This window comes from Triticum aestivum, chromosome 5A, assembly GCF_018294505.1.
Source record: "Triticum aestivum cultivar Chinese Spring chromosome 5A, IWGSC CS RefSeq v2.1, whole genome shotgun sequence".
Lineage (NCBI taxonomy): Eukaryota > Viridiplantae > Streptophyta > Magnoliopsida > Poales > Poaceae > Triticum > Triticum aestivum.
The window spans coordinates 332,321,579-332,391,184 of record NC_057806.1 but is presented as its reverse complement, the minus strand read 5'-3'; the positions used below and the strand labels follow the sequence as shown (position 1 = coordinate 332,391,184).

The following is a 69,606-nucleotide window of genomic DNA, read 5'->3' as shown; positions in this document are numbered from 1 at the left end:
GGCATGATATAGCAAGTAGTAGGTATCGCGACATAGCAATAGAGCGAGCAACTAGCAAGCAAAGATAGAAGTGATTTCGAGGGTATGGTCATCTTGCCTGATATCCCGCAAGGAAGAAGAACGAGTCCATGAAGAAGACAAACGGACGTAGTCGAACGGATCCTCACAAACGCGACATTATTGGAACTAACCCGAAGAAGCAACACCGGAAAGAAGCAAACAACATAGTAAACAACCATCACATAATCAAGGCATGATGCACAACCAAGTATGATGCATGTCCGGTTTAATGATGCATGGCATGGCATGGCAAAGTGCACAAGCAAACCTACCAATTAAGTGGAGCTCCATATGCAACGAGTTGCATATTGATGAAACACCACATGACTTATTTAGTTCTCTCCCGTTTATGTACTCAACAATATTAAATGCTGATTATCATGGCAAGAGGTGGAGCAAATGAAAACTACCTATCTAGGCATGTTTAAATGAGGCTGGAACAACAAACCACAAGTCCGGAAAATCCTCATGTGCAATTTATGGATTTGGTACTGTTCTACCCTAAACCATATTTTAGAGTTGTTAAACATGCAAAGTAAGGTCACCATGTTAAACTAGGCATTTTTCTACCCCATTTACATACAAAGTTTGTTAAATTCGGAGCTACGGTTATTTAGTTATGGATTAAGGCATTTTAACATGGCATAGGAGCAAATTTAAACAAACAACATTTTAAACATTTCAAACATGGATGAAAGTTAGATATTATTAAACTAGACAAAATTCTAGACATTTTACATATAAAGTTTGTTTTAAACCGATGCACGGTTGTGAAGTTATTAAATGCATGAAGTTTAGGGGCTGATCTACAAAATTGCAATTCCCTGGAAATTGATAAAATCGCAGCTAAGGAAAAAAACATATGCAGGCTGAAAACGCTGGGCGCTGGGCTTTGGGTGGCTCACCATGGGCTTTAGCCCAACTGGAGAGGTGGGAGGCCAGGCAGGCCAGATCTGGCGCGACTGGGCCTTGCGCAGCACTGGCCCACGTGCGTGCGAGCAGAGGAGGTATGTGAGTAACGCGCTCGTCCTCCTCTCGCGCAGAAAGAAGCGGCAGCGGTCTCAGGGAGCAGAAGCAGGGAGGCCGGTGGGTGCAAGGACGGCGATGCAGGGACTTGGCGTGGCTAGCTGCGGGATGCAGGGCACGGCGACGCGGGAACGGAGGTTCTCGCGGGATCTGGCGAATGCGGTCAACGGGCACGGCTCGATGCGGCAGGATGATGCAAGGGAGCGACTTCCTGGAAGACGAGTGGTGGCGGCGTTGGTGCTTCCGGCGACGGCAGACGGCGGGACGACCACCGGAGGCGGCGCGAGGGCGAGGGGAACCGATTCCCGGCGGTGGGAGGTGGATCCGGTCCCCGGAGATGGGTCTAGATGGTGTCGAACGAGCTCGAGCTCCGGGCGCCTTGGCGTCGTTGTTCCTGTCGACAAGAGGGGAAAAGCAGGGGGTCAGATAGGGGAATGTAGAGCAGAGGGAAGGGGAAGCAGAGGGAAGAGGGAGAGGCCTGGTTGCGGTCTGGTTGCCTACTCCGGCGAGGAGCTGCAGGCGCGAAGAGGAGTTCGGGCAGGGGAATCGGGCGCTGGTGATTGGATGGGGAAAAACGAGGGAGGCAGGCACTGGTTGGTGGATTGGCTGCGGGATCGGGAGGGGATCCCGAGGTGGGAGACGACAAGGTGGAGTGTGGCGGTGGCGAGGAGGATCCCTAGAAGTTAGGGATTTGGTCTGATTTATAACAAGTGGTTTTTGGATAGGGGCGTTTGGTCCCTCCGATCTTAATCGGACGACACCAGACAAATAGGCTAGGGAGACCAAAAGCAAAATGGAGATATTTTGTAGATGTTAGGGGATGATCTGAACGCAACGGTGATGACTATCCGGGTCGGGTTCGGGACAGTTTTCGGACGCGCGCGCAAGGAGGGCCTCGGGCTGACGAGAAAGGTTAGGTTGGACCTGGCGGTAGGTAGTGGGTTGTGCAGAAAGCCTTGGGCTGAGAGAAGAGAAGAGAGAGACCCGGCGACTGTTTCCGGAGACCGAAAACGTCCGATGTTTGACCGGCTATATTGCCGCTATAGTTATCCGTTGGGGCATCAAACGGACTCCGAATGCGATGAAACTTGGCAGGCGGCCTACCGGCAACAAAACAACACCGCGCGCCAACTTTCAACCCATCCCGAGAACATATCCGGCCACTTATAAAATAATATTTCGGAGGTGCCGCGGGCGCGTGCAAGTGTGTCTGGGCTCAGAACGGACAACATACGGAACTGGGGGAACCCGGACGAATGCAAGTTTTGAAAACATGATGATGCAATGCACATAGTGACACGACAAGATGCAACACGCAAGCGAAAGACATGGCAATGGCGGCGAATAACTGGGATACACCTGGCGCATCGGTCTCGGGGCGTCACAAAGCCTCTGGGTCGAGTTGGACTCTGTTCTAGGGCTCCAGGAATGACGCCTGAAGTGGGTAGCCAGCCTAAAGGGTGTGACAATCCTAGTCTGGCTACGGTTATCAAGCTCTACATCTGAGATGTAGAACCATTCTTGTTGCCACTTATTGTTTTTCTCCACGAAGTCCTAGGGTAGATACTCGTAGCCGGCCTGCTTGCTGATGTCGGATCTGCCACACTCGCAGGTTCGTGGACATTGGTCTGCAACTTGACGCAGAAATACTTCCTCCACAAGCTGAGTGCGTCTCAACGCAAAGGAAGGCCTCATACAAGGTGATGAAGCACGTGATGTGCAGAATGTAGTTGGAGGAAGGTGGTGGAGTTGCAAGCAATAAAAGTGTATAGGACTGCAGAATACAAGGATATGGAAGGGGATGAAGTTGACCCTTTCACGTGGCTCTGGCTGTGGTAGCACCTCCACTCGAACATCGTCGTTGTCGGCCACGATGACCGGAGAGTGCGCGATGGCGATGGTGGGAGTCGGCAAGGCAATATAGCTATTTGCATCTGGCCATGTAGGACATCTATTTTCCCTTGGTCTTGGAGGTGACCTTCTCCTTGACGGGGGCGGCGGTGCCGCCTTTGCCGGTGTTGACGGCATGGCCATCCTTCATCAGGCAGCTAGAACAGCCATGGTGGTGCTATGGTGCGGTGTCGTGGTGGAGCACCCAACGAGCAGCGAGTGCGACGATAGTGGAGCAGTGGTGTGATGAAGAAGAAGGGAGCTAAGAGGCGAGAGCGTAAAGCCTTCTCCTGCTCTGTCCATCCCCTTATATATGGGGGGGGGGGAATGTGAAACCCCGACAGGCAATCGCTGCCACATGGCAGCATATCCCTTCATACCCCCACGACGGTGTTAATTGGGCGCAGGGATTGAGGTCCCCTTTATTAATCCCGTGCGGGGATCAAGGTGTACGTCCTTTGTTGGTGGGATGTGGCATAGGTGGACCCCATGCCCACTTCCACACATCATGTTGACCGTCCGGCCACGTCAGGCACGTGGTCCAATGGGATCTATTGATTAGACCAATATGGTTTGAGAGGACGAACAAGTTGGACTTTCAAGACATAGCGCGGGAATTCGGCCACGAGGAAGCTAATTGTGCACGAAGCTTTGTGGTGTAGGTCGACTATCTTCATCGACAACTGAAGATTAAGGTTGCTCACACCACTTCGGATGCAGTCTAGGCAGAGGCCAGGGAAGTGAAATTTTCCCAATTTTTAAGGGTTGGCGGTTATGGAGACGGTCGGCTTGTAGAGGATGGGCGACGGGGTGGGGGATTGGGGTGCCCCCGTGCCAGCCACCGGTGCTTCCCCTCAACAGCTAGGAAGTCGGTTCTGGGCCCTTGCCGGCTTGGAGTCTGACGACTCCGACGAGGAAGATGGCCTGGACGTCACCGGATCTGGTAAGGTCGCGGCATCCCCGACACCGTCTGATTTTGTTTGTAAATCTTTGAAGGTAGGGTATTCGGAGGAGGAGCTAGCGGCATGCATCGACGGGATCGTGCCGGCGTCGGGTGCTGGCTGGACCGGTCTAGGTGCGGCTGACAAGGTGGAGGTCTTCCGGCGAGTAGTCCATCGGCGAACTGCTCCGACGGCCATGAAACCTTGGAAGGGGCCGCTACCTAAGGTAAGGTTGCCCTCTCTTATGCTTGGTGATTTCTTCGGTGTGTGGAAATTGTTGATCGTCGCAAGAAGAAGGGCCGGGCGGCGGTGAGGCAGTCGCCGGCGGCGGCGGCAGCCGATCCTCCGATCTCGATCCGAGCAGAACGGGAGAGACGTTTGAATTCTATTCTGGGCCTTCCTGGGCCTGTGGCTGGGCAGGCCGGCTCTGTCATGTCTGGGTATGTGGCCCAACATGAGAGCAGCGAGGCACGGCGACTTGGACCTGACGTTCCTAGGTATGAGGCCCAGGAAACGCCGATCGCATCTGCGGGTGACGTAGCCGCATGCACAACTCCAGATCGTCGTTCTCGTCCTTGTTCTTCTCTATTGTCGCCGTCTAGGGTTTGTAAACACCGTGCCGTTCCTGGGTTTCCAAGTTGTGGGACTGGACGCGCTGCGCGGGTTCCTCCTCTAGCGGCTATGGCGGGGCGTGGAGGGGGTCCACCTGGACCGAAACCCCCAGCCGAGACTGCGCCGGTCGGCCGTGGTGGTGGCGCGACGACTGGACAGAAGAGTCCGGTAGCCGCTGGGACTGTGCCGGCCGGGGCGGGACGCGGTGGCGGCGCGCCGGGTCTGAGGCCTCCGGCGGCTGGAGTAGGCCGTGGTGCCGTGGCACTGTCTCCTAGACCTCTGGTGGTGGCCAGTGCTGCACTCGTCGCCGCGGGATGAGGTGGGGGCCAGCTTGGGCAGAGGCCGCCGGTGCAGGTACCGGCAGCGGTGACCACCGCAGGTCGGGGTGGGACCGGTCTGGGGCCTCGGCCACCACTACAGGGACCGGGTGCGGCTGCGGGACGGGGCGGCACTGCGCAAGGGCCACGGCCGCCGCAGCCTAGGCCTGCCATCGTGCCTGTACCGGTGCCTGACAATCAGCCTCGGGCTGCGCCGCCACCGCAGTACGTCGCGAGGCCGACGCAGAAGCGGCCTGGTCTGGCACAGACACATGCACCGCCGCCTCTGCATGCTAATGGAGGGCCAGGTGTGCTTCGTGACACAACAAATGGTGGCGCTAATGGACCGTCCCGGGGACAATGGGGTGATGATGGCTACAATGTGTATGGGGAAGGCCAGCACCGAGGCTCGTCGTCGACGGGTGGCGGCTGTGGTCATACTTGGCAGAGCGATGGTATAGCTGAGAGACCTTTTTACGGCCCTCCGGGAGGCTTTGTTGAGGGGGCATCGGGCCCTGACTACCGGCAGCGAAGTGGTTACCGTGGTCGTGGTGGCCGAGGTGGCCGCTGCCGACAACGGCAACCTCCTCCGTCAGTCGTCGTTGAGCAGACGGATTCTGCGGAGGCGGCCGATCCCGGCCAACATCGGACTTGTCCGGTCAGGCTATGGAGATAGTCACCGCACTGGCTACGGCTGAGATCCCAGCGACGGGGTCGGTTGAGGTTACAGACATGGCAGATACTGATAAGGCGTCCAAGTGGGCACGCAAGAAGGAGAAGATGATGTGCTATCGTTGCGGTGAGAAGGGCCACTTTATAGTGGAATGCGTGTCTGAGCTTTGTGATACATGCCTCAAGGCAGCACATGATACGGGGAGTGCCCACTTTTGCGTGATCAGATGCCGACTCTCACTATTTATGGTGTGTATTATGCTGAGTTGATGTTCTTCGAGTCCCCTAGTGTGCGAGAGATCCCAGAGGAGACCCAGAGCATGACCACTGGGATTGTGAAAGTTACCAAATATGATGTCTCTGAGGCTCAGATTGTGCAGAGGCTTATGGAGTTAGTTCCAGGTGACTACCAGTGGGAGCTTGTCAGTCTTAAGGGCAACATGTATAAGGTTGACTTCCATTCGATTGAGGATTTGCAGAGTTTTGGGCTGTGCCGAGTGCCTGGCACATATTGTATACTGGAGTTCCATGAGTGGAAGAAGGTTGAGCCACAGGGCAAGCCTCTTACTCAGGTTTGGTTATGTTTTCAGGGGCTCCCTCGAAGCCGATGCAGGATGCTCGGGTTGTTGCTAGCCTGGGTATTTTAGTTGGGAAAACTGAGAAAGTTGATATGCCTTTTACCCGAGCTCACGGGGTGGCTCGATTGTTGGTGAGTGTTCGGGATATTGAGTTTGTGCCTGATGTGTTCAACAGGACATATAGGGGCAAAATTTTCACCCTTGATATTGAGTTTGAGGATACCGAGTTGTTCGCTGAGGCCATCAATGTGACTGATGTAGACATGCATGAGGGTGATGATAGTTCTGCTGCCAAGGAGGCGCCAGTGGATGATACTGGATGAGAAGTGTCCAATGGTTCGGGGGCCGTCTCTCAGATGCCCGGGAACGGGACAACACCATCCCCTTCAGTGCCGATGAATGCGCTGAGATTTGGGTCGTTTGAGCCGGTTTCTGCTCCTCCCAGACTATGAAGTGACTGGGTGGAGTCCGATGACGTGCTGGAGCGTACGCTCCCTCTGCTGGATTTTGTTGCTGCTGAGGGTCCGGTGCTCGGGGGCTCGGTCGATGGAGGGGGGAGGAGACTAGGCAGGAGGCCCCTCTTTCTCCCGCTCCGGCCATGGCCTCGCCGACGACGATGCTTGAGCCTAGGGGAGGGGGTCCTAGGCAGGTGGCCTCGGCTCCTTTCTCTCCTCCAGCGGCCTTGGTGGTCGTGCCGCTTGTGGCGCCCGCGATGCCTTCCAGCTAGAGGGCCGGGGCGGGCGGGGAGTACGGGCAGGCGGCCCACGTACTTCCCTCCCCTTGCGCGTCTGTGCCCCAGGGCCTCGATTCGAGGCCGACGTCGACGAGGCCTCCGAGCTCACCTCCGACGGGTGCATCCCCGTACGGTGTTCAAGGTGAGGTTGGAGGCTTTACGTCGTGCGAGGCCACTCGGGAGGAGGTCATCGCGTTTGGTGGGATTTCGGATACGGTATCCGAGGGGCGGCGGATGAGTTGCAGGCTCCAGGATATTCCGGAGGTTGATGACATGCAGCAGAGGTGCGCTATGAGGGCGGCCAAGCTTCGTTACATTGAGGTCACTACTGGTATGTCGGTCAACACCGCTAATTCGATCTTGCATTTTACTAATAATGAGATTATTAATAATGCAAAACAATTAGGAGTTTCACTAGGTAGTAATGATAGTGAAATCTCTAATTCTATTTATGATATCCTAGATTTGGAAGCTGAACGAGTGTTAGAGATGATTCGAAACTTAGCAGCGGTCAAACCCATGAATGACTCCGATATAGATGCGTTGGGAGTTAGGGTACTGGATAATTTTTGTGCGGACCTTGCACCATCCTTTCCTAAGTCCGAGGAAGAGGATGATGCTCTCGAGGGTGAAGTAGTTAGATCCACGGAGCCCGGTTGTGAGGACTAGGTGGAGGATCAAAACAAACCTAAACGCAAGTGCAAGCAGAAGATTTACCCGGCTTCGACGGTGTGCAGGAGTGCTAGGATCCGTACTTCTAAAAAAATTTCATTATGAAATATGAAAGGAATCTTTTGGAATAGCAGAGGTCTGAAAGACTCGGCTAAAAGAAGGTTTCTTGCATATGCTTCCATTGACTATAAGTTGGATTTTATTGCACTCTTGGAAACTGGTCGAGATAATTTTTCACCCCAGTTTCTCAATACCTTATCAGGAGGTGTTGATTTTGATTGGCACTGCCTTCCTCCGAGAGGAAGATCGGGAGGGATCATACTTGGAATTAGATGCGAATCGCTGGAAGTGCGAAGTGTTGTGATGGGAGATTTCACAGTTAAGTTTCGGGTTAGATCGGAGGCCGATGGGTTCAATTGGGCACTGGTGGCGGTATATGGTGCCGCACAGCCCGAACTCAAACCCGAGTTTCTAGCTGATCTAGTTCGATTTTGCGGTTCTGAGCAGCTTCCAATCTTGGTTGGGGGTGATTTCAACATTATTAGGAGAGAGGAAAAGAACAATGATAACTTCGACGGTAGGTGATCGTTTATGTTTAATACCATTATTGAAAGCTTGGAGAGAGATTGAGCTTTCGGCTAGAAAATTCACCTGGGCTAATACCTTGCCAAACCCGATGTTTGAGAAGTTGGATCGAGTCTTTGCCAGCGTTGAATGGGAACAGAAATTCCCCTTGGTAACGGTCGAGGCGCTTTCACGCGGAATTTCGGACCACACACCATTACTGGTGGACTCCGGTGAGGCAACCCACGTGGGGAACAAAAACTCTTTTTCCTTTGAACTGGCGTGGTTTGAAAGAGAAGGTTTCTTGGATCTGGTAGCCAGGGAATGGGCTAAGGATGCAGGAGGTAGAACTTCGGTTGAGCGCTGGCAGAATAAGATACGACACTTGAGGAGTTTTTTTTGCATGGGTGGGCTAAGCATCTTAGCAAGATTTATAAGGTTGAAAAGGAAAGGCTCCTTACTCTTATTCAGTCCCTAGATTTAAAAGCCGAGTCCACAATTCTTCTCACTTCAGAGCTTAATGCTAAATTGAAGCGAAGATGAGATTAAAAGAGCTTCTTCGTGAAGAGGAATTGAAGTGGGCGCTGCGGGCTAAGGTTCGCAAAGTCGTCCAGGGGGGTGCGAACACACAATTCTTTCACATGATCGCTAATGGCAAGCACAGAAAGAAAATGATCTTTCAGCATGAACAAGATGAAGGAACGATTTTAGGGCAGGAAAACCTAAAACTATACATAACCGAATACTACCCGCAGTTGTTTGGGCCTCCGGAGGATAATTGCGTATCCCTGGATGAGTCTAGAATTGAGGATGTTCCTCAATTGGCTGCAGATGAGAATGGTATTTTGACTGCGCCATTTTCAGAGAAAGAGGTGTTTGAAGCCATTTTGCAGATGAAAATAATAAGGCTCCAGGCCGGATGGATTTCTGGCGGAGTTCTATAAAAAATGCTGGCATATTATTAAGGGGTATTTGTTACAGATGTTCCATGATTTATTCTCTCGACAGCTTCACTTATTTCACTTGAGTTTTGGAACAATAACATTGCTTCCTAAGAAAACATAGGCTGCGAGAATTGAGCAGTTCAGGCCAATCTGTCTTCTTAACGTTAGTTTCAAAATTTTCACCAAGGTCGGGACTAATAGGCTGCTACTTCTTGAGCATGCGTTGGTTTTCCCATGAAGAGGAAAGGCTGATGCAGCAAAGCAACGTAAATATGTTCCTTAGTTTTTGAGAACCAAGGTATCAATCCAGTAGGAGACCATGCGTGAGTCACCTCGTACCTACACAAACAAATAAGAACCTCGCAACCAACGCGATAAAGGGGTTGTCAATCCCTTCACGGCCACTTGCAAGAGTGAGATCTGATAGAGATAATAATAATAAGATAAATATTTTTGGTATTTTTATGATATAAATTGAAAGTAAAGATTGTAAAATAAAATAGATTGGAAACTTGTATGATGGAAAATAGACCAGGGGCCATAGGTTTCACTAGTAGCTTCTCTCAAGATAGCATAAGTATTACGGTGGGTGAACAAATTACTGTCAAGCAATTGATAGAATTGAGTATAGTTATGAGAATATTTAGGTATGATCATGTATATAGGCATCACGTCCGTGACAAGTAGACCGACTCCTGCCTGCATCTACTACTATTACTCCACACATCGACCGCTATCTAGCATGCATCTAGAGTATTAAGTTCAAGAGAACAGAGTAACGCTTTAAGCAAGATGACATGATGTAGAGGGATAAACTCATGCAATATGATATAAACCCCATCTTTTTATCCTCGATGTCAACAATACAATACGTGTCGTTTCCCCTACTGTCATTGGGATCGAGCACCGCAAGATTGAACCCAAAGCTAAGCACTTCTCCCATTGCAAGAAAGATCAATCTAGTAGGCCAAACCAAACTGATAATTCGAAGAGACTTGCAAAGATAACCAATCATACATAAAAGAATTCAGAGAAGATTCAAATATTGTTCATAGATAATCTTGATCATAAACCCACAATTCATCGGATCTCGACAAACACACCGCAAAAAGAGTTACATCGAATAGATCTCCAAGAAGATCAAGGAGAACTTTGTATTGAGATCCAAAGAGAGAGAAGAAGCTATCTAGCTAATAAGTATGGACCCGAAGGTCTGAGATAAACTACTCACACATCATCGGAGAAGCTATGGTGTTGATGTAGAAGTCCTCCGTGATCAATGCCCCCTCTGGTGGAGCGCCAGAAAAGGCCCCAAGATGGGATCTCACGAGTACAGAAGGTTGTGGCGGTGGAATTAGGTTTTCGTGGTGCCCTCTGATGTTTTTAGGGTACGCGGGTATATATAGGAGGAAGAAGTAGGTCGGTGGAGCCACGAGGGGCCCACGAGGGTGGAGGGCGCGCCCAGGAGGGTAAGCGCGCCCCCTGCCTCATGGCTTCCTTGTTGGTTGCTTGACATCCACTCCAAGTCCTCTGGATCACGTTTGTTCCAAAAATCACGCTCCCAAAGGTTTCATTTCATTTGGACTCCGTTTGATATTCTTTCTCTGCAAAACACTGAAATAGGCAAAAAACAACAATTTGGGCTGGGCTTCCGGTTAATAGGTTAGTCCCAAAAATAATATAAAAGTGTATAAATAAGCCCATTAAACATCCAAAACAGAATATATAATAGCATGGAACAATCAAAAATTATAGATACGTTGGAGACGTATCAAGCATCCCCAAGCTTAATTCCTGCTCGTCCTCAAGTAGGTAAATGATAAAAACAAAATTTTTGATGTGGAATGCTTCCTAACATATTTGTCAATGTAATTTTCTTTATTGTGGAATGAATGTTCAGATCCGAAAGATTCAAGATAAAAGTTTAATATTGGCATAAGAATAATAATACTTCAAGCATACTAACTAAGCAATCATGTCTTCTCAAAATAACATGGCCAAAGAAAGTTATCCCTACAAAATCATATAGTCTGGCTATGCTCTATCTTCATCACACAAAATATTAAATCATGCACAACCCCGATGACAAGCCAAGCAATTGTTTCATACTTTTGATGTTCTCAAACTTTTTCAACTTTCACGCAATACATGAGCGTGAGCCATGGACATAGCACTATAGGTGGAATAGAATGGTGGTTGTGGAGAAGACAAAGGAGAAGATAGTCTCACATCAACTAGGCATATCAACGGGCTATGGAGATGCCCATCAATAGATATCAATGTGAGTGAGTAGGGATTGCCATGCAACGGATGCACTAGAGCTATAAGTGTATGAAAGCTCAATAAAAGAAACTAAGTGGGTGTGCATCGAACTTGCTTGCTCACGAAGACTTAGGGCAATTTGAGGAAGCCCATCATTGGAATATACAAGCCATGTTCTATAATGTAAAATTCCCACTAGTTTATGAAAGTGACAACATAAGAGACTCTCTATCATGAAGATCATGGTGCTACTTTGAAGCACAAGTGTGGAAAAAGGATAGTAACATTGTCCCTTCTCTCTTTTTCTCTCATTTTTTATTTGGGTCTTATTTCTTTTTTTTTCTTTTGGCCTCTTTTCTTTCTCTTCGTCCGGAGTCTCATCCCGACTTGTGGGGGAATCATAGTCTCCATCATCCTTTCCTCACTGGGACAATGCTCTAATAATGATGATCATCACACTTCTTTTTTACTTATAACTCAAGAATTAAAACTCAATACTTAGAACAAAATATGACTCTATGTGAATGCCTCCGGCGGTGTACCGGGATATGCAATGAGTCAAGAGTGACATGTATGAAAAAATATGAACGGTGGCTTTGCCACAAATAAGATGTCAACTACATGATCATGCATGGCAATATGACAATGATGAAGCGTGTCATAACAAACGGAACGGTGGAAAGTTGCATGGCAATATATCTCGGAATGGCTATGGAAATGTCATAATAGGTAGGTATGGTGGCTGTTTTGAGGAAGGTATATGGTGGGTGTATGATACCGGCGAAAAGTGAGCGGTAATAGAGAGGCTAGCAAATGTGAAAGGGTGAGAGTGCGTAGAATCCATGGACTCAACATTAATCATAAAGAACTCACATACTTATTGCAAAAATCTATTAGTTATCGAAACAAAGTACTACGTGCATGCTCCTAGGGGGATAGATTGGTAGGAAAAGACCATCGCTCGTCCTCGACCGCCACTCATAAGGAAGACAATCAATAAATAAATCATGCTCCTACTTCATCACATAACGGTTCACCATACGTGCATGCTACGGGAATCACAAACTTCAACACAAGTATTTCTCAAATTCACAACTACTCAACTAGCATGACTCTAATATCACCATCTCCATATCTCAAAATGATTATCAAGTATCAAACTTCTCATAGTATTCAATGCACTTATATGAAAGTTTTTATTATGCCTAAAAGCAAATTACCATGCTATTCTAAAGGACTCTCAAAATAATATAAGTGTAGCATGAGGGATCAATTATTTCTATAAAATAAAACCACCACCGTGCTCTAAAAGATATAAGTGAAGCACTAGAGCAAAACCTATATAGCTCAAAAGATATAAGTGAAGCACATAGAGTATTCTAATAAATTACGATTCATGTGTGTCTCTCTCAAAAGGTGTGTACAGCAAGGATGATTGTGGTAAACTAAAAAGCAAAAACTCAAATCATACAAGACGCTCCAAGCAAAACACATATCATGTGGTGAATAAAAATATAGCTCCAAGTAAAGTTACCGATGAACGAAGACAAAAGAGGGGATGCCTTCCGGGGCATCCCCAAGCTTAGGCTTTTTGGTGTCCTTGGATTTTACCTTGGGGTGCCTTGGGCATCCCCAAGCTTACGCTCTTGCCACTCATTGTTCCATAACCCATCAAATCTTTACCCAAAACTTGAAAACTTCACAACACAAAACTTAACAGAAAATCTCGTGAGCTCCGTTAGTGGAAGAAAACAAAACACCACTTTAAGGTACTGTAATGAACTCATTCTTTATTTTTATTGGTGTTAAGGGAGTGTTCGGTGATCCACTAGCTCCACCAAATCTGAGAATCTGCAGAGCATCTACTCCCCCGCTCCTGGACTTTTAACTAGCGCTCCACCAACTCCCGGAGCGCGGGTGTGGACCGGAGGAGAGACGAACAGGCCCTAAACCTACTGTATTCCAACTTTTCTATGGTTTATAAACTCCATTACTATCCATAGATTCATCAAAATAAGCAAACAACACACGAAAAACAGAATATGTCAAAAACAGAACAATCTGTAGTAATATGTATCAAACGCATACTTCTGGAACCCCAAAAATTCTAAAATAAATTTATGGACATGAGTAATTTATCTATTAATCATCTGCAAAAATAATTAACTAAATAGCACTCTCCAGTAAAAAGTTGTAGCTAATCTTGTGAGCGCTAAAGTTTCTGTTTTTTACAGCAAGATCAAAAAGACTTTCCCTAAGTCTTCCCAATGGTCCTACTTGGCACAAACACTAACTAAACACAAAAAACACAACCTAAACAGAGGCTAGATAAATTATTTATTAAATAACAACAAGGAAAAATATTGGGTTGTCTCCCAACAAGCGCTTTTCTTTAAAGCCTTATAGCTAGGCATAAGATTTCAACGATGCTTACATGACAGACAAGAATTGAAGCACAAAGAGAGCATCATAAAACACGTGACAGACACATATAAGTCTAACATACTTCCTATGTATAGGCATCTTACAGGCAAACAAATTATCAAGGCAAGCAAAAACTAGCATATGCAAGGAAGCGGAAAGAAACAATAGCAATCTCAACATAACGAGAGGTAATTTAGTAACATGAAAATTTCTACCACCATATTTTCCTTTCTCATAATAATTGCATGTGGGATCATAAGCAAATTCAACAAAATAGGTATCACATAAAATATTTTCGACACGATCCACATGCATGCAAAGTTGACACTCTTCCAAAATAGTGGGATTAACATTAACTAAAGTCATGACCTCTCCAAACCCACCTTTATCAAAAATTTCATACGATTGAGCATTCTCGAAATATGTGGGATCTAAAGTTGACACTCTTCCAAACCCACTTTCAATAATATTGCAAACACTATTATCAATCTCATATTCATCATGGGGCTTAAAATAAATTTTCAAGATCAAAAGAAGAATCACCTCAATCATGATCATTGCAACAAGTAGTAGACATAGCAAAACTAGCATCTCCAAGCTTAGGGTTTTGCATGTTGACATTAATAGAATTTATACTATCATTATTGCAATCATGCTTTTTATTCAAAGATTCATCGTGAATCACTCCATAAAGTACTTTATCACAATTTTCAGATTCACGAATTTCAAGCAAAACTTCATAAAAATAATCTAGTGCACAAAACTCACTGGCAATTAGTTCATCATAATTGGATCTCTTAAAAAGATTAGCAAGCGGATGAGGATCCATAGATCTTAGATTCTCTATTTAGCAATAAATAAACAACTATTCCAACCAAACGAGCAAACGAGCCAAGTAAGACGTCAAAGCAAATGGAAAGACAAACAGAAGAAGGGCGAATAAAATGGCAAGGGTGAAGTGGGGGAGAGGAAAATGAGAGGACAATGGCAAATAATGTAATGTGAGGGATAAGAGTTTGTGACTTGGTATGTCTTGACTTGTGCGTAGACTCCCCGGCAACGGCGTCAGAAATCCTTCTTGCTACCTCTGGAGCATGCGTTGGTTTTCTCTTGAAGAGGAAAGGGTGATGCAGCAAAGCAGCATAAATATTTCCCTCAGTTTTTGAGAACCAATGTATCAATCCAGTAGGAGACCACGCGCGAGTCACCTCGTACCTATACAAACAAATAAGAACCTCGCAACCAATGCGATAAAGGGGTTGTCAATCCCTGCACGGCCACTTGCAAGAGTGAGATCTGGTAGAGATAATAATAATAAGATAAATATTTTTGGTATTTTTATGATATAAATTGAAAGTAAAGATTGCAAAATAAAATAGATTGGAAACTTGTATGATGGAAAATAGACCAGGGGCCATAGGTTTCACTAGTGGCTTCTCTCAAGATAGCATAAGTATTATGGTGGGTGAACAAATTACTGTCAAGCAATTGATAGAATTGAGCATAGTTATGAGAATATCTAGGTATGATCATGTATATACGCATCACGTCCATGACAAGTAGATCGACTCCTGCCTGCATCTACTACTATTACTCCACTCATCGACCGCTATCCAGCATGCATCTAGAGTATTAAGTTCAAGAGAATAGAGTAATGCTTTAAGCAAGATGACATGATGTAGAGGGATAAACTCATGCAATATGATATAAACCCCATCTTTTTATCCTCGATGGCAACAATACAATACGTGTCGTTTCCTCTACTGTCACTGGGATCGAGCACCGCAAGATTGAACCCAAAGCTAAGCACTTCTCCCATTGCAAGAAAGATCAATCTAGTAGGCCAAACCAAACTGATAATTCGAAGAGACTTGTAAAGATAACCAATCATACATAAAAGAATTCAGGGAAGATCCAAATATTGTGCATAGATAATCTTGATCATAAACCCACAATTTATCGGATCTCGACAAACACACCGCAAAAAGATTTACATCGAATAGATCTCCAAGAAGATCGAGGAGAACTTTGTATTGAGATCCAAATAGAGAGAAGAAGCCATCTAGCTAATAACTATGGACCCGAAGGTCTGAGGTAAACTACTCACACATCATTGGAGAGGCTATGGTGTTGATGTAGAAGCCCCCTGTGATCAATGCTCCCTCCGGCGGAGCGCCGGAAAAGGCCCCAAGATGGGATCTCACGGGTACAGAAGGTTGCGGTGGTGGGATTAGGTTTTCGTGGTGCCCTCTGATGTTTTCAGGGTACGTAGGTATATATAGGAGGAAGAAGTAGGTCGGTGGAGCCACGATGGGCCCACGAGGGTGGAGGATGCGCCCAGGGGGGTAGGCGCGCCCCCCTGCCTCGTGGCTTCCTCGTTGGTTGCTTGACGTCCACTCCAAGTCCTCTGGATCACGTTTGTTTCAAAAATCACGCTCCCGAAGGTTTCATTCCGTTTGGACTCCGTTTGATATTCTTTTTCTGCGAAACGCTGAAATAGGCAAAAAAAACAGCAATTTGGGCCGGGCCTCCGGTTAATAGGTTAGTCCAAAAAATAATATAAAAGTGTATAAATAAGCCCTTTAAACATCCAAATCAGAATATATAATAACATGGAACAATCAAAAATTATAGATACGTTGGAGACGTATCATAGGCTCACACAGATTGCGCATTCTGTGGTGCAGCACTCCCAAACTGCTTTCATGCCGGACAGAAATATCCTAGAAGGGGTGGTGGTCCTTCATGAAACGCTCCACGAAATTCACACGAAAAAACTAGATGGAGTTATTTTCAAGGTGGATTTTGAGAAAGCGTACGACAAAGTCAAATGACCTTTCCTTCAACAGGCCTTGCGTATGAAAGGTTTTTATGAAGCCTGGAGATGACAAGTAGAATCTTTCACGCAAAAAGGTAGTGTTGGAATTAAGGTGAATGATGATATTGGTCATTATTTCCAGACACATAAGGGCCTTAGACAAGGTGATTCGATGTCGCCTATTTTGTTCAACATTGTAGTTGATATGTTGGCAATTCTAATGGAAGGGCTAAGGAAGCTGGACAGGTGGGTGGCTTGGTGCCTCATCTGGTGGATGAAGGTGTATCTATTTTACAGTACGCTGATGATACTATCATATTTATGGAGCATGACTTGGCAAAAGCAAGAAATATGAAACTGATGTTATGCTTATTTGAACAATTGACCGGGTTAAAGATTAACTTTCATAAAAGCGAATTGTTCTGTTTTGGAAGGGCCAATGAGGAACCAGAGGCTTATAGGCAATTGTTTGGGTGCGAATTGGGGACTCTACCTTTTACGTATCTAGGTATACCAATTCACCATCGTAAGCTAACAAACAGAGAATGGAAGTGCATTGAGGATCGCTTTGAGAAGAAATTGAGTTGCTGGAAGGGCAAGCTCATGTCATACGGAGGCCGATTAATTCTCATTAACTCGGTTCTCACGAGTATGCATATGTTTCTCTTATCATTTTTTGAGGTCCCAGTTGAAGTTAGGAAAAGACTGGACTTCTATCGATCCCGTTTTTTCTGGCCAAGCGATGAACTAAAACAAAAATACAGACTAGCCAAGTGAGATATTATTTGTAGACCCGAAGACCAAGGGGGTCTTGGCATTGAAAATCTTAAGGTCAAAAATAGATGTCTTCTTAGCAAGTGGATGTGTAAGTTATCTATAGAGACTGAGGCCACATGGGCACAGATTCTCCGTAATAAGTATCTTCACTCCAAAACGTTGTCCCAAGTGACAGCAAGGCCGACGGATTCGCCTTTCTGGAAAGTGTTGATGCGAGTCAAATCAGCCTTTTTCAATAGGACCAAGTTTATTATCGGAAATGGTACCAACACGCGTTTCTGGGAAGATACTTGGCTAGGAGAGACACCCCTCGCGCTTCAATACCCAACTTTGTATAATATTGTTCAATGACGCGGAGCGTCTGTTGCAACAGTATTTCAGTCCATCCCCCTTAATATTCAATTCAGGAGAACGCTAGCCCGTAATCGTTGGGAAGTTTGGCTGCATTTGGTGCGTAGACTGGTGGAGGTCCAGCTATCTCAACAACCCGATCAGTTGCGCTGGAAGCTTACTAGGACTGGGGAATTTACAGTTAAATCGATGTATCTCGATGTTATCAACTCTAGCTCCATTTCTAGTTCCAAACATGTTTGAAAAGTCAAAGTTCCTTTGAAAATTAAAGTGTTTATGTGGTTTGTTCATAAACAAGTCATCTTAACCAAGGACAATCTGGCAAAGCGTAACTGGACAGGACCTACTAGGTGTAGTTTTTGTGATCGGGATGAAACTATCAAACACCTTTTTCTTGACTGCCCACTGGCAAAAGTGCTTTGGCGGACGATGCACATAGCCTCTAATATTACTCCTCCGAATTCTGTCAGCATGTTATTTGGAACGTGGCTTAACGGGATACCGGCCGAAACAGCGAGACACATTCGCGTAGGAGTATGTGCTTTATTGTGGGCAGTCTGGAACTGCAGAAATGCTTTGGTCTTTAACAGAAGAACACATTTTCATTTTTTGCAGGTTATCTTTCGAGTCACTGCTTTGATCCGTATGTGGTCGCTACTTACTCCGATGGAGGCCAGAGAGCGTTTGGTTACTGGATCTATCCGGTGGGAGATGGTAGCACGTGATATTTTCAACCGGTTTGGATGGCGGTTATGTAATAGGATAGACAATTAGTTTCCTTATCTTGTTGATGCCGGCCGGTTGTGGCGTTGTGGTTACTTTTTTATAGGCTCTTTATGAGCTTTTCCTTTACTTTCACTTCGGCTTTATAACCTTTGTTGAACCTATTTGCTTATTAATAAAGTTGGCCGTATGCATCGCTCTGATGCAGAGGCTGGGGAGTCCCCCCTTTTCTAAAAAAGACTTCGGATGCAGTCCGGCATGAAGGTCGACAGTGAACGAATGGTGTTGGGGAAGCTTCGTTGAACCCGTTTCAACCTCGGCGACCGTAGATGACCTTCAACTCGAGGTGCAGCCGAGTTTGAAGACCGCCTCAGGGGCTAATGGTGGTCTCCCGGCCTAGGGTTCCTTCACCACATTGGTTCCCGGCTTGGTTGGCCGGGCTGAGGACCCCTAGGTCGGTTCGTCCCAGACCACGTTGGGTGACTCATAACGCGTTATACAAAGACTCTGAATGACTTGCAGTACAAGATGAAGAGTCTGTCTCCACCGTCGTAACCGACTAGGATATGTAAACCTAGGGCCCCCGGTGTGCTACATAAGCAGTGATCCGGGATAGTCGATAAATACAAGACAATCCCTTTGTACTTTACATGTACTTTATACACACTCCATCACAATATACACGAGAAGGAGTAAGGTTTTACCTCCGACGAGAGGGCCCGAACTTGGGTAAACACTCGCCTCCTGTTACCATCCAATCTATTCACCTCTTCGGGATACCCTACCGAGGGATATGCCGGAATCGTCTCCGACAGATCCTATGCAGAATGCCCAATGCGTGGCTGCACTTGTTATTAAAGACCCAGACATTTCTTTAGCTGCTAGAACTAACACTTTCTTTCAAATAAAAAAGAACTCTTCCACTATTAACACTGTTTTGAATGAAAGTGGAAATAAGAGAGAAAAATTTTAGGCAAATAAACTTGAGCAATTCTGAAGAGAATCAAAACGGCCTGAAGATCTAACACAATTTTTTTGGCCCAACTAAACCATGAGAAACTCTCTTATACTACTAACTACTCGTATTTGCCACAGGATTTGCGATGCAGAAACTCCTTTTTTCAGGTGCACAATCGAACCCAAGCTTTTGATCCAAGACAGTGACCATTTAGTCTCTAGGAGCCGTACTGTCTCCCGCTGTAAGAGTGTTTCTGAGCCAAACAGCACGTGGTTAATTAGCATATGGGTACAAAATAATCATGGATTTGGCAGACGTCAAAAGTAACTACGGAGTACATAGTATCAGATCAAAGGGTAAATAAAAGCACTGAACACAGTGCACTTGTCCCGGTTATGTGCACTGAATCATAGTCGATCTACAATAGTATTGTCAAATGTTTCTTTTCCCGCGAATTCGTAGGCGAACATGGCTATCGTATATTTCATGTGTGAAGCCACGCGTCTCCATATCCAGTTGATAATCATATCCATTTCGTGAAAGCTCAAAGTTTTACTGGAAGTTGTTGGCCCCCCTTTCACACCGACAACTCACTCATGTAATTCTGATTCGTTCCGGAAGAACATCTAGATATTCTCATTCTTGCCGTAGGTAATCCGCACTAAGAGGATGTGGTTTCCAGGACGACTAGTTAGCATAGACGACATATAGTAGTGATGGTATAACTAGACCGGGTAAGATTAGTCTTCTCGAAAAGTGAAGATTTGGTACCTAATTGGCCCAATTATTGTCTCTCAAGTCCCATGAGACGGTAGCAAAGGCAAATTGATCGATGATACCCTCCGTGTTGCTCTTAACCATGGAAACTTGATAGCAAGGGTACTAGTTCCTTTCAGGGAATTTAATTCAGTACACATGTCACTCCCTGCCTAGTCTAACTTGCATTATATCCTAATTTCTTGGAGTTGCTTAGGTATCCATTGATCCGTTCGATTAGAGATCATATTGCACTTGTCATTCCATCAGTTTCTCAATTACTTGTGCGCGAAAAGAGAAAATGGCTCTAGACTAATTTTTAGTTAAGCTTTCAAATTTTGTTCAGGCCCAACGTTTACTCAATAATACGAGGCATGACTGGTTGATTTTTAACGCTTTTGCTAAACATCATGTGCCTGAACGGGGAGGCCGCAGACGGCTATGGACTCCACGACAAGTGCGAGTTGTGAGCGAGCGGGAGAGAAAGACAGAACAGTGTGCGCTTAGTTGATGGTCGTTGAACGAAAATCTAACGCTCCAGAATTTGGACTGACGCACGCACCTGACCAATAGGGAGTCCCAAATCCTAACTATGCAAAGCTCGTCGGTTCACCTTCTACCATTCATATAGTCGAATATGAAATTGTGACATACGAAATGCTGACTGTAAATTAGGCACCTGCCAAACTAATCTGCAGCCGAATGGGCTTTGCACCTTCATGGACCCGGGGAGCTAAAAGAAAAAATGGTCCACCGGATCGAAAGGTACACTACATTTGATATTTCAGAAGAAAAAGGTGCACAGCATTTTGTCACGAGCACCAAGTGCCTTTTAGAACGCGCAAACAACTCTTTACAGTGGGACAGGGTAATCCTAGAAGTGCCTCTTTCGAGTATCATAGGCAAACCCACGTCTCGATCTCTTTCTTTTCCTCACGTTCTTCTTTTCAGGCCACGTACATTGCATCTTTCGGGAGCGGTTAATTATTTTCTTTAGAAACCACTGATAGAATGCCGTCGGAAGACCAAAATATGTAGCACATGTGCAAGTCTAGTATTTAATCCAATGCACTGATTCCGCCATAAGAAACCTAACTAACGAAGATAAGCTTAGTTCATGGGAGCGGTTAATTATGATCCCATAAGTCATGCACTTAAAAATCAACCTAACGTGACACGTAATATTGTAACATGAACATTTTTTTAATATAGTTCAAAGTTACTGCATACACAAGCATACGCTCATCTCTATGAAAGCACGCATGCATGCTCAACCCAACGTGACATGACACGTAGTAGGGTAACCAAAACATTCTTTAACACAGTATAATCGAAGTCACTCGCATACACAGCCATACATTTACCTCTATGAATGAACGCATGCATATTCTATCTCTATGAGCATTTTTGAAAGATCGAGCCGGCATACCATCTTGAGATTTTACGAAGTAATCACATGCGCCTTGCAGTTGACGGGAACATCTCCGTCCACTGAACAAACATCGCGGGAAGACTAAAATAAATCTAGGAATAATGCGACACTAATATCAAGTTTAGGACTTGAACCCTGATGGGCTGGATACTACCGTCCCTCTAACCATCCAATCACATATTGGTTCGCTATTGTAACCTGAACATGAAAATGTGATCTAGTACGCATGTCATGGACCCGCTCCATCCAAATGGACATCTTTCTAAACATACATAGAGACAAAGGACCGGGCACAACAATGTTTGTAACCCCGAAACTTCATGCCAGATTCAAAATAGTTAGGACATCTCCAACACCGGCCCACAAATTTGCTCCAACGTCCGTCCGCGGACAAGGGGACCAGTCTGCAAAGATGGATGCGGGGGCCGGTCATCCAAAGCTATCCACATATGTCCGGTTACATTTCAAATGAAATTCAACGAAAATGAATAAATTCGATTAAACTCAAACAAATCGGACATTTTTTTTTACACAAAACCGGATGTTTTTCATCTAAACCGTAACAAACTCTTTACATTTAGACACTTTTCTACTAGACCAGACTCTAAACCTAGACTAATATGACTGCCAGTGCCCGTTCTTCCCCATCTTCGGTCGACCATGAGCCCCAGAAAATGAAGCCCCGCCCCCTCCCCAGTCCCTCCCTGACATGTCATCCCCATGTTCGGCAGCCTCCTCATCGGACTGCCGGATGCCCTTGAGGGATATGCTTCAGTTAGAGGGGAAGAATAGCCTCTGCTTCCCCATACCTTCCCTATGTTTGGCAGCACCGCTCATCGGAGTGGCGTCCGCTTCCATGAAGCAAGTATCAGGGTTGGTTTTTGGGGTGGGTGACAATGGTGGCATGAGAAGAGGGCAAGGTATGGGATGTGCACGTCGGCGAGGGCCTTCATGGGACGCAAGCGGCGGGGGCCTCCCATGATATACTTTTCCTCCCTGTCGGCGGCGGCTGCGGACGTGTTAGTCGCCTCGTTGATTTCCATGATGCCGGCTTTTTTATCCACCGGCAGGGCGCGACGGCGGATGGCATGGGAGGAGTGGTACGGGACAACATTGTTCACGGCAACATCTTTGCCCATGCCGCCGTGCTCCTCCGTGAGTTAGCTTGGAGCGGTGACTTGTTGAACCACGTGCCAGCTTGGAGCAGTCACTTGATCCTCCGTGCGCAAGACTACAGCCTCGCTCTTTGTACTGACGGCTTCGAGCGGCGAGGGAGATTGAGCAGTGAGTTTTCTAGCTCGTATCCGGCGGGCTCGGCAAACCACCCAACTGACTTTTATGCAGGAGAACCCCTCTTCCTGCTCGCCGGATGCCATGGATAGTGTGGAGAATATGATGCAAGGAGGATATGGGGAGCGGAGGTGTGGTGCGGTTCTTGCCCGGCGCCTGGCCTCATTAAATAGCCGGTGGACGCGAGGAGCCAACTGACGTTGTGTTTAATGTCGGTCGGCTCACGAACGGACGTGTGGACGGAGTAGGTTCCTCGGCACACGCGCGACTTTAATGAATGCAGGCAACGAGGCATGTTCAGTCGGACATGCGAGGAGGCGTGTTCAGTCGGGCGTGTAGCAGGCAGAGCTCTCTTGGCTGGCGCGCCGCTTCAATGCCGGCGGCAGTGAGAGGTCGCGTCCGCTCTTGGTCGGCGTCATTGCGGAGCAGCTGCTCACAGCGGCACGAATGCGGGTAGCTAGCACCGAGCGAAAAAACACTCGTGTGAGGGAGGGTGGGTATGGGTGGGCCAGGGTAGTCAGAAGCGAACGTGCCAGCGACCCGGACGCCCGCAATCCCCCCCCCCCCCCCCCCCCCCCACACACACACATTTTATCACTGGTTTGCAGAAAAAAGTATGTCCGGACTGCCGAGCGGACCGATACAGACCCACTGGATGGCAACACGCGTCCAGATCGCGCGGTCCGGACGTATGCGGCGGTTTGAGGTTTCGCATTGAACATGCCCTTAAGAATCAACTTTAAAGTAGGTGAAATTTCGTTAAAATTAAGTCGATTTTAATATATCTGAATCTGAAAGAAATCTCAAATTTTGAATATTTCGGCGAGGTCTGATTTTTGTGTGTGTTATTGAAAGTTTAAACCTTGCATGTGATAGGCAACACATTTTGAGATTAACTAGGGAAATGATTTGCACGGTTCACAAAAGGTTCATTTAGTTCTTTCTTAACTATACTCTCTCCATTGAAATTAAGCGGTATGTTGATCATCCAACAAATCCACGCCTTAGCCAACATTTGAATGCAATATTATATACGGGTTATGTGACACAAAATTGATATCAATGGAGCCACCTTCCAAAGTTCTTTATTGTGATTGTGACCTTGTTAACAGTAAGAAGAATAGTCTGAAATAAATTGTGTTGACTGAAAATTTGAACACTCAAAATACGCTTTACATTTTCCAGCGGAGCGAATAGGCACGCAAAACTCTCTGAATTATGTATCCCCTAGGAAAATAACTACTATTACCTCCGTTCCAAGAAACTTGTCTTAGATTTGTCTACATATACTACAATCAGAACCACTATTCCATTTAACTAGCAAAAAGGGATGTACATATATTTATCACTTATTTTATAGAAATTAGAGCAAAAATTTATAAATTTAAAATGATATAAAATTTATGGTGAATAATGAGGATGTACCACTGAACTACTAACTCAATGTGTCAGGTGTTGTACTTAATGTGAGTTTTCTTGCATTAACAATTTAACATGGAGTATAAAATTGTATTGTCAAAGTTGCACTGAAATATAAATTCAAAACAAAACAAGTTAAACTCATTCCCGATATATGTATAGGACGCTGCTAAAACCTTCAGGAGAAGTGACTTCGAGTTGAACTATCTTGTTTTATCGTAGGGTGCATTATTTTGGCACGGGAGCCATAAGATCTTCAGTGAGGTAGCTAAAAAGATATAGCTAGGCCTAGGCAGCTGATAAAATCAAACAGGCTCTGGTACAAAAGAACATACCTGGATGATACTTGAAAAAAGGAATATATGGGGATATAAACTTTGTTGCTTTCGTAATTCACTTGTTGAACTCATGTTCTTCTCAACAAGTACACCACCATATCTGCTTTGCGCCTTTGCCTCCGCATCCACTTTACGTGAAGAATCCAATACGATGACTGGATTCACCTAGCTAGCTAGTATTAAGAGAGAAAAGAGAGAAAGCAGAAGGGAAAACAATGGTGTCCAGGCTATTGCTGCTGGGGTATCGATCGTGCCTGAAAACTAAGTATATAGCTACCTGTGAGTTGTCATCACATTGGGGGTCAAAGAGCTTCCTTTCTAAGGCGTCAGCACTTCCTTTCTCCGTCTCCCCGTTACTTGTACATTGCATCCGTAACTGGATTTGGCATGGTTACCTCAAGATTTTATTCACTCCGAAATGGTCTCTCCACTTGGTATATGTCTATGCCCAGAGGATTAAGATGGATCTTTAAAGAAAGTTTATATTCCGATGCAAGGAATCGATCGTATCGTATCCATTTCAAGCATATAAATACGTAGCTCACCTATGCAAACTCTCATGCACATTTGAGCTTAATTAGCTAGCTAGCTTTTATTTTCCTTGCGGGAAAATTAGCTAGCTAGCTGGTGACAAGTCTTCCGATCGAGCCGGCGATGAGCACGTCAAGGAATCCGCTGGTCGTCGGGAACATCGTCGGAGAAATCATCGACCACTTTGATGCTTCGGCGGTGCTGAGGCTGTTCTATAACAACCGCGAGATGACCAGTGGGTCTGGGCTGAGGCCGTCGCAGGTGGCCAGGGAGCCGACCGTCCGGATAACTGGCTCCCGGGGGCGCAATGAAACATCACTATACACGCTGGTGAGTCACCGGCCAATTGCATCAATCGATGCTTATTGCGTCCTTTTCGAAAGAAAAGAAAAAACACTTGTCGTGGTTGCTGATGCTCCTTCTGATGCATGTATATGTTACTGCCATGTTTTGTTACTAGGTGATGGTGGATCCTGATGCACCTAGTCCAAGCAACCCTTCCAAAAGGGAGTACCTCCATTGGTACGTACGTGCTAAACTAGAGCTAATCATTAACCAACCATTCATTTTTTCCCATGTCAACCCTAATTTCTTGTATCAGTTGATGCATCATCATACTCCTAAGTCCTAACACAAATATGCCTCCAAGGCTAGTCTAGGATGGTCTCGTTTCTTTTATACTCCTACCACAGACTCCGTGCTTGTTTATCAAGAATAAATTATTCATGCGTCCTTTTCATTTGCTGTGCAGGTTAGTGATGGACATACCGGAAGGAGGTGATGTCAGTCATGGTAAGCGGGCGACTTGGCAGAAATTAATATGGACAAGTCCCATGCATGCACTAACCAGCTGCTGCCACGTTCACTAAGAGGATTGAACATGCATGCATGTGGATTTCGCATTGTACTATTGCAGTATATGTTTAATCATGCGTTAAGTTTTCTTATTACTCTGCTGATGAAACGTGTCAGGAACTGAGGTGGTGGCGTACGAGAGCCCGCAGCCCAAGGCGGGGATCCACCGCCTGGCGTTCATCGTGTTCCGGCAGACGGTGAGGCAGGTGATCTACGCGCCGGGGTGGCGCCCCAACTTCAACACCAGGGATTTCGCGGCGTGCTACTGCCTTGGCGTGCCGGTCGCCGCCGCCTACTTCAACTGCCAGAGGGAGGGCGGCTGCGGTGGCCGGAGGTGCAGCTGAAGTCCACGGCGACAAGGCTGTCCGACCGTCGCCCATCATCGACAACAGGACCCGGTCCGACCTAATTATTGAAGGCAAAGAAAGTATGACATACACATGTACAACGTAGTATAAGTATGCATGCCGTGCATTGTGAGAGAGTGCGTGCGATTGCCAAGATAGAATATTGTGTATGTATTTGTATCTGTGTGTTTTATGGAGCTTATCAACATGACAAGTACTAAGAAGTACTGATATCTCTAATATAATATTTGCGGTACACTGAGGTGATCTTGCTCACATGTTCGGTATATCTCCTTTGCACGCGAAAAAGTGTTCCATATAAGTATCTCATACCTTGTATATTTAAATAGTTAGCCCATAACCGAAAATGCCGTTTGGCGGACGAGCTCTATGCAGCTCGGTATCCTAGTCGTCTATAATCGCATCTAGCAGCTGCACCAACACATTTAATGACATGTATTCGAGCTGGCAAGGATATATGCCACACCGTATTCTATATTTTCGTGCAGTAGCATCCCAGGACTGACGAAAATGCATGGCAGGCTAGTTAGACGTGCCATCGATCCACCCATTATGTGCATGCAGTGCTAGCAGCTAATCCACTCACTGACGAACATGGGCAAGCTCACGCTCCCATGTTCAGAGATAAGCCGATGAGCTAATCGTTTGGAATCCGAACGTTGGGTCTGACGATCAGACCGTTGGGGAAATGCTCTATTTATACCGCCGGAGAACAGCAGCCTAATGCTTCTCCTCCTCTCAGCTCTCATCAGTGAATAGCTTGGAATCGCAGCAATGGCGGCTTCTTCTTCCTCAGTTCGTTCCAGAGATAGACGCCAACACCTGCCGCTCATCATGTGCCCTGATTGCCAGGAGGTCAGGGTGGAGACAAACATCTGCAGCAAAGAAGGGCCGAACGAGGGGAGGCGCTTCTACAAGTGCCCGATTGACAGTGTAAGTTTTCATCAATGTCCACAAGAAGTTCCATGGGAAAATCGATAAATGAAGTCTCACATTGTTGTTTGTGTTTTTTTTGTGGTATGGGGCTGAGCAGGGCCCAGACAAGTGCGGCTGGTTCAGGTGGGAAGATGTTTACGCCGGAATCATTCGGCGGAGGGAAGCTCGCCTGAGGTATGGAGACCCATACGGTGTCCAAGGTTCGAGCCAAGGTATGGCTGGACATGCTACGCAGACGCAGCCGGAGCAGGCACCCGAGATCGTCAGGCAGCAGCGGACTGAACAAGCACAGGCCAGGGGAGGCCGCGACTGTCTCTTCATCTGCCTCATGGTGATCAACATGATCTTCACCCTGACCATCCTTTCACGGGTGTGATGAGCTACTGTCAAGCACCCTATCCGTTCTAATCGTAGACATATGTTTTCCAATTATCCACTGTAATCCTTTCCCTCTAGTTCTAGTTGCGAGTCACTGAGCCTGTTGATTAGGTCGTTAATGGGTCATCGAGTTAGCATGCAAAAGCTTGTCAGTGTATGCTTCAAGTTTATGTTAATTAATAATCAGCTCATCAATGTATGATTATCTGCATCATCGGATGGACACGCTAATCAGTCTGGCCAGCGGAAAAATGTTGACATAGTCAGAGAGAGGCCCCACTTTTTGCTTGACTGGTGATATCTACTTGCTGGACGTAGTAAATTGTGTTGACTAGTCAGGTCGGGTGTTAACTCTGTCGCCAACTGTGCACACAACCACCATCACCCAACAGTAAATAGAACGCGCGCTGAAACTAGAAGGGAGCGGTGCGAGCCATCTCCCCTGCTTTTCTGCCTCGCTCACCGCACGCCATCTCGGCATCTCCTTCCTCCCCCACCAGCGCTGAAGCTTGCATCGTATCCATGGCACCAGCCACTTAAGCAAACGGGTTCAGCCCTGCGAGTCGAGGATTCAAGCAAGAAGAGGAGGCAGTGAGGATTCAAGCAAGAACAGGAGGCAGGTATGTAAAGGCAAATCCAACTCTCTGTATCACACTCGCAGTTGCAAAAACTATTCATCTATAGCAGTAGGGATCCATTGAAATGCTCGAGTTTAGTACGGATTATTATAGAAAGCCATTTGATTTACCAGATCCATCTTGTATTTTCTGTTCAATCTGTAGCGCGCACCTCATCACATCGGCGTCTTCGGCCGGCATGGAAAGCAATGTAGACCTAGAGGCGTCTGATTTACAGGTCACAGATAACTGGGAGTTCGCATCCGCCGTAGGCCCAGGCGCAGTTACATCTAGGATTTCAGTGCAAAAGCCGTGCAACATATTCTCCCAGTTTGGACAGTTCAAGAGGAAGTTGATAGCAGAGATTGGTTTTGAAGGCGTGCTGTCACTCAGGTCCCTGCCGAAGCTGAACCTGAAATTCAGTTCGTTCCTCATGGAGAGGGTGGATGCAGACACATGCGTAATCACCATAGATGAAGGGCGTTCAATCAAGTTCACAGCAGCTGATGTCAACAATGTTTTTGGGCTTCCAGTAGGTGGGAAAAGGATATCAACATATCCATGTGACTTGTCGGAGGCATGCATTGAGTACAAGAAATTTGCAGAAGAGCTTAGTGACAAGGGCACACATAACCTGAAAGCTGCAGAGGCCATACTATTGAAAGACATCCAGGAAGACTCGCCTAGGGTCGCCATAGAGATGTTTAAAATTGCCGCTGTTATTTTTATTTTTGGGCATTTGCTATGTCCTTCGTCGAAGAATGACTACACCAGCGTAGACTACTGGGGTGCACTGAACACAACTTTAGAGATTAGTCAATTTGATTGGTGTGAATTTGTCATCGAGCACCTGTTAAGCGCTGTCCGAAAGCTGAAGACTGATCTTCAGACACGGCACTCAACTATACATCTTGTGGTTGCCATCTGTTCCTACAGGTGAAATGAAATGTGTCCTATTTTTCTTGTTTGTTGCAAAAAAAAATTCTGAAAATGACATGCATTCTGTCGTGATATACCATAGGTCCATGTTGATAAGAGAAGTTCTGAAATTTTTCTTATCACCCCTCATCAGGTTTTTGTGCTCGACAATTTGGACCTGGGTCAGCAAACTCCTCGAGACCCTTCGACGCCCAGGGTCTGTGTTTTCGATTATGACATCACCCGCAAGATGATAGAGGCGCTCAGTTGCAGTCAAGGTGGTGAACCAGCATTTTCAATCTCCAGGGTATGCCTGGGGACTCGCAATTTTTTTTCTATTTTTTTTCCAAGACGATAGGGCCGCTCAGTTGTTTTTCGAGTCATCCTTACTATGCAATCGATGACCACTTTTCTTAACAACGGTTTAGCTCTCGGTCCATTTACATAATGCGGCATCCCTCACCAAACCGGTTGCTCGGCCAGAAGAGCCACATGTTCAGGACACCAGAATCAAATGCTACAAGGTACAATTCAAGCGCGACACCCAACTCAAATAGGCGGGGCACAGCTAGGAAAGGCCCTGCCGACTTTGCAAACCATCTTCGTGCCCGGTATCCGAGCCTTGTAAGTAATCATTTTTCGCACCCTCATCCCAACATCCAACATAATGACCAGCAAATCATTTTCAGTCACTACTTTTTTAACTGCCTGTCCATGTTTTATTCTGCAGTTCTCACACCCAGTAGCAATTTATCTGAGAGAACACAATGCCCGTGTCATGCGCAACATGTTCGAATTGCAGCAGGCATCACACGACGAGATGGTTGCTTTTGCAGACAAGATAATGATTAGTTTAGCCGATGGGTTTTTACCGAGTAACTTCAACACCCCTGGGCATGAAACTCATGCATTGCGAGACATTGCAATTGCTGGTATTGACCCCTGTACTGTTACGTTGTTTTTAGCCTTTTTCGGCCCATTAACCGTGTTAACCAGTTAGCCTTTTTAAAAATATAGATTATTCTACCCGTTAACTGTGTTAACCAGTTTCATGTTGCCCAAATGATCATATAGGTGCATCACATACCCCTATCAATGTCCCACCAATCCGTTCTTTGGGTGCTAGCTTGCCGCCTGCAGTACATGCGGATGGTAAGTGTTTTGTTTTTTTTAGGTTTCCATACAGTGGTTTAGTACCAACACATTTTTTGAGCTCTAGTAAGTGTTCCTGACATCTATTTTCCCTTTTCCGACGACCACTGAATCACCAGCTTGCTCGGCAACTCATTCTAATAGCCACAGTCTAGTGCCTGGGAAGCGCAAGGAGCTAGGTACAACACCATCGAGCAGCCGGCACTCTGTTGGATCAGCTACATCCGGCATACACAGTTTAGTTGTCATGTTTTCTCTTGGCCCATTTTTGGTGTATCCCTTCCTACATACCATCCCATAATCATCAACAATAGTCACTTTTTTATGTGATACGATTCAGGCACGGGTGGACCAAACATGAAGAGAATATGTATCCAGCAGCCCTCATTTGAAGATGACAATGATATTTGTCCTCCATATAGCAAAGGGAAGACAAGTCATTCGCACCGCAATAACCCAGATGCTTCATGCGCTGAATCAAAGGCCGCGGCACAGTTTGCTAGTGATATCATATCAGAGTTAATAATCTTATATGCAGACAAACACCCAGATGGATGCCAAGGCTCGATTACTTTTGGCCAGAGTTTTTATGAACACAATGAGAAAATCCTGCTAGCTGGAGCTAACATGGCACGCGATCCTTGGTCAGCTGGTTCCGTGCCATCCGCCCCGTCAGCAATTGCATGTTCAGCTATAAAGGATTGGTTTGCTAGCACAGCAGAGTGTACATTGTCTAGGTAGTACATCAATCTGTTCTGGAACACTTGTCCATCTGCATCAGATCACCAATTGTGCTCGTCAGACGGTCACTATATATTGAGATTTTTTGCACTTTTTTTAAATGCAGGGTCTGGGTCATCCACAAGTGTCCAAGGCTAATATACATGACCGGGACACACATTGCTGACCAGCTTATTAAGGGCCAACCGATGAGTCATGAGATGTGCGCAGTCATTATGCGGCGGTTCGGCCAGATCGACGCAACGCTAAACTGCGATGAACCTGGGCTGAGGTGGAAAAAATTCATGGAGCCAGACTTTGCTGTAAGACCAGCCACTTGCCAGTTTTATTTATATATACTCCATCGGTTTTCAATGCTCAACATTTTTATCTTTATTAGCTGATTATGTCTAACTCCCCTTTTTTCGTTTTCCTCTTTATTTTTTTGCATGTCCCATGCTCTACGACCTAAAAAAGACCTTTGCTATTGCCGATGGAGAGCTAACAACAATTAGGTCTATCCGGCAACAATTCAAGCAAGATCCCATGTCATTCAAAGTTGCATCCTTTCGTATGGTTAGTTCATCTCTTTTCTGACATGTGTTCTTACCAACCCTAAAGGCACGCCCGGCACCTCTCATGTTTTTGACCACCCATACGATGAGCTAACCCAATTTTACGCATGTTTTATTGAACTTACTCATTTTTTATTCAACAGTTTTATGCTCCTGCCATTCTACCATTGGGGTGGTGCCTATACGCCTTTGATTTCACAAAGAAAAAGATTACCGTTCTAGACCCACTCGTTGGCACGACTGGTTTCAGCAACGAAAGCATCAGGTTGCACGAGTACGCAACCGGGAAAATCCTTGATGGGTTGTTCTTGTGTGCGAGGCACTTCTACTCCAACTGGCCCTACAAAATAGAAAGATGGACCAGGGACTTCCCCATGATCATGGAGGACAATTTTACTAGGTTTTTTATTTTTTCCCTTTTACTACTTGCACGGTCACCTATGTAGATTATTTTCAGATTCACACATGTTTTTTCATGCATTTTTTGTACAAAAAATGTCCAGCTGAAACCTTTTTTTCTTATGTCTTATGTGCACAGCGAGGAATCTGGGCTTTGTGTGACTTTCTTATCCAAAATTTTCGATGGTGAGAAGCTCGTGAAGTCACTAAACAAGGTACGCCCATCACAATCAGGACTCTTTTTGCAGCCATTTATTTTTTCGTGCAATTTATCATCCAGCATGAACGTTTTTTTGTTGGATTTCTTTTTTTGCTCACAAGAAAACTTGGAGTTGCACCGACACACCCTCCTGTATGACGTCATGCGACTAAAGGACAACATCTCGCTCGTCCCATCGGATGTACTTGAATTCATCAAGACCTCGTTCCATGTTCTCTAAGCATGACTTCATGCAATGTGCTTACGATCACTCGCGCGTCACCCTCGCGAAGGCACCACAACAGATTTTACGACATATCAGCATGTATCCATGATAAATTGGCGCACCTTTAAATCTTTGCTACCATCCTCACCCCCAACATGTTCCATCATGCCCCCCCCCCCCCCCCCCCCCCCCGTGGCCGACTTTGACTAGTTTAATATTATCAGACTTTGTTATTGCAACCATTCTTGTTGCACCCGCTGTGTTAGTTGTTTTTTTTCGCAATTTCCGTATGGTACGTGGTGCGTTCCAACGTCAATATCCATGATCCAGTGGCGGGTTCGGCACCACGCCCAAAATGCATGATGTTTGCGCTCCTGCTGAAGCTCCCTGTGCGTGGGGTGGGTTGCAAGTGGGGAGGGCGGGCCACGAATGTCATTGTTCTAGCAGAATTTTTCGTTGCCACAATGAAAATCTTTCACCAGTGTCCATGAAAGAAGTTTTTCTTTGGAAAAACGCCTTTTCCCCCTTGATTCCAATGTTTACCACAATGTCTTTTTTAGTAATTATTCACATCAGGTAGCATTTGAGCTCGGGATCGAAATCCCTTTTCCGTTAAATCGCTGATTACCCACCCAATTGCTTTTCCAGGACATTGTAGCACCCCTCCCCCCTAGTTGATATGCTTGGGTATTAGACGTCCACCGAAGTTTCCAAATCACATACCAGGGATTTTATTGAAATTTGGTCCATAATGGGAAACTTTCGTCAATGACCAAAATAAACTTTTTTATTAGTCATTTTACTTTACTTTTTTTCCCAACCCTAATGTTTATCACAAACTTTTTTAGTATTTTTTCTGCACCAATGAGCATTTGAACGTATTGGAGGCAAGTGTCATTGTTTTAGCAGATTTTTTTTCTGCCACCAATGAAAATCTTTCACCAATGTCCATAAAAGAAGTTTTTTAATTTGGAAAAATGTTTTCCCCCTCGATTCCAATGTTTACCACCATGTTTTTTTACTAATTATTCACATCAGTGAGCATTTGATCTCGGGATCGAAATTCCTATCCCGGTAAATTCTTCGTCGTTGGTTCTCTGCTGCGGTGGAGCATACGATCCATGTTGAGGTTGCTCAATTTGTCTTTGGCTGCGCCGCGTCTCGGCGGTCATCTATCGTCCTACTGGATTTGCCACATGGTCTCATCTTCTTTTTTGGCATCTGTAGTGTTAGGGGCGATTACCCCGAAATATCCAATTATCCACCCAATTGCTTTACCAGGACATTGTAGCACCCCCCTAGTTGATATGTTTGGCTATTAGACGTCCACTGAAGTTTCCAAATCACAGCCTAGGAATTTTCTTGAATGTTTTGCCCATAATGGTAAACTTTCGACCATGACCAAAATAAACTATCTTATATTTATTTTACTTTACTATTATTCTCCCAATTCCCATGTTTATCACAAACTTACTTTTCTACCCCAATGAGCATTCGAGCCTGGGAATTGGAGGCGAGTGTCATTGTTTTATTAAAAACAAAAATTGCCACCAATGAAATTCCTTCATCACTGTCCATAAAGCAGCTTTTTAAATTGGAAAATCGCTCTATTTCCCCTTTGATACTGACGTTGTACTATAATTTTTTTACTAATTATTCTCAACATGGAGCATTTGAGCTCGGCATCGAAACCCCTTTTCCGGTAAATCATCCGCCGCTGGTTCTACGTTGAGGTTGCTCAATTTGTCTTGACTTTTTTGCCTATAATGGGAAACCTTCGTCAATGTCCAAAATAAAATATTTTATTATTTATTTTACTTTACCTTTTTCTCCCAATTTACATGTTTATCACAAAGTTTTCAGTAATTTTCTTCAGCAATTGATGAGCATATTGGAAGCCGCAACACCTTTTAAGGTAAATGTTTTTTGTTGTCAATTCCATGTTTGCCTCCATCACAACGACGCGATGTTCCCTTCGAGTGTTCTGAACAAAACACGCGATGTTCCCTTCGCAATACACTTGCACTAAAATAACCACCTAAATATAACTTGTACCAATGGAAATTATTTGTGAGGAAAACTTATAGGTGTAGAAGTGTGCTGCACTTGTTGACATCCTATATACCAGAAGTGTTGCGCCATGGTCACCGATTTTGCTTCACTTGTCCATCCATCTAAAAAATGTTACAAATGGTCATCACACACTTCCACTGCCCTTTGCATGGCCAAACATCCTGTCCCATATACTGTCCAAGATAAGATAGGTATGTTTTCGTTTTGAAAATCTCTAGTTTTTCCATTAGATTTGACTGATCAACTCACATGCATTCGCATGAAAGGCACCCTTTGGCATAACCCTAGGCAATTCAGATACCTGATAATATAATTTTAAGGCATCATATGGATGTCCAAGACATTACACACCAGTAGTTCAAGCGATAAGTTGAGAATGCGGCAGGCAAGGTAAGCCTCAAATATTACAAACGGGGAGTTCTTAAACTAGTGTTCAGCAGGCACAATTACTACTAATATGTCTGGTCTTTAATACAAGCTTGCATAAATGGGGGATAGATGTGCTTCCGCAAGTTGCATTGAAGACAAATCAGCCACACTAGTCGAGCAACCTTAGTTAGGAAAGCTCACTCTTTCCAGGCAGGCCGATGTGCAAAATGTTCGCACCAATTTTATTCAAGTCCAGATTTCAAGACGGTTAGCATAAAGCCAGGCTTCTTGCCAACGTTGCCCCTTGTCAACATCACGTCGTAAAACATCCTTTTGCGCAGAACGACCAGGCCATCCTGTTAGTTGCCGCATCGAAACAAGACAAGACAAATTAGGGGAAAATGTTGTTGTGAAATCAAGATGGAAGGTAAAACAAACAATCTGCAAACGGAGGCATACGTCATCGATGTCTTCTACAAGGTGTTCTCCAGTGAAGAACTTGGCATAGTGGAAGATGTAAATCCCGGACTCCTCTCTGAAACCATGACAAAATTACAGGAAAGAAGGGTTGTTAATCTACCAGCATGTCTTGCATCAAACAATAGAACAGAGGAGTATGCACTCACATAGAGCAAGGGACATGCATCCCCTGGTTGTACTCAATGTCACATTCAGCCCTGTTGATAGTGAACCCATCTGCCAGCGTTTGGCCAACCAGCTTGAGTCCTTCGAGCAACAGCTCTGCATTTTGAGCATGGAGCCTAGCCAACATGTCTATATCCTGGAGATTATGAACTGGGTCAAGTACTATCAGTACTTTTCCTAGCCTATCGAACGTGTACAGGCACCATGCCCTTGAATCTTCCAGCAACACAGGTGCCATTATCTACAAAACAACAAACAACGAAACCAAGTAGTGAATTAGTGAGAAATAGCGGCCAACCTAGTATGACTTGATTTACAAGCACAGAACAGCAAACATGAGAAAGTAGATTGCAGGCGCTCACCAGGCGGCACATCTTGATAGAGTATGCCAGTTTCTCTGGCAAGAACATACTAACGGCAGTTTCCATATCATACTCTCCTGGAGTGTGAGGAATTGAACCTGAAGACAATAGCAACATGCATAGAAATTCTTTTAGGAGTAGCCTAGTATAAGAACAACAACAAGTTTATTGTTTGATGAAACTAACCGCAAAGTTAGCCAATGTCAAACAGCGCCACACAGGCTGCCCTGTTCCTTGCATCATATCAACTTCCTTCTCGTTGAACATCCTAATGCCAGCGTCTACTGTGTAGTAAGTCATGGTTCCATTTTCGCGGAAACTCTGCACCATCTTTGTACCATCAATAAATAGTTCCCACAGCACGTTATGCATAAACCAGTCCCTGCCAGACACAAATATGGGCGTCAATAACAAGAATTATGTTATTTTTCAGGATTATTTAGATGCATTTTTTCCAATCCTTGGTTGTAAGGCTGGATCATTATGATATGTGCAGCGAGAACTTACATGAACAACTCATCATTGCGGCAAGCCAATGCTTCCTGATAGAAATTGACCCAACGAAATGCAACTGGCTCATCATGGGCCACACCAAGCTGGAATGGGGACAACCCAAAAGCTACATTGTCTGGTTGAGCAGGAGCAGCAACAGCAGGAGCTACATCCAATGGAGCTTGAACTCCAGGACCAGCCACAGCAGGTGCTGCAAACAAACGCATACCAGTAAATAAATCTATGGTTTTTTTGCTGTTGCAGCAAGTTCTCTTGAAATGTTGCTTTAGCATACCAACCAAGCAATGCCCTTTACCTGGTGATTCATCAAAGCTTGGCCCACCAATTGCTAGGTTGCATCTTGGACTGTTAGCTGACAGCCGTCTGATCTGGCGAGGAGTTTCATAATTTGAAGAAATCTGATGGTAGTTTGCATTCCCGGAGAGATCACTGTCGTCCACATCAACAATATCATCATCACTGCTGCTTGTAGTATCATCTGCATTTTTTAGAAAATAGGATATCGCAATCTATGCAAAAAATGTTTGCTTAGACATCTCGTCTAGTATCGATGGTTTATAACCTGAAGAACTATCATCGCTGCTATATTCAGTTGACGGACGCCTAAAGGCCAGAGGCATGGGTGCCTGCACTGCACTCCCACCATGATGGTTGCTGCCGCCAGATGCTAAAACACAAAAGAGATATATTTTTTCACCACTGACCATAGTTGCAGCAGAATGCGACCAATACTAATGCGTCAGGCAAAGTAAGCCTTAATTTTTACAAACGGGAAGCTGAAACAAAAAAGATACATTTTTTCATCACTGGCCATAGTTGCAGCAGAATGCAACCGAAAATAATGCACATCACAAGGCCAGATGCGATCTGGGCAGTTTTTTTACATGATACCATCTTTGGACATACATTTGACACCATCTGCTTGTAGCTGGCAAGGAATCAATGTCTGGTCACATTTTTGTCTATCTAAACAATCTATAAATGGCGGCAACATGTGACGCAAATCTAGATGAAAGTTCACCTTCGACTGAAACCAACGCAGGCTCACCATTGCCGGCTTCCACGCCAACCCCAGCATTAGCATGTCCGTCATGCGCCGCTGGATGCAGTTCAAAAGCACACAGAGTTGATGTCAAGTTATGCAATACAGCCAACATTCATGTCTCATGCATGATCATTTTCATACCCCAAAATATGCATTTTTTAGTATTTTCCCATAAATATTCTTGCATCCCCCCCATGCCAATAGTTTATATCGAAAACTGGGACCAGTGATGTACATAGATAGTACCCTCACTAGTAGGTGCTCCCGGCTCGCCATTGTTGCCTTCCATGCCTGATTCAATGTGTGCGCCTGGAGAAATAGGAAGAACACCAATGGCATGTTAGGTCAGCCCAGCTATGCGATGTTGCAAAATAGAAATGAAATTCATTCAGGTAATGAAGGGCAAAAACATCTAACCTGTCTGGATGTTTAAGTTGCTGATTGCCGTCCTCTGTATAGCAGATGCTGTTGTGCGTGCCATAGCAACCATGTCCTCTCTCCCTACAAAACAACAAGCATGCGAAATATCACTAGGATGCAAAGGAAGGCGATTTGTTGTGCTCGTCATAGGTTGACAGTATTTGTTGTGCTCGTCAGCAAAATGGCACCATGCATGTTTTTGTTTATTTTTCTTTTATTCCCTTTTTCCCTGTTTTAGATTGCACAAGAAAAGTTCTACAAACGCCCTGTCACCCTGCTACCACACTAAAAGAAATATATTTTTCAGCAATGGAAACTTACAGCTATTTTTATCTAAGATGCAACACAGATATTGAAAAAACTAGAACAAAATCCACAGATCACAGACCTTGATCCCCTGGAGGGAGCGACAAGAACCTCTCAGAAGCATTCCTCCACCATTCTGCACCATCTGTACCAGGGCCGTATGACAATAAGTGCAATATTTCAGCCACAAACATGTCAAGCATCTCTTCCAGTTCTTTTTGGCGTCGCTCGCTCGCCATGTTCGCTATCTCCTCCATCTTTGCTTTCTTCTGGAGATCTAGTATGCGGAATGATTCTTGCATGCACTCTAAATCTTTATCATCACCAAGCTTAGTTCTTTCCAAAGTCAGAGACAAGGCCGCAGCCGCAGCGCGGGTGATCTGTGTCAAGGAAATCCAATCAAGGCGATGTGAGAGTCAGGGAAACCAATCTCGCATGATAAATAAGTTTCACAAGCACATCAATCACTGGCAGACGGGGAACAAGGCGCGGTGGGTGGAATATGAACTACCTGCGCGTTGAGCCTACGACGAGCATCACTTGCTCCATCAGCAGGGTGTGAGGATGACCCAGCACCCAAGTCTGGCGATGCTGGGGCAGCATGGGGCCGAGGCAAAGGGTTTTGGGCTGCTTCGTCGCCCCCAATCTGCACATCCATCATTCTATTAGCAAAAGAAAACTCCCACAAAAAATGCTCAGCACATCACAAGATGACTTTCCCCTTACCGCAAGCATGCCGCCAAGGAAAAAATGAGTCGGGAAGTGCTTGGCCAACATGGTTTTCATCAGTGAAGATCCATAAATGGCGATTCGTGGCCCAGGAAGGCTCTCAAGGGCGTCAACACCATGCTCCTTGGCGTCCAAGAAGAGCAACTACAAAAGAGGACAGCCATGCCAAAAGAAGCAGTATCACTCATGAGAATAGATAGTAATTTTTTTGCTGGTTGTAGTACAGGAGAAGTAAAACTTGTACGCACCAGGGGGACCATGAGGCATCCCAGAAGCACAACATTACTCGGGTGGTGCGGCAACGCTTCCCTGATTGCCCTCGCACCCTCATGGAGGACGTCCACAACCAGGTTACAGAAGTCAAACTCGGCTATACGGTCTGGGTTTTCAACAACAGGAAGCAACTCATCTGGAACACGAGCCGAGGTTGGTCGTGGGGCTAGGAAGACTGCACCGGCATACAGTGTGTATGCTGCCAACAGCTTCCGTTCCCTTGTAGCATCTACCTCCCCAACCATGGCCTCCTCTAGGATAGCTAACACCCTCTGGGCCGGAACATTGCTTGATCTAGCTATACCCGTGCTAAGAAGAGCAAGAACCCTAGTCAAGGCTGCAGGCCTGCTCGGTGGCTTACCCAATGGGATGCGTATGCCGCCTTCCTCCAAACCTAGGACTCTAGCACACGCGCGAGCATCTATTGGCACAAACACATCATCCCCTGCATCTAGCAACATAGTGTCGGGGTCTATGCGTGACAAGAGCCAGAGTGCACGCTGCCTATCAACATTCCCTATATGCCTAAGTTGAAGAAGCCCACCCAAACCAGTTCTACGAAGAAGGTTCATGCGCTCACTGCTCCAGTTGTTGGTCGCCCCGATGAGGTTTTGCGGGGCGTACGAACTCTGAATGTGCGTCCCTCTGGCAACACACCTCGCCGCCGCTCCCGCTCCAGTTGTCGGCATGGGTGGCGTCGAGTATGAGGTCAGCAGCCGCATGGCAGCGGCTTCCCGGGCCTGCTGCCGCAATGAACTGCGTGAACGCTTCATCGGAGTGTGGCTCTGTTTCACAAGGCAGAGACGGCAACATTAAGGTAGGAAAACAAGAAAAGAGGGAGTACAGATCTAGCGCAGGGAGCGAAAATGCATGGGATTGCAAAGTTCGTGAGGAGAAGGAGGCTCACCTCGGGCCACCACTGGTCGTCTTCTTCAACGCTACCGGGTTTTGAATCACTCCGTGTCTCTGGATGCGATGGTGGTGGAAGAGGAAGGAAACTAGAGCAGAAGCGAGTGGAGGGAGGAGTGGTGAGGGGGGAATGGCGTGTGAGAGGAGAACGAGCCAGCCGCCCGCCTTTTATGACCCCCCTCGCACTCATGATGGTCCCACTGGCCAGCCACACGCACCAGGGGGAGAGAGGCAGTATCTTTGTTTTCATTTTCTCTAATGGTTCGATACCTTCTCATTAAACCACGCTGCGGTGGCAGGACATTTGCAGGCACATCGATCAGTGAGCTGTGATCGCCCACTCATTTTTTAAGCATTCTTGCTTACTCGTTTACGTAATCTAATTTTTCGTTTTGTTTCTTTGCGGCCCAAAACACATGCGGCATGCGTCTCCCTTCTTTTTTAATGCATGGTGCATGGTAATTAGGAAAGTAACGATGGATGCACTACAAACTGAATGGCCTCAGAGCAGCTAGGTCATTACACTAACAGTTTCATCAGCAGGGAGCAGTGAACACGCACGTCGATCAACCAGCCATGCATGGGATACGAGGGAGGATCACCGATTTTTGGAGGCCGCACATCACACAACACAAAAGAAAAACATCCAAAAATAGCAAGGTTGAGGGCTGATTGGTCGAACAGTTCTTTTGATTGGAAGTGGCAACGAGTAGTTGAATACGTAGTACATGCTGAATGATTTTTTGCTCACACTAGAAACTGCCAACACACACGCGACTGACTAAGCACACCAAACACAGACTTCAACCGCTCACTAATTATACCTAGACGACTAATGTCAAACCAACCTGGATTTTTTGAGCGGGGGGCTCGTCACTTCTTCATCTTCGCAACAGGAACCCGGCCGGGCGTCACCGACCCGCGAGGACGCACCGCTCGACGCACAACTTTCTGTAGGAGCAGTCTCGATCAGCATGACCATGGGGTTGAAGTCACCGTACCCTTCAACAGGATTAGCATCTTCAGCCCACCTGCATGCAGGCGCAAATGGAAAAACATCAATCCTTATCACTCACGCAAAAAACAACGAAAAGGCAAGGGAATAACAATGTTTTCGGAACATAGACCGTACTAGGGGCAGAGTGGTGTTGCCATGGACGATGCCATTGATGTCTGTTGTAGCTGACGCGCTGTTTTCCGCTCCCAGAACCACGCCACTCGACGCATGTTCGCCCAAACCCTTCATATAGATGCCACATCTACATGTTAATCCGGTGGTCTTGAAAAAAAAACTCGCCTAAATCAGACAAGACTAACCTCTTGCTCGGTCAGGCTAACATCGGAGACAGCCGTTACGCCGGATGTAGCGCTACGATCAGCATGGGGAGGAGACATGCCTTTGCTTGGAGCTGAGCGCGGTTTTTGCAAGTCGATCTGGTTGAGAGGCTAAGCGAGAGCTTTCTGGTTTGAGTTGCTGTTTGCTCGGGCATCCACCCACTTATGTAGGCGACTGGAAAACCCTTGGAACCATCGCTTTCCCTCCCAAACAAATTTCAAAAAAATTTGAATGAGGGGGGTGACGTATACATATCTTGCTTAGCAAATATTCAAATTTTCCAGCCGGGCATGTCACGAAGCACATACTTATAGCTCACCTAACCAAACCTGCCGCTCGCAGTGCATACCAGTTTTGGAGTAAATCGATACCCCCCATTCATGGCAAATCCATGGAAAGATTTTACTCAGCTACCGTGTCGCACGCGTCTCCGCCCTGGAGCACATGTTCACAGCCTCCCATGGTCAATGCTCATGCCTTGTCACTTCAGCTCAGCAGCTACATCTAGTTTAGCCGCCATAGGCATCCATCGAGTGCGCAGTACAAATCACATCGACGGGCGGCCATAACAGACGACACGACAAGTGGTGTTTCTCATCTACTCGGTCAGCTGAGCACACCCAAAGTCCAAAGACCGGTGGAGCATCTTTAATTACTGCGTGTGTCCGGCGCAGAGACCCAAATACTCTCACGAGAAAATTTGGACTAGAGAGGATTTGCAGCTATGCCATACGTCCGCTGTACCAAAAATTATCCATCCGGTGACCATTTGAGAATAATTTTCACATTATATATGTATTAAAAAAATAATTTTTTTGGACGCACATCATTGTTTTACCCTTTTTTACGGGGTATGCTTTGATTTCCACAGTTACATTCTTCCCGTTTTTCATTTTTTGCCCGCACACATTTTTTCCCACACCCCCCTCCATGTCTAGCTAGAGAAACGCCTTGTCCAATTTTTTGCGACAAACCAGCTTGTACTCCTCTGGTTTATCATTCTCTTTTTTACTAGTCACAATCCCGTTAACCGGCACAATATCTAACAATAAGCCATAGCCAGCTAACGCGAGAACAAATCCCTAAACCCACGCATCTAGATACTAAAACCCTAAACCGTACCTCTAAACCGTCGAACTAGGGGGTGGCAGGTCGTGAAGGTTGATGGGAATTAGAAGCACACAGAGGGAGAAGGGAAAGCGGTGGTGCGTCGATGAGGACCTGCCCAGCCACTACCTAGGTCATCAAGAGGGAACCATAATAGCAGGAGGCAGCATGTGGAAGGCTAAACCGTAGCCATTTGGACTCCAGAAGCGTTTGTGTGGTTTATGGGCCAAATAACCAGTCAATCAATTTTTCCTACGCCCACCATAATGTGGCACAAAATGGTTTAATCTGGACCGACAACTTGAAATTGGTCTAACACACCACTTACGTGGTTCCGTTGGAGGTTTTAATCGGTACAACACGGCATCTTTGAATCGGCCTGGTATATCAATGTGACGAATAGGCGTTATTCGTTTTTCATTCGCCCACCCAATCACTAGCGGTTAATTGTCCAGAACTATTTTTTAATCGGGTGTTTCTGTTTGCACGGTGATAGTAATGTTGACCAAGGTAGAATAAAGCAATTTCGGAACCAGCTGCAGAAATTAAAACCCTAACCATCAGAAAACAAGGCTAAGGTCTTGTTATTTAGGGACGGGAGGGGCTGGGATGGTTTGTGGGCCAAATATCCAGTCTATCGCTTTTACCTACGCCCACCATAATGTGGCACAAAATGGTCATTCCGGAGTGACAAACCGGGGAATTGATCTAACTCACCACTAGCTACTAAACCATGAACCCACGCAACAAGCTACTAAAACCATAAATTGTAGCTCCAAAACCTAAAACCGGAGGTTGCATGTTGTGAAGGTGGATCGGAAGTAGAGGCACATAGAGGGAGAATATAAAGCGGCGACACACAAGGAAGGAGGGGGAAGCGGCGGCGCGCCGAAGAGGGCTGGATCGGATCAGATTATTAGTAGGCAGCAGGTGGAAGGCTAAGCTCTTGTTATTTATGGATGGGAGGGGCTGGGACGGTTTATGGGCCAAACAACCAGTCTATCGCTTTTCCTACACGCCCACCATAATGTGGCACAAAATGATCATTCCGGAGTGACAACTGGAAAATTGGTCTATCTCACCACTAGCTAGTAAACCATAAACCCACGCAACTAGCTAGCCACACCATAAATCGTAGCTCTAAAACCTAAAACCAGAGGTTGCATGTCCCGAAGGTGGATCGGAAGTAGAGGCACATAGATGGAGAATAGAAAGTGGTGACACACAAGGAAGGAGGGGGAAGTGGCGGCGCACCGAAGAGGGCTGGATCGGATCAGATTAGTAGTAGGCAGCAGGTGGAAGGCTAAGCTCTAGTTATTTAGGGCGGGACGGGCTGGTAGGGTTTATGGGCCAAATAACCATCGCTTCTCCCCACGCCCACCATAATGTGGCACAAAATGATCATTCCAGCCCCTCCCGTCCCTAAATTCGTCTAACACACCACTTACTCGGTTCCGTCGGACCATTTTTATCGGTATGACACGACATTTTTGAATCGGCCTAGCATATAAATGCGATGAATAGCCATAATTGCAGGAGGCAGAAGGTGGAAGGCTAAACCGTAGCCATTTTGGACTCCAGAAGCGTTTGCGTGGTTTATGGGCCAAATAACCAGTCTATCAATTTTTCCTACGCCCATCATAATGTGGCACAAAATGATTTAATCTGGACCGACAACTTGAAATTGGTCTAACACACCACTTACTTGGTTCCATCGGACGTTTTAATCAGTACAACACGACATCTTTGAATCGGCCTAGTATATCAATGTGACGAATAGGCGTTATTCGTTTTTCCTTCGCCCACCTAATCATTAGCGGTTAATTGTCCAGTAAACTGTTTTTTAATCGGGTGTTTTTGTTTGCACGGTGATAGTAATGTTGACCAAGGTACAATAAAGCAATTTTGGAACCAACTGCAGAAATTAAAACCCTAACCATCAGAAACAAGGATAAACAGTGTGCATGCAGCCTTTTTTTGGATTACCCATAAACACTAGTGAATCCTACCTAAAATACCCTGAACCATTAAACAGTGAACACACACCCTAACTGCTGAAACCTTAATCTATGGCCGCAAATATTAAATGCTAAACCTTTCAAAAGTTAATCCTGTTAACCCCTCGACATGGATTACAAGATAAAAATGCTTGTGAACCACTTCACTCATGCGCTGGTCCTTTGCAAATTTAATTATCGAAAGCGCCAAGATCTCTGAAAAGAGCAATGTCCCACTAGAGAGGACATCACCACCATGTTAGAACATCAACACTCCATAAAACAGCTCACGAAGGCATCGTGTACACATAGCCACCGTGTGCCAAGTTTGACCACATTTTTTGTTTCTTTTCCAAAATATGCCGGTCCGATCTTCGCCCTTTTCGTAAATCGCATACACCCGTGGCACGGTCAACCAACTTCCCCGTGGAATGCCGTTTCCTCACCCAACACACACATCTCGATGGAATGTCAATGGATAAAAACAATTACATCACCATTGCCAGTTACAAATGCCGCCCCAATATCTAATAACAAGCCATAGTCTGTTAACGAGCAAAAACCCAAACTCTAAACCAAAAACCCACGCAACTAGCTACTAAAACCATAACTCGTAGCTCCAAAACCTAAAACCAGAGTTTGCATTTTGTGAAGGTGGATCGGAAGTAGAGGCACACAGAGGGACAATAGAAAGCGGCGACACACAAGGAATGGGGGGGAAGTGGCGGCGCGCCAAAGAGGGCTGGATCAGATCAGATTAGTAGTACGCAGCAGGTGGAGGGCTAAGCTCTTGTTATTTAGGGACGGGAGGGGCTGGGAGGGTTTATGGGCCAAATATCTAGTCTATCGTTGTTCCCTACGCCCACCATAATGTGGCACAAAATGGTCATTCCGGAGTGACCACTAGCTACTAAACCATGAACCCACGCAAGTAGCTACTAAAACCATAAATTGTAGCTCTAAAACCTAAAACCGGATGTTGCATGTCGCGAAGGTGGATCGAAAGTAGAGGCACATAGAGGGAGAATATAAAGCGGCGACACACAATGAAGGAGGGGGAAGTGGCGGCGCGCCGAAGAGGGCTGGATCGGATCAGATTTTTAGCAGGCAGCAGGTGGAAGGCTAAGCTCTTGTTATTTATGGACGGGAGGGGCTAGGAGGGTTTATGGGCCAAACAACTAGTCTACCGTTTTTCCTACATGCCCACCATAATGTGGCACAAAATGATCATTCCGGAGTGACAACTGGGAATTGGTCTAACTCACCACTAGCTACTAAACCATAAACCCACGCAGCTAGCTACCCACACCATAAATCGTAGCTCTAAAACCTAAAACCAGAGGTTGCATGTCCCGAAGGTTGATCGAAAGTATAGGCACATAGAGGGAGAATATAAAGCGGCGACACACAATGAAGGAGGGGGAAGTGGCGGCGCGCCGAAGAGAGCTGGATCAGATCCGATTAGTAGTAGGCAGCAGGTGGAAGGCTAAGCTCTTGTTATTTATGGACGGGAGGGGCTGGTAGGGTTTATGGGCCAAATAACCATCGCTTTCCCCACGCCCACCATAATGTGGCACAAAATGATCATTCCAGCCCCTCCCGTCCCTAAATTCGTCTAACACACCACTTAATCGGTTCCGTCGGACCATTTTTATCGGTATGACACGACATTTTTGAATCGGCCTGGCATATAAATGCGATGTATAGGCGTTATTCGTTTTTTTCTCCGCTCACCCTGATAACTAGCGTTTAATTATGCAGTAAATTGTTTTTAGTCGGTTGTTTTTTTTGAATGGTGACAGTACTGTTAACCAAGATACGAGAAAGCGGATTTGGAGCCAGCCGCAGAAACAAAATACCCTAACCATTTAACGCGTTGAATATGTATCCTCAGTTTTTTTTCCTCGTACGATAAGTATTGATTTACTGGTCAATTAACTTTTTAAATCGGATGGGTCTTCATTGAGTAGCGATAATCATGTTGACAAAGATATGAGGAAGCGGGTTTGAAACCAGCTGCAGGAGTTAAAAACCCAAGAAAAAAAACATAAATTGTATAAGCGTCACCTTTTTTTACGTTTAAGTACGAACACTAACCCATCATGACCCGGGAACCCCGAACCATTAAACCTTAAACGCGGACCCCCAAATAAGTAAAACTATGAGGCATGGCCCTAAGCAAAAAAAGTATAAATTACATTTTTTTCACTTGATTTAAAGAAAAAAATTATTTGTATTTTTCCTTCTTTTCCAATGACGTTTCGAGGAAAATGGTTGGCACGCAGCGGCCACCACATGCATGCGTGCTCTCTCTTACGCGACATCATGCCATGCCTGTCGCGATCAGCATTGAGAGCACGGGCATTGCCCGACACACAACTCACCTGTCAGCACACCTATCCCACTTGCTTCAATGTACTGTCCGGTGCCGCTGGTCTGTCGCCGCAGCGACGCGGCAGCACGCATTGAACTACCTGTAGCTGTCATCCCAAGGGAGGAATCCACTGTTAATGGTAAAGGTAGCATCCATAGAGGAAAGGCATATGCGCAGTAGCTCGATCGCAATCCAGCAGGAGATCCACACGTGTCAGAATCCTTTCGGCACCTGTGTCCGCCAGCCAGTTGGTGAGTGGCTCCCATGGTCCGGTGGCACCGCCTTGAGTGGTACTAGCTGGAACGGACCCCAAGGGAGCGGTTTCCCCCTCCGAAGATAGTGATTTCCACCGGTCTCCCATCGCCACTGCTTCATGTAATACGTCAAAGCGAAAATAAAACATTTTTTCGTCAATCCCTTTGTTTCGGGCTCAAATATATTGAAAATCGAACACGCCGCAAACACACAGTCTAAAAAAACAGATTATTTAATTTAATGGCAAAAGAACAACAAAGATATAACACTTTTTATTTTTGAAATCGAGCTGAAACGCTCCCGTGCCCACACTGCGTCGGCGTGGGTAAAGCACGCCGCCATTTTTGGCAGGTGAGTTTTTTCTACCACCACCTGAAAAACACTCACTGACGAAGAGCACCACATGGCTCACCCAGATGGCCGGTCAGAAGCATGCAGGAGATGCATGCCTGGTTATTCCCAGCAGGCAATCCGCAATAACTTATATTTACTTTATTTTTTCTCGCAAGACCGCAAAGCGCAGACAGACTATGCATCCACTGATGGGAATTTTTCAACCCAGTGGCCGAAAGTGCACTCCGGCCCATCGAAGCATGCCCCCAACGACACACATACGGCCCATGCATGCATCATTTGCACAACAAGCTTGCATTGCATCGTTTTTTTTGCCACCCTTGTTCAATTATTTCTTTTTTTTTCAACACAGTGGGAGTTTTTCTTGAGCACATCAATTTATTTCTTTGTATTGTTTTCGGCTTTCACTGCTTTTGCAGCACAATTTTTCATCATTCATACGTACAACCTTCTTTTCCCGTCATTTTTGCGCGGCGGGGGGGGGGGGGGGGGGGGGGGGGGGGCAACGAAGAGAATGATTTTTTTGACCAAGGTTAACTCACAATGTGAGACAATATTATGCGCATCAAACAATCTTTTTTCCAACTGACTTCAAACAAAAAATTTAACAATTTTGTCAACATTGAAAGATATGAAATATTAATGAGAATCTTAATAGCTTGCCCACAACACACGATTTTTTTCTAATTGACTTAAGACAGGAAATTAAACAAATGTGTCAACAGCCTGAGATGAGTCGACATCATAAGCAAACAGATAGTGCCAGACACAGTGCACGACCCTCGCTTTTCTAGATGTTCAAATTAGGTATGGCTTCTAACAGCAGAGGGGTCACATAGACAAATGCATACCATCAGGATAACAACGAAAAAAACACTAAAATTTCTGAATTTTCATACTTTCGGGGGGTTGCTGCATGTGTTCTTCCTATGCCCGGTCAAACCACATTTTGAGCAGCGAGGAGATTTCCGGGGCGCCTTTGGCACATCACCCCTTGCAGGGCATGTCGTGCTCTTGTGCCCCTGAAGTCTGCATATTGAACAAAACCTAGTCCTCTTTGATGGTTGTTCATATGGAGCCTTGTCACGGCTGGTTGTAGGGCGCCCAGCCGGCCGCTTCTTTGATGCAGCTGGGAACACATCCGATCCCTGTGAAATGGTGTGCTCAGACTCAGGTCGACCAAAGTGCTGCTTGTTACCAACGCCGGAACCCGCTGAATCTGCGGCCAGCTCCTTATCAAACAACCCAAGTCCATCCCTCACAGCAGCAACTGGCTCCAGCTGCACTTTGACATGTCGCAGTTTTTCCTCAGCAAGAGCATATGCTTCCACATTGCTGTCACCTAACTTAACAACATCCAGCGCCAAGAGGTATAAAGTGTTGTGTCGGCGAGAGGAATACTTGAGCGGCCCATGATCCTTTTGGTAGCGCAAATACTCTGGCGGCAGTATATCTGTCGCGTCTTTTGTCCATCGCTTCAGCACATGCTTCACAGGGAGCTCACGCAGTTTTAGGTGTATCATCACCTAAAAACCAGCATCCATGAAAAATAGAGTCATTATTCCGGTGCTTTTAAAACTATCTATAGCAAATGTAGGGAGCTTGTCGCGATTTTTAGAAAAAAATATTGCAATTAAGGAAGAGGATGTGCGATAACTCACCTTAAGTGCATGGCTGCACACCATTCCATAGTGCTCAGACGTCCCACACTCACACTTGAACTCGTCGGCTGCCTCGCTCACAGTGATCACAAACTCGTTCTTGCACCATTTTTCCTTTGACTGAAATTTGATGTGCCTAGCAATGTACTCCAAGCGTGGCTTGACTTCTATTAGGTCATAAGATCCACATCCATACAACACTTCACCAAATTTCTCAAACATTGTCCTGATGTACACCTCCGACGCATGTACCTCAATTGGGATATTTTGCTTCAGGACAACCCCACCCTGCAAATGATGATCATATAACAAAAGATTTTTAGTATTCGTTAATCACAGTTGTTTCTTATGTTATAGGGACCAATTGCATCTCACCAGTTTTGTCCTTTTCTCTTGGTAACTTTCTTCGGAATCGCGGTCAAATTGCATCTTCTCATATTGCCTGATGAACAAGTGCATGGGGCACCCCAGTGGCACATATCCTTTCAGAAGGTGGTTTGCACTCTCGCTTCATTGCGTGCTTGTCATTTTCGCACGGAATACACCCATAAATTATGGCTTTGCCCACTTCCCCCTCACCTCATACAGCTGGGTCAGGAATGCATTTTTTTGTAGCCCATATTTCTCCAACATGCAAGCCCACCCATTCTCGAACTCATCAATACTAACTGCGTGGTGGACTAGTTTGCTGCTCTGGCTTGAATTCACTCCCCTTTGCAAGCAGTGCTCCAAGGCTCTCCTTTGCTTTCTTCAGTACATGCCATTTGCACCAACGATGTACAGTCCACGGCATCACGTCAACTATTGCAATTTCCATCGAACGAGCTTGGTATGTATCAACAATATAGAAAATCAAGCAAGAGCATTAAACTTTTATACCTATAAGACGGATCGCAGCATATTGATGTAAATCAATGCGCAGTTCTTTTTCTGTTTTTACGCAGGCTGTGTTACCTGTTAAGATAGTTTTAGGCTGTGGCGCTGCTAGCATTTGGAAGAACTCTGTGAATATCCACTTGAAAGTCTCCACCTTCTCATCACTCATCAGTACACCTCCAAAAATGACACTCTGGAAATGATTGTTAACACCAACAAATAGGCCAAATGGCATGTCGTACAGGAATGTCTTATAGGTCGTATCAAATGTCACAACATCACCGAAACACTTGAACTGCTCAATGCCTCTACCAGTTGCCCACATCAGTGTCTTAATTCTGCCCTCGGTGTCCACCTGGACACTGTATTTAAATTCTGGGTCCTCTGCCCGCATGTCGTTGAACACATCTATGGTTTTTGTTGCATCATTTAGCGACTGTTCCTGGTTCAGTTTTTCACATAGTGTTTTTAAGGACCGTTTCGTGAATGGCACGTCCCTAATCGTGCCAAAAAAACTCCCTACAACACTATACACCTTGCTAATGCTGATATTATTCTCTCTCAACTGCTTAACCAGGTCCCTCGTATAGGTATCTATGTGTCGGTGCGACTTCCAGTGCAATTTCTCTCCACAAATGACAGATAAAGCATGGTTGTGCTCGGACTTGTGCTCACATACATACCATCCACCATCATCCGACCTCAGCAGTCTTATCATGGCATTGCAGCCACACCTCGTTGACCGACTGTTGGCCTGCAATGGCTTACCCTGCAGGAAACAAGCATGCAGACAAGAGACATGCCAATTTTTTTAGTAAATATATGTGACAGAAGCATCAAAATACAAGAGAATGTTGTTCTGCCTAGTTACTCACCGCACAGGCACACACTATCTCTTGCATGCACTTTTTCTGGTGTACATTCAAACGGCTTTTTGCATAGCGGACACCAAAACCGACCTCCCATGAATACAGATTGTAAAACTCGTAGCCCTCTTCGACAGAATCAAAGCTAGTCCCAATAGACGGATTGACAACATTTCTAGATTTTTTATCGACAAATGCACGGACAGAAGCTTCAAGGGCAGTCATCCTCGAAGAGCTAGGCTCCCTCACATCAGCCACTTTCCCAACTCTAACCCTGCAAAGAATGGCACACAACCCAATCAGATTCTAATTGGTTTGAAAGAAAAGCAAATACAGTGGCGACCATAATATCGCTGCCCATAGATGACACAGGAGATGGTTATGGTGTCTTGAACATAGCTATACATTTATCATCAAGCAATTCACAAAAAATCACTTGTACCGACCAAAAAAAGAAAACAAGAGATGGTTATGGGTTTTCTTTTTTCAGTCTGCAAAATCATTCATTATCTGTAATCTGGGCACGCTAGCCACGGCTTGAAATCGAACATAGCATATCCTGCATCTGGGGCATGAACGTCCTGGTGCTACTAGATTACTGTACTTTTTTCAGATATTTACAATACTCATATACTTCAGTAATTTTCAGGTTTTGGTCCAGCGACTAGTAAGACAAGCCATGAGATGAACAGCATCACAGCAAATCTATTAGCCAAACCGATAGGCATAAATTCTAGATCAGGGCAAAATCATTAAAACGCGAAGAGGCTAAAAGTTCAGGGAACGGTAAAATTACCTCTTGGTCCAACAAGACTGATTTGCGTTTGACACTGCGACGCCCTCTTCGACTGTATCGTTATCCTCGACGCCAGATGCAACTTCTGTATCGCCTATCTCGCAGGAGTCGCCCACACCTTCGCCGCCAAGATCAGACGAGCCGCGCCCCCTCCGAGTGAGCATTGTTTCACCCGTATCCTCGCGCCCTTCATAATCCTTCAGTCCTCCGACTAGCCCCATCGGCAGAGAAGAAGACAAGACCTCGTCAGCGTCAGCACTCCAACTGGTGCCGCCACCAGGCAGGTCCACGCCGGCAACTAAATCTCGTAGGACGTCACCGCCGTCCAAGCGCGGCACGAGCCTGCGAAGGCAGTTAAGAGGATAGCCAGATCTGACTCTTATAAGAACAAGACGGGGGGAAATTACAGTCCAAAATCGAAATCCAGTTCACAAAACCACACCCATCAGCGGAAACTTTGGCGCGAAATAGGAATTTTTAGAGAACTTTACCCAGCTCCAGAATCCTCGAAGAAGAACTCCATGCCGTCCATGGCGAGAAGCGGCGGTCACCTGGCCCGGTTCTAGTGCCCATGCACGACCACAGACGGCTTAATGGTCGTCGCTGTGGTTGGACAGGCCCAACAGATACATTTATTTCCCGAACCACCCCCACCTGCTCCCAGGCCGCGTAGTGGGCCATTTTTCAAAGCCGCCCAGGTAGCACATCTCGTGCGTGCGAGGCGGGGCCGAAATCGCTGGCCCACGTACAAATTGTGAACATGACTATGCGGCACATCTGTATACGCACTAAATAGGTCTCGTATATAGTAAAAACAGCAGCCATCACGCATCGCAGCACCAAGACGACCGCTCCAGATAGCGGCCTCCATGCAGCTCGTCCACCAAAATGCCCCTCTCGCCCATAACACCATATTTTTCTCAACATGCAAGCATGTCACCTCAACATTCAACATGCATGAGTAAATGATCACCTCAACTTGCGACCATGCATAAGAAAAAGACACCTCAAGAATTTCCATTCTATTATGATATTTATATCATGCAAAATATTCAAACATATAATTATATGTATCATTAGTTTTAATTTTCATGTTATTACTCCAAATATTCATGTTTCATACAATCAGTTCTCATTGAAATAAAGAGCTCTCGATATCAATTGTATCCAAGGCGGCGACAGAACACACGAAGGAAATCAAGTCCATGCTGATACTGGTATCACGGAGGATATGGCTGGAACGAAACAACAGAATCTTTAACAACAAAATTTATGTGGCGGCAACCACACTACAGGAGATCCGAGGAGATTTGTAAATGTAGAGACTGGGGGGTGCGAACTGCATGTTGTCGCCCTTCGGGGACCCAGGCTGAGAGATTTTTCCGTCCTTTTTATACCCCCTTTTTTCAGCTTTCTCTGAGTTTTTTCTCTTTATGACCTCCATGGTCAATGTACATACTGCTCACTGCCTATCATAATAAAAAGTCCAGCTGTTATTGGTCTCCCTTAAAAAATATATATTTCAAAATATTCTTGCAACAAGGTGTATCATCTAGTTACATAAAGTCGTGAGCTTAAGGGCATTTCTAACCGATACCCTAAAAGTTAGTGGAGTAAAAGTTGAAGTAAAGTTAGTGGAGTAAAATTTTACTCCACTAACGGTGACCGCACCTAGCCGATCCCCTGTAGTTAGTGGAGCAAAATCAAATTTGTGGCCATTTTGTATACTAGTCACACAAACACAATCTCTACACAATACATATCTTAAAATTATTCAGATTAAAGCATGGATAGCAATAATCGTTATAACATAAAGTTTCATCACCGCGTTTTTCAAATTTAAACAATGCCAAGTTCACCCAAAATACATCACTTCAAACACAATGTTTGATTCAAAATCACCACAAACATAACATGTATATGTTGTGGATCGAGCCAATCTTTGGCATGCACCACCACCCTCTCGGTCACCACCACTCAAACGATGTCCTCGGCAAAGAAATCAACCTCGACATTCTCTCGTCCACCATCACCACCACCCCACCCTCTAGGCCACCATCACCACCCCCTCGGCCACCACCAACATTCCGAAGAGAGGCCAAGATTTCTCCACAAGTGAGATCCCAATACTTTCTTGCGGTTTCATCAATTTTGTTTGGATTCATGAACATGATAGCATGCTCTTCGGCCTTCTTTGCATCAAGAATCATCTCCTCCTCAAGTGCAAGCCTGCACTCCTCAGCCTTCAACTTTCTCTCTTCTTCCGCAAACTTGGTATTCCACTTAACATCCTCGAAGGGCTTGAGCTCATTCCACCTCGCCATCTTGTCTTCTTTGCATTTGGCCGCCAACACCTTATTGGTCTCAATCATTGCCACAAGTTCATCCTTGTAAGTGCCACCGAATGCATTCATCTTGTTTCTTTCTTTTGCAATCTTATTTCCTTTCGGTCTATTGTTGGCATCTTCATCAACCTCGTCGTCGTCCTCAACGGATATGATCAACCTTGACCTCTTCGGAGTGGTCTCCACAATTCTTTGGATCCACTTCTCATTCCTGCATAGCTCTTTGTAGCAATGATGCAAAGTGAAGGGCTTGTGGCCGAACTTGGTGTTCCAATGCTTGAATAGCTCTTGGATGCAGGGGCCATACTCCGCCACCTGCACCACTCGGTGGAGCATGGTTCACTTGGTCGATGCAACCGGACCATCGGTTCAATTGATCATGGATGGTGCTCCAACGATGCCCAAGCGAACCTTGTGTACAGCTTGATCACACGTCCAAAGAGATGCTATAGTAGTTGATGATCCTCTCCCAAAACATGGTCTTGGTTTGATCCGTTTCGATCGTTGCATCCATGGAGATGGCACACCAAGCGTCGCAAAGTGCAAGGTCCTCCTTTTGGTTGTATTTTGGGTGCGGCTCCTTGAGGCCTTGGTGCTTGCTTCAATCACCTCCACCACCTCCTCCTCGGCCACCACCTCTTGGACATCCTCCTTAGCCTCCTCCGTGTCTTGGGTGGCCGAATGATCCCAAAACGAGTCATAGTTGAGATCATCAAGGCCAACGGTGGCCAAGGACTCCAACGATGCAAGGAATTCGGTCGTATTCATCTCTGTTGTACAATGTCAAAGCAAGCACTATAAACAATTACTACCGATCATGAACAATCACCATCGAATACCAACGGGACACGATGTTTTATTTTTACCTTGTTAACATTTCATCGAGCACTTGGTGGCTGCGTTTTTTGTTGTCGGTTGCGGCTGCCACTCGCCCCGGGGCAGTCGCCGTAGGGGAAGCTGGAGTTGCCACATGAGGCATAGGCTTTGCAGGAGGCGCCGACGCGGTCTTCTTCGTCTTCTTCTTGGCGGCCGCCTCGACGAGCGCCGCCTCCGCTGCCGGCTTTCGAGCCTGTTTGCCTCTGGTAGGTGCGGCAGGAGGGTGGCGTGCCATTGTCGGAGACACGGTGACCACCCCGGACACCATTGGCGCGGTTGGATGCGGAGCTAGGACCCGACGGTTCTTTGTCATTCCCAAACTTTTTTTGGCACCAGTAGCATCGCGCGTGGGTGGTTTCCGGCGGTGAAAAGCCGGCGTTGGTGTCCGGCAGGGTGAGCGGGAGCGGGGGGGGGGGGTGGTTGGTTATGCATTTCGACCGGCTCAAGGGTCATCGGTGGCGATGGCGGGGGCGGGAGGCAGTGCGGCGCGGGAGGGCGAGAGGGAGTTTTACTCGACCGCCGCACGATGAAGTATATTTAGGAAAATCTTGGGGGGGGGAGTTGGAGTAAAAATTATAGCCCGTTAACATTTTTAGGGGATCGGGTAGGTCCACCATAAGGGAGTAAACCAAAAAATTTACTCCCTTATGGCCATATTGGGGATCGGTTAAAATGCCCTAAAGTAGAGAGTTAGCCCACAAGCACCCGCAATGGAGGCGAGCGTACAAATATTTAGGACATATAATTAGCATATTAAGATCCATCATGAAATATACTTTCATCTTGTTTATTTGGTTTCATAGATGTTGTGAGGCTCCACTATAAACTTACAATATAGGCAGGTGAAGCATATTTTCTTTTTATATATTTAACCAAAAAAATATTATCAATCTATGATGTTGCCTGTTGACCAAGGATTTGGCCAGGTCACTTGTATGGACTTATGAAAGAATAATATCTAATTTCACCCATCACGCTTAGGATCTCATGAACGAGGAGGGCCAACACCGGTTCCTCGATCTTCCTACTGGAGGCATGATCATGACTTTCATTCATTCATTCATCTAATTCTTTGTTATGCTGTGGAATGGAACCACTAGCACCCAATGGATTTTTAGTCATTTTATTCAAAGATTTATAGTCCTTTTACCAACTAGTCAGAACTAATATTGATCTATTGTATTATGTTTTCTCTTTGTCAGCTAGCACAATTTGGATTTCAAGTCCAATGCACTAACATTTTTTAGTTTTCTTGCTCTTGCTCAGGGCTTTGACCATGTCACCCGAACAATTTCAATACATACGGCACAAGACGATTACACATATATATTGAGGTCGGAATGGGATCAGATTTCTTTACGTCTCACCATAGTGCCTGGTTTGTTAAGAAATAATCGGCCATCCTTGGCAAGGGATCATTCACTTTACATGATTCTCAGATCAAGGGAATATGAAAAAGTAAAGGGTTCGATGTGCTACCCCTTCCAATCCTTACAAAATTTCTATAAGGTCTAGCCAGATGCTACAAGTCCTAAACAATTAAGTCAATATGGACACAATCCTAATGATTCTAGTACCTCTATACCTTTAGAACGAATGCTGAACATAAAAGAATAAATCTCGTGGGTGGAAATCTCGTAGGAATCCTCTAAACCAAATGAGTGCTAAATGAGACACCGGCTAAATAATTCTTCTTAATTTGAAATTGACTTACTACTACAAGGGAAAGGCGTGTCTTCTTAATTTGAATTTGACTTACTACTAGATGGGAAAGGCGTGTGTTGCTGCGCTCACTCCATTATAACCTAAAAAAATGATGATTTGGTCGGTAGAAAAATCAGAAACATATTCATCGTCAAGGCTTGTTAACACAAACTGTTATATTATACGTAACAGAGCAATTTATACAATGTGAGGTGTTAGGCAAGTAAGCACATGCCTAAGCGAAAATGAGCCTATACTTTACTTACGTTGGAACTACGTGTTCTTACGTTTCTATATTTGACAGAACAAAACTCCTTTGCGAGCCTCAGAGTCTTGCATATCAGCAAACTTTACTTCAAAGGCACTTCCTTCAGTAAATTTAAAACAGAAGTAAAATATAAAAACTACAGAAAGTAGAGGTACCAGCAAACAAATTTGCAATCAAATCACTAAATAGAGGCACTTCGATAACACGCAAATCTGTCAGTTGAGTAAAGTTTAGTATTGTGAAACATACAGATGCAATGATATGCAAGCCTTTTGCGTATTCGCGAAAAAACATACAGATGAAAAACTGGTCAGCATCTCAAAGTGGACCATTGATAGCAGAAAATAATACGCAAGAATGTACGAATAATTATGCAACTCTTACGTGAGCCACAATTATGTAAGACACAATTTTGGGTATATACTACTGATCATCATCTCCATAGCAGAACAAAACATCTCCTAGATTTAAGGAAGAACCACCCTTATATCCAATTATTGAGACTTCGGGTGCGTTTGAATCACAACCAAAACTTACCTTACCAATATTTTGGCTCGCCCGTAGGATTTGGTAGCCGTTTGGACTGTTGCCAGGAAATTGGCGCGCCAACCACAGCCCGCATACGCCTGTGTAAATCTGGCCAACGCATTGGCGAGATGAGGGCGGCCAAAAGCTCTGCCAAAAAATTGGCGTCCCGTTTTGTCACCCTGTATTGATGGGTCCCAGGTATACTTTTTAATTTTCTATTACTATGTGGTGCATGCAGTAAGGCAGCAGACCTTTTTGACAGTAATTAATTAATAGGCCCCTCACACTATTCGCATGGGCAAACTTTGGATGGCTTCAATCCAAATAATACTACTTTACCAATTTTTTGGTTATGCCCTTACATTGGTCATACCAAAAATTTGGTGTGGCTGGCTGGGGCTCAAACCAAACAGCCCGTTCATACATATAAGTCACTATCACAAGATTTGCTACAATTACAACCATTGGCAATATAGTTGCACCCATTCCCCAATTCTTTCCGTGTGCCAGGAGAAACACTTTCCGCGTGCTGGGAGAAACACTAGGATATGTCCGGCAGCAATGTCAGCCATCGTCGCATTCCTTCTTGGTACGCGGAGGTCTGGAGTCTAGGAGGGTGGTGGGACAACTCCGGAGGGTGCAGCGGGGGCGAGTCATCCGCGTTTCGTCGAGCCGGTACTGTTGGCATTAGTTTTCCTTTTCTCTCTCTTTTCTTTTGGATTTGATGTGTTGTTCGCCCCAGCACATGTTTTGTGATCGGTGATGGTTGCTTTATAATATAAAGCGGGGAGAAACCCTTTTTCGGTAATATAGTTGTGGTTACTCATTATAAATGATAGAAGTCTAACCCATATGGTCTTGGGAAAATCTCGAGGTGCAACCAAGCATCTCGGCTTGACACCACCTTTTGCATTGCAGTGATCTGGAAAGAACCAATGTTGAATCTTCAACAACAATTCTCGACCTTCTTTTGAATGGCCAATTGTCGACTTCTTCAGAATTTATGCATCCGTTTCACACTGTAGAAAAGATGAGCACAAAAGGCAAATCTCCTAATTTTTAAGAAAATCTGGTGTAGCTAAGCATTTTGGCCTGACACCATCTTTTACATTGAATGGACCTGCAAAGAACAACTAATGCGAAATCTTCAAACAACAATTGCCAACTTTTCACACAAGACAATTATCTGTACATCTATTTCACGTTGTGGAAGAGATGATCATGAAAGTAAATTTTCTAAGGGTATAATACTCATAATGGTACATTGAAGCTAGATATTATCCCCTACCTTCCTCCAAATAAAAATAAAGACTGAAGGCAAAGAACCATTGTTAATAAGCCGGTAAGACGACATAAGGCGAGCACCAACCGCCCTGATGCCTAAGCGACTAAAGCGGGCACAATTGCAAGGTGCTGCTAGGCCGCCTAAGTGTCCAAGGCTAAAAAACCACCATGGAAGACATGAAAGATATAAATCATCTCAAGGCCCGAAACAATATAAATAGCTTTTCTCTTGTGCAAAAAGCAATTCAGGGTACCAGCCCCCTTGCCCACGCACTTTTGATAATAAGAAATATAGACTGCACGAAAGAACATCTAAAAAGGACTACACAGGAAATCCATGTAGGCAAAGGAATGACAAACGTTACAAACCTAGACCTCAATTTGAAATGCAAGCACCAGGGCATGCTTACCTCAACCTACATATTGCATTTAGAATATAGGTTGTATGGTAGCCTTTCCATGGTCTCCTGCATGTCCTTTTTTCCGAAAAGGGGGATCTCCCCGGCCTCTGCATCAGAGCGATGCATACGGCCATGTTATTAAACCAAATAAATAAGTTTCAACAAGGTCTCAAAGTCTCCAACTGGAAAAGTGAAAAAAAAAGCTCACACAGAGCCAAAATGGGCTAGAAACACAAACTAGCCAAATAAAGGACGCCACAACCGGCTGGCTAAAGAGAGATAGGTAAACTAATTGCCTATCCTATTACATGACCGCCATTCAAACCGGTTGAAGATATCCCAAGCTACCATCTCCCAGCGAATAGATCCAGTAACCAAACGCTCCCTGGCCTCCGTCGGAGTGAGTAGCGACCACGAACGGATCAACGCCGTGGCTCTGAAAATAACCGCAAAAAATGAATGTGTGTTGTCCTGTTAAAAACCAAATCATTTCTGCAATTCCAGAGCGCCCACACCAAGGCGCAGACTTCAACACGAACATGTCGCGCTAACTCCGGCTCTACCCCATTAAGCCATGTTCCAAATAATGTGTTGACTGAACTCGATGGAGTAATATTGAAAGCAATATGGACCGGTCTCCATAAAACTTTAGCTAGCAGGCAATCAAGAAAAAGGTGTTTGATCGTCTCATCTCGATCACAAAAACTACACCTAGTAAGTCATGTCCAATTACGCTTTGTCAAGTTATCCTTAGTTAAAATAACTTGTTTATGGAGAAACCACATAAACACTTTGATTTTCAAAGGGACTTTGACAACCCAAACATGTTTGGAACTAGGAATCGAGTTTGAATTGATAACATCAACATACATTGATTTAACTGTAAATACTCCTGACCTAGTAAGCTTTAAGTGTAATTTATCGGGTTGTTGGGAAAGCTGAACGTCATCAGTCTACGTACTAGATGTAACCATTCATCCCAACGATTACCCACTAACTCCCTTCTGAACTGAATATTAAGGGGGACTGATTGTAGTACCGTTGCAACAAAAACCTCACGTTGTTGAACAATACGATACAAAGAAGGGTATTGGATGGCTAAGGGTGCCTCTCCGAGCCAAGTATCCTCCTAGAATCGCGTGCTGGCACCGTCACCAACAATAAACTTTGTCCTATTAAACAAGGAAAGCTTTACTTTTATAAGCCCTTTCCAAAATGGTGAATCAGTCGGTCTTACTGTCACCTGAGACAAAATTTTGGTTTGAAGATACTTGCTACGGAGGATTTGCGCCCAAGTGGCGTCAGTCTCACTTGATAACTTCCATAACCACTTGCTGAGAAGACATCTGTTCTTAACTTCAAGATTCTTAATCCCGAGACCCCCTTGGTCTTTCGGTCTACAGGTGATATCCCATTTGGCTAAACGGTATTTTCTTTTTAGCTCATCACCCTGCCAAAAGAAATGTGATCGATAAAATATTTTACATGTCCTAATTGCTAAGATTCTTACATATGATAGAGAGAGCTTTTCTAGTTGTTAAATATTTTACATAGGTTCGAGCTTCTCGTGGGCGTGCTTGTTAAAATTTTACTACTCAATCTTACTCTCTTTTGTGCGTATATATGTTCGCTACTCAAAGAAATAGGCAAGTAACATTGAATGGTGATGTACTTGATTGTTATCTTATCGCAAGAGGGCATGATATATTTCAAGCCATGCACCATTCCATTTCAGTTGGATGTTGGGAGAGTGTCCAAACTTGCTGTCCTTTTTGGCTTATTAGTATATGATGAGCAATCGAAATTGTTTGGAGCAATTTTATGTGAAATAAATTATGCCCCAAAGCACGCTTTAGCACCTATCGTAAAAACTGCACGCCTTAGCACCGCAAACCATGCCGCCATGCCTCGCCACAACCCCTGCGCCACGGGGTGACGACGACGAAGCAAGCTGACTCAATCCTCTCCTGAATGATTAGCAACATGAAGCTAGCACCGGTCCTGCCTAGCGAGATAGGCATGACCTAGCTATCCAGCTTGGATGCCTTGATTGATTCACAGTTTCACACGCACACAACAACCAACTATGGGAATTGATTTCTTGCTCGCTCGAAAATGCACACATGGGTCCTTAAAAATCCATAGTTGCGTTATGAAACAATCACTATGAGAAATTGCTTGAATGGGATCAGAGAAAGTTAATATAGAGCAACCAAAATTGCTCTCTGTAAGTGTAGAATGCAAAGTTTCTGATGCTCCTGGAGGAGACATAATCATAGAAATACAATATGTACAAATGACCGGGGAAACTCATCTACGCATGTAAATGATAGCAAGAATTACCATTATCCAAAGGAAAAATGTCTAAAATACCATAGTTAAGTACACCATCCATATTAGACACAGAGTAACTGAAAACACACTCTATAGTAGTAGCAGCAAACGACCAACGATGAAGCATTCTACTTGTAAATTTCAAGAAAACACTCTATATGCAATATTTACTTCCAACAACAAGTGAATAAAAGGATTAAAAATAAAGATGCAAAAGTAATTCAGATAAAGGAGTCCCGTGTCGCCTCCGTGTTGGCCCCGTCGTTGCTGCCGGAGTCCCGCGTCACCTCTGCTGCTAGCCTTGGGGGAGTCTCGCCCCCGTGCTCGTTCATCTAGCCCCACCTCCCGCGTCTTCTATCCATGACGAGCAATGGCCTGGGAGGCAGGGAGGACGTCAGCAACCTCCAGTGTCTCCTCGCCGGCGCCAGCCTAGGAATGGCGTTGCGGTGGCGCGCGTCCCCGACAACACCGGACCTCCCCTATGCCCCGCCGCCTGAGCAAGCAGCAGCTGTGCCGGTCGCGCACAGGGAGGGAGTGGCAGCCGACATCCACCGCCGGACTGGTGGGAGGAGATGGAGGACCCGATTGCTTTTTTTTCAGGGGTCTTTTTGCAAAACAAAATTATATAGGGATGTAATCGACTTTCTTATTTGCAATGCCATCCTGTCCAGCAGGACCCACCTGTCATAATCATGCTCAAAACGGTCTAAACCACCGACTAGTGTTTTTTGCAAAAAATGTAGGGAACGTAGTAATTTCAAAAAAAAAATCCTACGCACACGCAAGATCATGGTGATGCATAGCAACGAGAGGGGAGAGTGTTGTCCACGTACCCTCATAGACCGAAAGGGAACCGTTAGCACAACACGGTTGATGTAGACGTACGTCTTCACGATCCGACTGATCAAGTACCGAACGCACGGCACCTCCGAGTTCAGCACACGTTCAGCCCGATGACGTCCCTCGAACTCTGATCCAGCCGAGTGTTGAGGGAGAGTTTCGTCAGCACGACGGCATGGTGACGATGATGATAAAGGAGCAAGGGGGGAGGTGCGGCCGGCCTAGAGGGGGCGCGCTAGGAGGAGTCCTACTCCTACCGGGAGTAGGACTCCCTCCCTTTTCCTTGTTGGACTAGGAGAGGAGGGGGAAAGAGGAGGGAGAGAGGAAGGAAAGGGGGGGGGGGCGCCGCCCCCCACTCCTTGTCCTATTCGGACTAGGGGGAGGGGCGCGCGGCCCTGCCCTGGCCGCCTCTCCTCTTCTCCACAAGGCCCACTATGGCCCATTAAGCTCCCGGGGGGTTCCGATAACCTCCCGGTACTCCGGTAAAATCCCGATTTCACCCGGAACACTTCTGATATCCAAACATAGGCTTCCAATATATCAATCTTCATGTCTCGACCATTTCGAGACTCCTCGTCATGTCCGTGATCACATCCGGGACTCCGAACAACCTTTGGTACATCAAAACATATAAACTCATAATATAACTTCATCGAAACGTTTAAGCGTGCGGACCCTACGGGTTCGAGAACTATGTAGACATGACCGAGACATGTCTCCGGTCAATAACCAATAGCGGAACCTGGATGCTCATATTGGCTCCCACATATTCTACGAAGATCTTTATCAGTCGGACCGCATAACAACATACGTTGTTCCCTTTGTCATCGGTATGTTACTTGCCCAAGATTCGATCGTCGGTATCTCAATACCTAGTTCAATCTCGTTACCGGCAAGTCTCTTTACTCGTTCCATAATACATCATCCCGCAACTAACTCATTAGTTGCAATGCTTGCAAGGCTTAAGTGATGTGCATTACCGAGAGGGCCCAGAGATACCTCTCCGACAATCGGAGTGACAAATCCTAATCACGAAATATGCCAACCCAACAAGTACCTTCATAGACACCTGTAGAGCACCTTTATAATCACCCTGTTACGTTGTGACGTTTGGTAGCACACAAAGTGTTCCTCCGGTAAACAGGAGTTGCATAATCTCATAGTCATAGGAACATGTATAAGTCATGAAGAAAGCAATAGCAACATACTAAACGATCGAGTGCTAAGCTAACGGAATGGGTCAAGTCAATCACATCATTCTCCTAATGATGTGATCTCATTAATCAAACGACAACTCTTTGTCTATGGTTAGGAAACATAACCATCTTCGATCAATGAGCTAGTCAAGTAGAGGCATACTAGTGACACTCTATTTGTCTATGTATTCACACATGTATCATGTTTCCGGTTAATACAATTCTAGCATGAATAATAAACATTTATCATGATATAAGGAAATAAATAATAACTCTATTATTGCCTCTAGGGCATATTTCCTTCAGTCTCCCACTTGCACTAGAGTCAATAATCTAAATTACATAGTAATGATTCTTACACCATGGAGCCTTGGTGTTGATCATGTTTTGCTCGTGGAAGAGGCTTAGTCAACGGGTCTGCAACATTCAGATCCGTATGTATCTTGCAAATTTCTATGTCTCCCACCTGGACTAAATCCCGGATGGAGTTGAAGTGTCTCTTGATGTGCTTGGTTCTCTTGTGAAATCTGGATTCCTTCGCCAAGGCAATTGCACTAGTATTGTCACAAAAGATTTTCATTGGACCCGATGCACTAGGTATGACACCTAGATCGGATATGAACTCCTTCATCCAGACTCCTTCATTTGCTTCTTCCGAAGCAGCTATGTACTCCGCTTCACACGTAGATCCCGCCACAACGCTTTGTTTAGAACTGCACCAACTGACAGCTCCATCGTTCAATGTAAACACGTATCCGGTTTGCGATTTAGAATCGTCCGGATCAGTGTCAAAGCTTGCATCAACGTAACCATTTACGATGAGCTCTTTGTCACCTCCATAAACGAGAAACATATCCTTAGTCCTTTTCAGGTATTTTAGGATGTTCTTAACCGCTGTCCAGTGATCCACTCCTGGATTACTTTGGTACCTCCCTGCTAGACTTATAGCAGGGCACACATCAGGTCTGGTACACAACATTGCATACATGATAGAGCCTATAGCTGAAGCATAGGGAACATCTTTCATTTTCTCTCTATCTTCTGCAGTGGTCTGGCATTGAGTCTTACTCAACTTCACACCTTGTAACACATGAAAGAACCCTTTCTTTGCTTGATCCATTTTGAACTTCTTCAAAATTTTGTCAAGGTATGTGCTTTGTGAAAGTCCAATTAAGCGTCTTGATATATCTCTATAGATCTTGATACCCAATATATAAGCAGCTTCACCGAGGTCTTTCGTTGAAAAACTCTTATTCAAGTATCCCTTTATGCTATCTAGAAATTCTATATCATTTCCAATCAACAATATGTCATCCACATATAATATTAGAAATGCTACAGAGCTCCCACTCACTTTCTTGTAAATACAGGCTTCTCCAAAAGTCTGTACAAAACCAAATGCTTTGATCACACTATCAAAGCGTTTATTCCAACTCCGAGAGGCTTGCACCAGTCCATAAATGGATCGCCGGAGCTTGCACACTTTGTTAGCTCCCTTTGGATCGACAAAACCTTCTGGTTGCATCATATACAACTCTTCTTCTGGAAATCCATTCAGGAATGTAGTTTTGACATCCGTTTGCCAAATTTCATAATCATAAAATGCGGCAATTGCTAACATGATTCGGACAGACTTAAGCATCGCTACGGGTGAGAAGGTCTCATCGTAGTCAATCCCTTGAACTTGTCAAAAACCTTTCGCAACAAGTCGAGCTTTATAGACAGTAACATTACCGTCAGCGTCAGTCTTCTTCTTGAAGATCCATTTATTCTCAATTGCTTGCCGATCATCGGGCAAGTCAACCAAAGTCCGCACTTTGTTCTCATACATGGATCCCATCTCAGATTTCATGGCCTCAAGCCATTTCGTGGAATCTGGGCTCACCATCGCTTCTTCATAGTTCGTAGGTTCGTCATGGTCTAGTAACATAACTTCCAGAACAGGATTTCCGTACCACTCTGGTACGGATCTTACTCTGGTTGACCTATGAGGTTCAGTAACAACTTGATCTGAAGTTCCATGATCATCATCATTAACTTCCTCACTAATTGGTGTAGGTGTCGCAGAAACCGGTTTCTGCGATGAACTACTTTCCAATAGGGGAGCAGGTATAGTTACCTCATCAAGTTCTACTTTCCTCCCACTTACTTCTTTCGAGAGAAACTCCTTCTCCAGAAATATTCCGAATTTAGCAACAAAAGTTTTGCCTTCGGATCTGTGATAGAAGGTGTACCCAACAGTCTCCTTTGGGTATCCTATGAAGACACATTTCTCCGATTTGGGTTCAAGCTTATCAGGTTGAAGCTTTTTCACATAAGCATCGCAGCCCCAAACTTTTAGAAACGACAACTTTGGTTTCTTGCCAAACCACAGTTCATAAGGCGTTGTCTCAACGGATTTCGATGCTGCCCTATTTAACGTGAATGCGGCCGTCTCTAAAGCATAACCCCAATACGATAGCTATAAATCAGTAAGAGACATTATAGATCGCGCCATATCTAGTAGAGAACGATTACGACGTTCGGACATACCATTACGCTGTGGTGTTCCGTTGGCGTGAGTTGCGAAACTATCCCGCATTGTTTCAAATGAAGACCAAACTCATAACTCAAATATTCTCCTCCACGATCAAATCGTAGAAACTTTATTTTCTTGTTACGATGATTTTCAACTTCACTCTGATATTCTTGAACTTTTCAAACGTTTCAGACTTATGTTTCATTAAGTAGATATACCCATATCTGCTTAAATCATCTGTGAAGGTGAGAAAATAATGATATCCTCCACGAGCCTCAACATTCATCGGACCACATACATCTGTATGTATGATTTCCAACAAATCTGTTGCTCTTTCCATAGTTCCGGAGAACGACGTTTTAGTCATCTTACCCATGAGGCACGGTTCGCAAGTACCAAGTGATTCATAATCAAGTGGTTCCAAAAGTCCATCAGTATGGATTTTCTTCATGCGCTTTACACCGATATGACCTAAACGGCAGTGCCACACATAAGTTGCACTATCATTATCAACTCTGCATCTTTTGGCTTCAATATTTTGAATATGTGTATCACTACTATCGAGATTCAACAAAAATAGACCACTCTTCAAGGGTGCATGACCATAAAAGATATTACTCATATAAATAGAACAACCATTATTCTTTGATTTAAATGAATAACTGTCTCGCATCAAACAAGATCCAGATATAATGTTCATGCTCAACGCTGGCACCAAATAACAATTATTTAGGTCTAATACTAATCCCGAAGGTAGATGTAGAGGTAGCGTGCCGACCGCGATCACATCGACTTTGGAACCATTTCCCACGCGCATCGTCACCTTGTCCTTAGCCAATCTTCGCTTAATCCGTAGCCCCTCTTCCGAGGTGCAAATATTAGCAACAGAACCAGTATCAAATACCCAGGTGCTACTGCGAGCATTAGTAAGGTACACATCAATAACATGTATATCACATATACCTTTGTTCACCTTGCCATCTTTCTTATCCGCCAAATACTTGGGGCAGTTCCGCTTCCAGTGACCAGTCTGCTTGCAGTAGAAGCACTCATTCTCAGGCTTAGGTCCAGACTTGGGTTTCTTCTCCTGAGCAGCAACTTGCTTGCTGTTCTTCTTGAAGTTCCCCTTCTTCTTCCCTTTGCCCTTTTTCCTGAAACTGGTGGTCTTATTGACCATCAACACTTGATGCTCCTTCTTGATTTCTACCTCTGCTACCTTTAGCATTGCAAAGAGCTCGGGAATTGTCTTATCCATCCCTCATCACGAAGCTCTTGTAGCTTGGTGGTAGTGATTGGAGAATTTTGTCAATGACGCTATCATCCGGAAGATTAACTCTCAGTTGAATCAAGTGATTGCAGTACCCAGACATCTTGAGTATATGCTCACTGACAGAACTATTCTCCTCCATCTTGCAGCTGTAGAACTTATTGGAGACTTCATATCTCTCAATCCGGGCATTTGCTTGAAATATTAACTTCAACTCTTGGAACATCTCATATGCTCCATGACGTTGAGAACATCGTTGAAGTCCCGGTTCTAAGCCGTAAAGCATGGCACATTGAACTATCGAGTAGTCATCTGCTTTGCTCTGCCAGATGTTCTTAATGTCGTCAGTTGCATCTGCAGCAGGCTTGGCACCCAGCGGTGCTTCGAGGAGGTAATTCTTCTGTGCAACAATGAGGATAATCCTCAAGTTACGGACCTAGTCCGTGTAATTGCTACCATCATATTTCAACTTTGCTTTCTCAAGGAATGCATTATAATTCAATGGAACAACATCACGGGCCATCTATCTACAATCAACATAGACAAGCAAGATACTATCAGGTACTAATTTCATGATAAATTTAAGTTCAATTAATCATATTACTTAAGAACTCCCAGTTAGGTAGACATCCCTCTAATCCTGTAAGTGATTACATGATCCAGATCAACTAAACCATGTCCGATCATCACGTGAGATGGAGTAGTTTCAATGGTGAACATCACTATGTTGATCATATCTACTATATGATTCATGCTCGACCTTTCGGTCTCCGTGTTTCGAGGCCATATCTGTTATATGCTAGGCTCGTCAAGTTTAACCTGAGTACTCCGCGCGTGCAACTGTTTTGCACCCGTTGTATTTGAACATAGAGCCTATCACACCTGATCATCACGTGGTGTCTCAGCACGAAGAACTTTCGCAACGGTGCATACTCAGGGAGAACACTTATACTTTGATAATTTAGTGAGGGATCATCTTATAGTGCTACCGTCAATCAAAGCAAGATAAGATGCATAAAAGATAAACATCACATGCAATCAATATAAGTGATATGATATGGCCATCATCATCTTGTGCTTGTGATCTCCATCTCCGAAGCACCGTCATGATCACCATCGTCACCGGCGTGACACCTTGATCTCCATCGTAGCATCATTGTCGTCTCGCCAATCTTATGCTTCTACGACTATCGCTACCGCTTAGTGATAAAGTAAAGCATTACAGGGCGATTGCATTGCATACAATAAAACGACAACTATATGGCTCCTGCCAGTTGCCGATAGCTCGGTTACAAAACATGATAATCTCATACAATAAAATTTAGCATCATGTCTTGACCATATCACATCAAAACATGCCCTGCAAAAACAAGTTAGACATCCTCTACTTTGTTGTTGCAAATTTTACATGGCTGCCAGGTGCTTAGCAAGAACCATTCTTACCTACGCATCAAAACCACAACGAAAGTTTGTCAAGTTGGTGTTGTTTTAACCTTCGCAAGGACCGGCCGTAGCCACACTCGGTTCAACTAAAGTTGGAGAAACTGACACCCGCCAGCCACCTGTGTGCAAAGCACGTCGGTATAACCAGTCTCGCGTAAGTGTACGCGTAATGTTGGCCCGGGCCGCTTCATCCAATAATACCGCCGAACCAAAGTATGACATGTTGGTAAGCAGTATGACTTATATCGCCCACAACTCACTTGTGTTCTACTCGTGCATATGACATCTACGCATAAAACCTGGCTCGGATGCCACTGTTGGGGAACGTAGTAATTTCAAAAAAAATCCTACGCACACGCAAGATCATGGTGATGCATAGCAACGAGAGGGGAGAGTGTTGTCCACGTACCCTCGTAGACCGAAAGCGGAAGCATTAGCACAACGCGATTGATGTAGTCGTACGTCTTCACGATCCGACTGATCAAGTACCGAACGCACGACACCTCCGAGTTCAGCACACGTTCAGCCCGATGACGTCCCTCGACCTCCGATCCAGCCGAGTGTTGAGGGAGAGTTTTGTCAGCACAACGGCATGGTGATGATGATGATGTTCTACCGACGCAGGGCTTCGCCTAAGCACCGCTACAGTATTATCGAGGTGGACTATGGTGGAGGGAGGCACCGCACATGGCTAAAAGATCAAACGATCAATTGTCTCTAGGGTGCCCCCTTCCCCCGTATATAAAGGAGCAAGGGGGGATGTGCGGCCGGCCTAGAGGGGGCGCGCCAGGAGGAGTCCTACTCCTACCAGGAGTAGGACTCCCTCCCTTTTCCTTGTTGGACTAGGAGAGGAGGGGGAAAGAGGAGGGAGAGAGGAAGGAAAGCGGGGGGGGGGGGTGCCGCCC

General features: G+C 45.4%; 6 protein-coding genes, 1 long non-coding RNA gene and 1 pseudogene across 13 annotated transcripts; 4 read left to right on the top strand and 4 right to left on the bottom strand.

Moving 5' to 3' along the window:
• Positions 1 to 25,135: 25,135 nt before the first annotated feature.
• On the top strand, positions 25,136 to 26,492 carry LOC123106887 (protein FLOWERING LOCUS T-like). The gene is made up of 4 exons (XM_044528923.1): positions 25,136 to 25,418; positions 25,549 to 25,610; positions 25,840 to 25,880; positions 26,061 to 26,492. The coding sequence occupies exons 1-4, from the start codon at positions 25,212 to 25,214 to the stop codon at positions 26,285 to 26,287; spliced, it is 537 nt and encodes a 178-aa protein (XP_044384858.1). The 5' UTR covers positions 25,136 to 25,211; the 3' UTR covers positions 26,288 to 26,492.
• Positions 26,493 to 27,054: 562 nt separating this feature from the next.
• Positions 27,055 to 27,916, top strand: LOC123106886 (uncharacterized). Its single transcript, XM_044528922.1, has 2 exons — positions 27,055 to 27,244; positions 27,345 to 27,916. The coding sequence occupies exons 1-2, from the start codon at positions 27,086 to 27,088 to the stop codon at positions 27,621 to 27,623; spliced, it is 438 nt and encodes a 145-aa protein (XP_044384857.1). The 5' UTR covers positions 27,055 to 27,085; the 3' UTR covers positions 27,624 to 27,916.
• An 85-nt stretch (positions 27,917 to 28,001) lies between these two features.
• LOC123103227 (uncharacterized) lies at positions 28,002 to 29,468 on the top strand. Its single transcript, XM_044524744.1, has 3 exons — positions 28,002 to 28,245; positions 28,408 to 29,178; positions 29,315 to 29,468. Exons 2-3 carry the CDS (start codon positions 28,442 to 28,444, stop codon positions 29,412 to 29,414), a joined length of 837 nt encoding a protein of 278 aa, XP_044380679.1. The 5' UTR covers positions 28,002 to 28,245; positions 28,408 to 28,441; the 3' UTR covers positions 29,415 to 29,468.
• Positions 29,469 to 29,594: 126 nt separating this feature from the next.
• LOC123103225 (uncharacterized) lies at positions 29,595 to 40,936 on the top strand. 6 transcript variants are annotated; one of them, XM_044524740.1, is made up of 11 exons: positions 29,595 to 29,784; positions 29,891 to 30,092; positions 30,235 to 30,312; positions 30,432 to 30,548; positions 30,653 to 31,049; positions 31,160 to 31,355; positions 31,510 to 31,608; positions 31,751 to 32,007; positions 32,146 to 32,221; positions 34,308 to 34,346; positions 36,314 to 36,521. In XM_044524740.1, exons 1-11 carry the CDS (start codon positions 29,608 to 29,610, stop codon positions 36,365 to 36,367), a joined length of 1,692 nt encoding a protein of 563 aa, XP_044380675.1. In that variant the 5' UTR covers positions 29,595 to 29,607; the 3' UTR covers positions 36,368 to 36,521. The 6 variants fall into 6 exon arrangements, with proteins under 6 accessions (XP_044380675.1, XP_044380674.1, XP_044380678.1 ...); XM_044524739.1 differs by lacking the exons at positions 34,308 to 34,346; positions 36,314 to 36,521 and adding an exon at positions 40,619 to 40,936; XM_044524743.1 differs by lacking the exon at positions 34,308 to 34,346 and having other exon boundaries at positions 36,377 to 36,512.
• Positions 34,828 to 40,344, bottom strand: LOC123103224 (uncharacterized). 2 transcript variants are annotated; one of them, XM_044524735.1, is made up of 16 exons: positions 40,074 to 40,344; positions 39,142 to 39,951; positions 38,891 to 39,037; positions 38,676 to 38,810; positions 38,247 to 38,544; positions 37,856 to 37,939; positions 37,685 to 37,747; positions 37,415 to 37,492; positions 36,956 to 37,060; positions 36,689 to 36,871; positions 36,388 to 36,583; positions 36,067 to 36,262; positions 35,881 to 35,978; positions 35,500 to 35,759; positions 35,333 to 35,408; positions 34,828 to 35,229 (listed from the first exon to the last, which is right to left on the bottom strand). In XM_044524735.1, coding segments are annotated over exons 1-14 (2,646 nt in total). In that variant the 5' UTR covers positions 40,326 to 40,344; the 3' UTR covers positions 34,828 to 35,229; positions 35,333 to 35,408; positions 35,500 to 35,758. The 2 variants fall into 2 exon arrangements, with proteins under 2 accessions (XP_044380670.1, XP_044380671.1); XM_044524736.1 differs by lacking the exons at positions 34,828 to 35,229; positions 35,333 to 35,408; positions 35,500 to 35,759; ... (1 more) ...; positions 36,067 to 36,262; positions 36,388 to 36,583 and having other exon boundaries at positions 37,674 to 37,747; positions 40,074 to 40,340.
• Positions 40,893 to 41,537, bottom strand: LOC123103226 (uncharacterized). Its single transcript, XR_006449695.1, has 3 exons — positions 41,393 to 41,537; positions 41,208 to 41,315; positions 40,893 to 41,106 (listed from the first exon to the last, which is right to left on the bottom strand). It is a non-coding gene; the product is annotated as an uncharacterized lncRNA (long non-coding RNA).
• A 6,620-nt stretch (positions 41,538 to 48,157) lies between these two features.
• LOC123103222 (protein FAR1-RELATED SEQUENCE 5) lies at positions 48,158 to 52,332 on the bottom strand. Its single transcript, XM_044524734.1, has 7 exons — positions 52,189 to 52,332; positions 51,698 to 52,039; positions 50,911 to 51,175; positions 50,114 to 50,804; positions 49,535 to 49,984; positions 49,160 to 49,447; positions 48,158 to 49,024 (listed from the first exon to the last, which is right to left on the bottom strand). Exons 1-5 carry the CDS (start codon positions 52,227 to 52,229, stop codon positions 49,824 to 49,826), a joined length of 1,500 nt encoding a protein of 499 aa, XP_044380669.1. The 5' UTR covers positions 52,230 to 52,332; the 3' UTR covers positions 48,158 to 49,024; positions 49,160 to 49,447; positions 49,535 to 49,823.
• A 1,234-nt stretch (positions 52,333 to 53,566) lies between these two features.
• Positions 53,567 to 54,810, bottom strand: LOC123101306 (uncharacterized; annotated as a pseudogene).
• Positions 54,811 to 69,606: the final 14,796 nt, after the last annotated feature.

What these genes read in the sequence shown, in the direction of transcription:
- LOC123106886 (XM_044528922.1), top strand. Translation starts at nt 27,086, where the DNA reads ATGGCGGCTTCTTCTTCCTCAGTTCGTTCCAGAGATAGACGCCAACAC. An exon ending in ACAAGTGCCCGATTGACAGT is followed by an intron (nt 27,245 to 27,344) that starts GTAAGTTTTCAT and finishes GGGGCTGAGCAG; the next exon opens with GGCCCAGACAAGTGCGGCTG.
- LOC123103227 (XM_044524744.1), top strand. Translation starts at nt 28,442, where the DNA reads ATGGAAAGCAATGTAGACCTAGAGGCGTCTGATTTACAGGTCACAGAT. An exon ending in GTTGCCATCTGTTCCTACAG is followed by an intron (nt 29,179 to 29,314) that starts GTGAAATGAAAT and finishes ACCCCTCATCAG; the next exon opens with GTTTTTGTGCTCGACAATTT.
- LOC123103222 (XM_044524734.1), bottom strand. Translation starts at nt 52,229, where the DNA reads ATGGACGGCATGGAGTTCTTCTTCGAGGATTCTGGAGCTGG. An exon ending in CAGTCTTGTTGGACCAAGAG is followed by an intron (nt 51,176 to 51,697) that starts GTAATTTTACCG and finishes CATTCTTTGCAG; the next exon opens with GGTTAGAGTTGGGAAAGTGG. An exon ending in AGATAGTGTGTGCCTGTGCG is followed by an intron (nt 50,805 to 50,910) that starts GTGAGTAACTAG and finishes TGTTTCCTGCAG; the next exon opens with GGTAAGCCATTGCAGGCCAA.
- LOC123106887 (XM_044528923.1), top strand. Translation starts at nt 25,212, where the DNA reads ATGAGCACGTCAAGGAATCCGCTGGTCGTCGGGAACATCGTCGGAGAA. An exon ending in AAAAGGGAGTACCTCCATTG is followed by an intron (nt 25,611 to 25,839) that starts GTACGTACGTGC and finishes TTTGCTGTGCAG; the next exon opens with GTTAGTGATGGACATACCGG. An exon ending in AGGAGGTGATGTCAGTCATG is followed by an intron (nt 25,881 to 26,060) that starts GTAAGCGGGCGA and finishes GAAACGTGTCAG; the next exon opens with GAACTGAGGTGGTGGCGTAC.
- LOC123103224 (XM_044524735.1), bottom strand. Translation starts at nt 40,325, where the DNA reads ATGAAAACAAAGATACTGCCTCTCTCCCCCTGGTGCGTGTGGCTGGCC. An exon ending in GGGAGCACCTACTAGTGAGG is followed by an intron (nt 37,493 to 37,684) that starts GTACTATCTATG and finishes AACTGCATCCAG; the next exon opens with CGGCGCATGACGGACATGCT. An exon ending in TGCGTTGGTTTCAGTCGAAG is followed by an intron (nt 37,061 to 37,414) that starts GTGAACTTTCAT and finishes TTTGTGTTTTAG; the next exon opens with CATCTGGCGGCAGCAACCAT.
- LOC123103225 (XM_044524737.1), top strand. Translation starts at nt 29,608, where the DNA reads ATGCGGCATCCCTCACCAAACCGGTTGCTCGGCCAGAAGAGCCACATG. An exon ending in GCCTGCAGTACATGCGGATG is followed by an intron (nt 30,313 to 30,431) that starts GTAAGTGTTTTG and finishes CTGAATCACCAG; the next exon opens with CTTGCTCGGCAACTCATTCT. An exon ending in TCGTGAAGTCACTAAACAAG is followed by an intron (nt 32,222 to 34,307) that starts GTACGCCCATCA and finishes AATTTTCTTCAG; the next exon opens with CAATTGATGAGCATATTGGA.